The sequence below is a fragment of the Phaseolus vulgaris genome, chromosome 7, assembly GCF_051622355.1.
Source record: "Phaseolus vulgaris cultivar YP4 chromosome 7, ASM5162235v1, whole genome shotgun sequence".
NCBI classification, from domain to species: domain Eukaryota; kingdom Viridiplantae; phylum Streptophyta; class Magnoliopsida; order Fabales; family Fabaceae; genus Phaseolus; species Phaseolus vulgaris.
Window position 1 is genome coordinate 6,732,052 of NC_143504.1, and position 70,462 is coordinate 6,802,513.

Below are 70,462 nucleotides of genomic sequence, written 5' to 3' on the forward strand. Positions count from 1 at the left end.
TATATATATAAAACTCACTCTTAATACATAAATATTTTAAAAGGAATAGGTTTCTTAAAAATAATTTAAATTTTATTTCAGATTCTAAAATTTATTCAAATGAAATCTCATAAAAAAATAAATTTATCTACTATATCGAAAGAATAATCAATACAAAAAAGAATCTTTAACTAGATTAGTTATCTTATCACTAACAATTTCATCAAAAAAATTCTTTCTATATGAATTTTAAGTTTATTTTCATTGAACTTTATCCAATTTAATAAATTTTTTATTATTCTGATGGAGATGCAAAACCATTTTCCCTTGTAACTTTTTAAATGAGTTATAAGTCCTCTTAAGTCATTTGTATTCAATTTTTTTTTTAAATGCAAAATTCTTCATCTCATATTTCCTTAAACATATACTTTCACTTTTTATCTTAGGATGTTTATAATTCTATAAATACATCTCTTATTGTTTTTTTTTTGTGCTTGAACCTTTAGGACTTTAACACTTTTACTTCTATGTTCCCATCTATTTTGAGATAGTGATTTAATTGAAAACATAAATACATTTTCTTATAAGATTTTTTACTATTTGGTGGAAGAAGCAAACAAAAAAACATACATTTTACTTTTAACATTAGATCCATTATTATATCCTACTACCTTATATCATTAATATTAAAGTCATATTTTTTTTATACATAAATAAGTTCCTAAAAAAACATTTTTTTTTGTTATTAACTTGTAAAAACTCTAAAAAGTATAAATTTATTGTGATCAAACCAATTAAGATCTCAACACATCCCAAAATAAGGATCCGTTAAAAGTACAACAAAAAAATGACAAAATTTTTCTTTGTCTTTAATATTTTTTAGATAACAGTTTTCACTTAAGAATCAGACAATTCTATAAGTGCATTTTGGTTAGTCATATTTAAGTAATGAGTATAAAGTTTATCATTTTTATATATTTAAGATATTTTGCATAACGTACAAAAAAATCATTAAATAAAAAAATAATTATTATATTAACTAAATTAGATATTAAAAGTAATTTTTATTATTAATAAAAAATATATAAATTAATTTTTGAATTAATTTCTAGTTAGCTATTAAAATTTTAATTATCAACTTTAGAAATACATATTTTTGTCTGATTTCATAAAAAAATCCATTTTTATTTTTCAAACATTTATTTTCAGTCATATATTTTACTTTTTATTCTTATTTTGTTGGAGATCCCACATCGACTAGAGATGAAAATTTCGTTGTATATAAGTGGTTGTAAACCTCAACCTTATGAGCTGATTTTATAGGGTTGAGTTAGACTTCAAGTCCACTTCTTAACATGGTGGACCTTATCCCTCACTCTCGACGTGAGGGGAAGAGGTCGATTTTATGGCCTTAAGTAAGTATAAGGCTTAAAGTCCACTTTTTAATATATTTTCTCTTCCTTTCCTCTTCATTCTATTTCATTCTGAATACTTAACGGAACATTATTAATTTAAATAAACCTAAGTTATACTTTTGAAATTTCCTCTATATGGTTTTAACTTCTATATCGAGTTTACTAATTTTCAAAGTGAACTAAATAAAAGAAAATACTATATTTATATGAAATTGTGTAATTATTTATAATGTATTTTTCATTATATAACTTCATTCGTTTTCTTCTCCATCGTATTTGTGTGAATTGTTATATATTTATTATTGTACCGTACCGGTCGGCACCGAACGATCGAGTGGTTTACGTCGAGTAAACCTAATTAAATCTAATTAAATCCACTACGATTATTTCGCGTGAAGTGGAAAGCAGTTACGATGACCATTGACTAAGTCGAAGCACGTCCTCTGGACCACTCCCCTAATTTCCAGGACACCATCAAGCACGACCCAGGAACCACTAAACATGTCCCTGACCAACAACTGCTTGACCCACAAGACCAAGGTCCAAGTCAACCTACTAAGAGAGACGTCTGAGGAGGAAAAAAGGTACGTTTTTTCAGATCATCAAAGATTCTCACTGGAAAAGATTGCTGACTTGAGCGTCGGAGCACAATCGCAGGTACCCCCACCGGCCGACCGAAGCACACGAGGAAGTAGAAGACTTGAAGAATATGACAACCGAGAGCGAAGCAGACAACTTGTATCGACGTGGATCAACATTACTCAGTCCCTAATATCCATACAGGTACAATTGGCGCCCACCGTGGGGCCGAGTAATCACTATCCCCAGACCTAGAGGTACCAACACTCGAGGATGGGTTCAACGGCGAACAACAACAACGATACTGCCACGGAAGAACATAGGACGATACTCCAAACCCTCCAGATTCAGATGCAGGAGTTACTCCAGAAAGGAGTCACTGATCAACTACGTCAAGATGAAGAGAAGAAGAGACAAGAAGAGGAACGCCAGCGGCATGCGGAAGAGATAGCTCAATTGAAAGAACAAAATAAAAGATTGATGGAGAGACTCGAGCAATCTGAGCGTGAAGGACATTCTCACGCGCCTTCTCCATCACGACATCAGTCAGGAACAAAGACAATAGCCCAAATAGTAGCCCAAACTATGCCTCCCACATCACTTGTTCAGCACACCCATCAGAGTGTGAAGCAGGTAACCCCAAACAGGGTAACAAACCCGAGAGGTCATCCATTCACCGATGATATCATAGCCACCCCTCTCCCTGACAAATGGAGAGGCCTAACGATAAATCTTTACGACGGATCCACAGACCCGGACGAACATCTGAATATATTCAGAACTCAAATGACTCTTTACACAACTGATCGGACGGTGTAGTGTAAAGTCTTCCCCACCTCTCTCAGGGAAGGCCCCCTCGGATGGTTCTCTGACCTTCCACCCAATTCCATTACAAGCTTCGACGCTTTGGAATTGAAATTTACTACACAATATGCCACCAGTAGACCTCACCGGACATCCTCCATGTCCCTCCTTAATGTCAAACAAGAAAAGGGAGAATTTTTAAGAACATTTATGGACAGATTTAGCAAAGTGTGTATGAGCATTCGTAACCTTAATCCAGACATAGCCATGCATCATTTGTTCTCAGCCATACTGTCGGGAAGGTTCACCGAAAGTCTTATCAAACGGCCCTCGTGCAATATGGATGAATTAAGAACAAGAGCGACAAAGTTCATGCAGATAGAAGAACACATTGATTATCATCGAAAGACTCATGTTGAGAACACAGACAGGGGCAAAGGGATTCGTCCCCCCATAGTGCCGACCGACCGGGATCGGCATCGCCCCAATAGGGGTCCCCGCTTCCACAACTACACCCTCTTGATTGTACCAAGGGGTAAGGTCCTCGACGAAGCACTACAGATTGAATTGATTCCGGCACTAAAGCAGTCGCAAACCCCTCCCAATGCCGATACCAGTAAACGTTGCCAGTACCATCGCAACTACGGCCACACGACCGAAGGATGCCAAGCACTGAAAGACAAAATTGAAGAGCTCGTCCAGGCCGGTCATCTCCGCAAGTTCGTGAAAACTACCGTTACTACATCCAGGTCACCCCAGCGTGATCATGATCCCCGAGAACGTTCGGGACGAAAAAGCGACCGGACCCACGAAGATCATTATCGTTCAAACAGAAGGAAGAGAAGCGAAAGTCCGGTTAGGCGAACGAGACCTAGAAGCGAAAGCTCTGAGCGTAGGAGTCGAACTAAGCAGAAAGTTCGTGCGGTCATCAATACAATTGCTGGACCGGTATCACTCGGCCAACCCCCTCAAGAGATTAACTACATTGTCGGTGGTTTTGCAGGTGGAGGATGTTCTAATTCAGCAAGGAAGAAACATTTAAGGGCAATTCAATCCGTTCATTCGACCTCCACACAACGCCGACCGCACATACCACCAATCACTTTCACCGACGATGATTTCACAGCAATTGACCCATCTCAAGATGATCCTATGGTAATAACTGTGGAGATAGACAAATTCGCAATCGCAAAAGTCTTAGTAGATCAAGGCAGCTCGGTCGACATCCTTTACTGGGAAACATTTAAGAAGATGAAGATCCCAGAGGCGGAGATACAACCCTACAACGAACAGATAGTTGGTTTCTCAGGAGAAAGAGTCGATACGAGAGGATTTATTGATTTATACACTACATTTGGCGACGATTACCTCAGTAAAACCATCAACATACGATACCTACTCGTCAACGCCAACACATCGTACAATATTTTGCTCGGTCGTCCATCTATCAACAGGTTGAAAGCCATTGTCTCAACTCCTCACTTAGCTATGAAGTTCCCCTTGGTCAATGGAGTAGCAACCGTGCATGTAGATCAGAAGATAGCACGAGAGTGCTATGTAGCTAGCCTGAAGGTGGAGCCGACTCGAAGGCTTTATACCACATCGGCCGAGCAAACCATAGAGCGAAGAGGCCGGTCGCCAGAAAGACGTTCTAAAGGAAGAGAATCTAGAAGACACTTAGTCGCTTTAGTTGATCTGGATCCTCGACTGGATGATCCCCGGATGGAAGCAGGGGAAGATCTTCAACCCATATTCCTCCGTGACAAAGACCGAAAGACGCACATGGGAACGTCCCTCAAACCGGACGACCGAGAGGCGATCGGTAAGACGTTAACAAAAAATGTTGACCTTTTCGCTTGGACTGCTGCAGACATGCCAGGGGTAAAATCGGATGTAATTACCCATCGGTTGTCTGTCTATAAAGAGTCCAGGCCGATCGCTCAAAAGAAAAGGAAACTAGGTGAAGAACGGCGCAAAGCCGCACGGGAAGAAACAGACAAGCTAGTTCAAGCTGGTTTTATTCAAAAGGCCCACTACACAACGTGGTTAGCCAATGTGGTGATGGTAAAAAAGGCAAATGGAAAATGGAGAATGTGTGTAGATTATACAGACCTTAACAAAGCATGCCCAAAGGACTCGTATCCCTTACCTACAATCGACCGACTGGTCGACGGTGCAGCCGGTCATCAAATCCTCAGTTTCCTTGATGCTTATTCGGGTTATAACCAAATACAAATGTACCACCGTGATCGAGAGAAGACCGCGTTTAGAACGGATTCTGATAATTTCTTCTATGAAGTCATGCCGTTTGGTCTCAAGAATGCCGGAGCCACGTACCAGCGACTTATGGATCACGTATTCCACGACATGATCGGTCGAAACGTGGAGGTATATGTTGACGACATCGTCGTCAAATCAGATTCTTGCGAACAACATATTTCTGACTTAAAAGAAGTTTTCCAAGCCTTGCGTCAATACCGCATGCGTTTGAACCCGGAAAAGTGCGCGTTCGGCGTGGAAGGTGGAAAGTTCTTAGGCTTCATGCTCACCCATCGAGGCATAGAGGCTAATCCAGAAAAATGCAAGGCAATCACTGAAATGAGAAGTCCCAGCGGACTCAAAGAGATTCAGAGATTAGTCGGTCGTCTTACATCGTTATCTCGGTTCGTACCTAAGCTTGTCGAACGAACGAGACCCATTATAAAACTTTTGAAGAAAACGACTAAGTTTGAATGGACAGATGAATGCGAACAAAATTTCCAACAGCTAAAAACATTTCTGTCATCCCCACCGGTCATCCAGAAACTGAACGCACGAGAATCCATTGTGGTCTACCTCGCTGTCTCCAATGAAGCAGTGAGTTCCGTTCTAGTACAAGAAATTGAAGCGGAAGAAAGACCGGTATATTTCGTCAGCCGAGTCTTACACGACGCGGAGACCCGATACCAAATGGTGGAAAAAGTTGCCTTAGCTTTAGTCATTACCGCACGACGGATGCGGATGTACTTCCAGAATCACAAGGTTATAGTTAAGACTAACTATCCCATTATGAAGATTCTCACCAAGCCTGACCTGGCCGGACGAATGATAGGTTGGGCAGTCGAACTGTCAGAATTCCATATCGAATACCAACCCAGGGGGGCCATCAAGTCCCAAGCCCTTGCTGACTTCACAGCAGAACTCACTCCCTATCCGACCGAAGAAACTCCCAGATGGACATTATACGTAGATGGGTCATCGAACAGTCGTTCGTCCGGGGCGGGAGTTGTACTTGAAGGACCAGGAGAAATCGTTATCGAACAAGCCATGAAGTTCGAATTTAAAACTTCCAATAATCAGGCTGAGTATGAGGCTATAATCGCAGGTCTACATCTGGCGATCGAGTTAGAGATAACAAATATAACTTGTAAGAGCGTCTCCCGTCTAGTCGTCGGACAACTCACAGGGGAGTATGAGGTAAGGGAAACGTTACTTCAACAATATTTTCATTTTGTGAAAAATCTTATAAACAGGTTCAAAGAAATCTCATTCCAACACGTACGGAGGGAAAATAACACTCGGGCGGACGCTCTATCAAGATTGGCTACCCTAAAAAAGAAAGGTGTCCACCGATCGGCCATACACGTGACCCTTGCTAAACCAAGTGTTGGTACCGAAGAATGCATGGCGACCGACACGCAACCTAACTGGATGACTCCCATAAAACAATATCTGACCGATGGTGTATGCGATTCACACTTGGAGAAAACAATGAAACTACAAGCCGCCCGATACATACTCATTGGCCAAGATCTTTACAGGAGAGGGTACTCCCGTCCCCTCCTAAAATGCCTTAGTCCAGAACAAGTCACCTATGTGATGACCGAGTTACACGAAGGGATATGCGGAACCCATTCAGGAGCACGGACTATATCCGCCAAAATTCTAAGAGCTGGATACTACTGGCCGACCGTGCAGGGAGACTGCACCGAATACGTTCAAAAATGTGTGAAGTGTCAGGAGTTCGGCACCTTATCACACCAAAAACCAGAACACCTGCACTACATCCTATCCCCCTGGCCATTTGTGAAATGGGGAATGGATATTATCGGACCTTTCACACCCGGAAAAGGGCAATGCAAGTTCCTGTTGGTTGGCATAAATTACTTTACCAAATGGATTGAGGCCGAACCATTGACAGCCATCACCGCCCGTAACGTACTGAGCTTTGTATGGAAAAACATTGTCTGCAGGTTCGGCCTACCTCAGATCATTATCACAGACAACGGTCGACAATTCACCGACCGAAGGCTAGCTGAATTCTATGAGAAACTCCATATCAAACATACAACGAGTTCGGTCGAACACCCTCAAACCAACGGTCAGGCGGAAGCCGCCAACAAAGTTATTCTCAATGAGTTAAAGAAGAGACTTGGCCCGTCCAAGGGAAACTGGACTGAAGAATTGTTAGAGGTTCTATGGGCCTATCGCTGTACTCCCCAATCAACGACTCAAGAAACACCTTACAGCCTGACGTACGACACAGAAGCCATGATTCCGGTCGAAATCGGCGAGCCTTCACTGCGCCGACAGACATTAGACTTAGACTTGAATAAAGAAAGTCTACTGGTCGGCCTCGACCTCATCAATGAATTAAGAGACAAATGCAAGATAAGAGAAGAAGCATGCAAAATACGAGCAGCACGAAGGTACAACTCGAAAGTGAAGCGACGAAGCTATCAGAAGGGAGATTTAGTTTGGCGCATGCGCAGCGACGCTCGGAAGGACGGCGGAAAGTTTTCAAGTAACTGGGAAGGACCATTCCGCATTTCCGACACGGCAACAGGAGGAGCATATTACTTAGAATATTTGTCAAGAAAATCTATACCGAGAACGTGGAATGCCACGCATCTCAAATTCTATTACAGTTGATGAATGAATTTAGTGCACTCTTTCATCGCTCGGTTGTTTTATCCCTAAGGAGGGTTTTCTACCGAGAAGGTTTTAACAAGGCACTTTAAATTACCAACCTTGGTCAGAAATTAATATTTAGATTATTAATTAACCGTTCATTCGGTCAGCACATATAACTAAGGTTATCTGAATTATAACTTAAACGTTATCTGAATTAATTAACCGTTCATTCGGTCAGCACATATAACTAAGGTTATCTGAATTATAACTTAAACGTTATCTGAATTAATTAACCGTTCATTCGGTCAGCACATATAACTAAGGTTATCTGAATTATAACTTAAACGTTATCTGAATTAATTGACCGTTCATTCGGTCAGCACATATAACTAAGGTTATCTGAATTATAACTTAAACGTTATCTGAATTAATTAACCGTTCTTTCGGTCAGCACATATAACTAATGTTATCTACCAATTTTGGTCAGAAATTAATATTTCGATTATTATTAATTAACCGTTCGTCCGGTCGGAATATATAACTAAGTAATCATTAGTCAGAAGTTAATAATCTATTAACCGTTCGTTCGGTCCGATTAATATATAAATGTCCAAGTTATACGAAACACCATCAGTGTTATCATTAACCATGTCACTTACCAAATTCTTCATCAAAGTACCCGCCAACCAATCGTTCGGTCATAAACCGCGTATTAAAAGGAACATAAAAACAAATTCGATAACAAAAAGTAAAATGGTTCGAAACAGGTCACAAAGCAGTAAAATTGTCTTTAGCCCACACCCCGGGCTCAGGTAATGGAAATATCAAACGATGTCAAGGGTATCATCCGGTTGCATCGACTCCTCCGGCTGTATAGTGTCATTTCCACGAGACATCTCAGCTACAGGATGGATGGTTTGATCATTCTCTTCGGCCTCCTCGTCTCCGAGAGGCATCAGACGGCCATCCACAACATCCATGTTCGAGTCATATCGCTCGTCGTCGGACGGTACCCCATGAAAAAAGGCAACCTGTCGGACGCCTTGTCTGAAGGATTGTTCGTTAATGCTTAGCATGAACCCTTGTAGTTGTTCAACTTGGGCAAGGAGAGATTCCTTCTCAGTAGCCAATTTTTCTTGTTCTTTAATAGCTTCGGCTCGTCCAGCCGTCACCTCATTCAGTGTAACCCTCAAGGTCTCTTGCTCTTCCCTAGCCAACTGAGCATCGTTCCGGGCCTCGTCCACAGCCTTCAAAGCATCCTTCAATGAAACGGTCGATTCACTAAGTTGCGACTTCAATTTGGGAATCGACACCGTCTTCACTCTCTTTAACTCATCCCCGATGGCCCTACCTACCACGGCCGCACGACACTGCAGCTCGACCATTTCTTCAATTAAATCCAAGGTGGGGATGGCTGCTAAGGTATCCTCGTCCTCGGGGCGCAAGTCAAATTGCATGGTAGGGGCCACCCTGACGGATGACCCCAGCATACTAGTAGGATTGCCCAACGAAGATCGAGCGTCAATGCGGGGTGCCTTCGCCGGTCGCCCCCTTTTCTTACCTTGAACGGGAGCGGCCACAACTTCGACCGGAACAACCTCCTGCTCGATCGGCCGTGGCACAATCCCAGCGATGGTGGCTATCTTGCTTTTGTTTGCCTGCCTTTTCAAACTATTCATGTATTTTTTCAAACTTGGATCCATGCTCATAACAATATCTGCAAAATAAACATGAAGGTAAGAAACACTACGCTGCTAATTGAACGACCGAAAGAAGAAAGTGCTCACCATTTAGGTCCGTCCACTGCTTGGACGACCCGTAAAGGGCTATCAGTTCCCGCGTAGGAAGTCTTCACGGTAGTTGATTCACAACCATCAAAATTTCTTGTCGATGGGAGACAAAGATTCCCAAAACCGATGGTCAAGGGAGGTGGGTTTCTCCGTCCAATGGAATGGAAATTTTGTGCTCCCATCGGCGTTATAAAATAGGTCCCGGCCGTCCGGTTCAACAAACACTTTAAAAAAGTAGTCCTTAAAATTCTTATAAGAAGTAGTAAAAGCGGCAAAACGTACATTCCCCGGACGACTAGACAATGACAACCAACCTACTGGGGTACTCGGGTAAGTGTTGTAATAGTATAAAAATGATTCGGCGGTCGGCGTGAGGCCAAATATTTTGCAGATAATTCGAAAGGCTTGTAAAATGGCCCACGAATTAGGGTGCAACTGGGTCGGTACAACATTCAAAATCTTAAGAACGCTCACAGTGAAGTCATCGAAGGGAAAACTTATATGCAAGTGGGAAAAGAAAGTACTATACACAAAGAAAAAGTTGTTAGGAGCATTCTCCCGACCGTGACAGACACGGTCGGTCACACCACATATATCAACACTCAGCGCCTCGGTCGGACAATCTGGTGCTAGAAAATTCTTATGGACAGCAAGAAACCCATCTAAGTCGTCCGAAGACTTCATTTTACTAGGGATTTGAAGGACAGACGGATCAACCCAATCATAGCTTGGGCCGTCTGACGACTGACTCGCACCACTAGAAGCAGTACGGGTCATCGATGAATCTACAACATTCGAAGACTCTACAGAAGAAGGCATGACTAACCTTGAATGAAGAAAATGACACGGGCAACAAACTCAGCACTCGGCGATCGAAACAAGCAATGTGAAACTGAGAGCAAGTGAAATTCAGAAACCCTCAAAAGTTCAAATGAAGCGGTATTTATAGGGCGAGAAGTGAGAGAAGAAAACCCCAACACTCATCCAGCACCGTCAGATCAAACCCAATCCAACGGCTAAGCACTTTCGGCAAATGAAACGACACGAGATCCTCGCCGTTGAAAGCATCATGATGGGACAGCCCCTCGAAGTCGCGACCCTGCCATGCGTCACATCTCTGCCACGCATTTAATAATGCCAACTAGCGAGCACCAACCCAAAAGTTTCGTGCATCTTATACGACTCTTCGATCATCCATGCCCTCGAGCCTGGGGGGCTAGTGTACCGGTCGACACCGAACGACCGAGTGGTTTACGTCGAGTAAACCTAATTAAATCTAATTAAATCCACTACGATTATTTCGCGTGAAGTGGAAAGCAGTTACGATGACCATTGACTAAGTCGAAGCACGTCCTCTGGACCACTCCCCTAATTTTCAGGACACCATCAAGCACGACCCAGGAACCACTAAACATGTCCCTGACCATCAATTGCTTGGCCCACAGGACCAAGGCCCAAGTCAACCTACTAAGAGAGACGTCTGAGGAGGAAAAAAGGTACGTTTTTTCAGATCATCAAAGATTCTCACTGGAAAAGATTGCTGACTTGAGCGTCGGAGCACAATCGCAGGTACCCCCACCGGCCGACCGAAGCACACAAGGAAGTAGAAGACTTGAAGAATAGGACAACCGAGAGCGAAGCAGACAACTTGTATCGACGTGGATCAACATTACTCAGTCCCTAATATCCATACAGATACAATTATATATAATTTCTCTAATAAAACTAAAAAAATAATTTTTGTAGGCATGCAACAGACAACTCACCTCACACATGACATAAGTGGGAAAGTGAAGTGCAACTAAAACTAACTATATTTAGATATCAAGTATTAAATTCTATAGTAAAAAATATTACATTATCAACCAATTCAAAACCTTGTTAAAAATAATTATTATAAAATAAGGAAACTTATATATACCCTGTTTGTAATCAGATAAAACTGAAGTAATAAACGCATTATTTACTCTTATAAACATAATAAAATATACAAATCTACATAAAGTATAAGTGTAAAATCACATGAAAAGGTGAATTTTTCTTTATTAGTCTCGTTTAAATTAGAGGTTTTGTTAATTTTCCCGGTAAAAAAAGTTATATTGTTCCCATGCTTCTTTAGATGGAAGAAACAAATTGCAACAAGGTTTACGTTTGAAGTGATGTGTCTGGGATTTATATATGGTTAATTTAATTGCTGATTAAAAAAAATATGGATAATTTAATTAGATAATTAAATAATAAATAATAAATATAATTTTGAAACATGCATGCCATATTGTGGGAATTCAAAGAGTTCCATTCACATTGGAGGTTGTAATAAGTAATAAGTATATGCGTCATTTTCACACACTTTTTTAGAAAAAATGTAAATGTCAATTCGCTTAATAAACACATTTGGGATTGAAATTAATGAGCAGTTAAGTCTGAATGCCAAATCATTCATCATCGATTATTACTTTATTTATTCAAACTCAAGACTCAAACATATTCTTTGTACTACATCAATCCTAATAAAGTGTGATCATAAATAATTAAGAGGATTAGGAATTCAAATTTGAGTTTAAGTCTCATATTCATTAAAAATGAAAAAAATTAACTAACATATAAAGAGTAAGATTCACAAGTTTATTGTTTTAATATTTTAGATTAATGTAATGTCAATTCTTTACGTGAATCTTACATGATGAATTTCTTTAAAAGACTCATTAATAGTATCATACAATCATATAATCCTTCTGGATATCCAATTTGAGAAATGGAAATTAGAACACTCATTCGCATTTGACGAGAATGAAATAACAAAGTGAAATATTGATGGGATAACAGACCACTAAATATTAAAAAAATGCATGAAATTACAATGGTTGCAACAACCTATAGGATAAAACATTCAGAAGAACAAACCATTAAACTAATTATTATAGAGTTTATTCTGTTGTAAAACAAAACTATAATATTGCAAAACAAAAAACTAAAAACAGTATGCACATAGAACCTAATGCCGTTTTGAATCAGGGTTCCCTTACTGCACGATTTGCGGAAACTCTTTGTGTATTCAATTCCCTTTTACACTCACAATCTTTGCAAAGGACAGTTTCTCTCGAACTTTCGAAGACTCGATCGTTGAACAGTTGGAGCGAGGGGTAATGCCGTCAGAGACGGGATTGAAGTTGTAGTAGTTTTAGGACGGTTAAGAGTAACTTGCTAGTTCTGATCATTGAATTTTTTTTAAAAGTTTTTGTTGTATCATGGGAACTTGCACAGTACACCGTGGATAATTCCTTACGGACAGTGATCGCTCACTTCTCGAAAAAATCAATTTTGTTCATGTTTTGAAGCCTCATCGACTACAATCGTAAGAACTTATGGCTGACAAGACAGACAAACAACTTTGCCCCGAAGACGTCAAATGTGATTTCCGCAACACATCTGGATGTCTCGAAAATTGAAGTCTTCACCCGTTAGAACACACGACGTTGGCAAGAACGTGTGTCCACCCTTTTGGACAAGTACGGAGTCAGAGACGCTTTTGCACTTACGACTTCTAAACCAGACTCAAGCACGGTTGCGAAACAAGTTAATGATTGAATTCATGCAAATAAGGTATGTTGTCACACCCTACTCAGTGTGTTATCTAATGATCTATTCGATGTCTATGATCTTTTGCTTCCTTCTAAGAAGGATAGACATCGAATAGATAATTAGATAACACACTGAGTAGGGTGTGACGACATATCTTATTTGCATGAATCCAATCATCAACTTTTCGTAGTCGAGCTTGGGTTGGGTTTTAGAAGTTGTAAGTGCAAAAGCGACTCCGTACATGTCCAATAGGTTGGACACATGTTCTTGCCAGTGTTGAAAATTTTGACGGATAAAAACTTCAATTTTCTAGACCTCCAGAAATGGTTTCGCAAGAATTGTTTGCTTGTGTTTGACGTTTCCGGAACATAGTTGTTGTTGTCCGCATTGTAGCAAATAAGTTCTTACTATTGCAGTAAATAAGACTTTAAGACTTTAAAACACGAACAAAGTTGATTTTCAATGATTGTTGTCCGTAAGAACTTATCCCCAGTGTATTGGGCAAGTTCCCAGGATACAACATGAACTTTTCGAAAATTTATGAGGATAAAAACCAGCAAATTACTCTTAAAAGAGTAAGAACCAATAAACCCAAAAAAATATTTATAATGAAAGAAAAGAATAAATGAGGAGAAAGAAATAAAGGTGAAAAGGTGAGAGGAAACTGAATGTGAAATGCGGAAGATGAGAAGGCAATGAGAAAAATGTGAGTGGAGAGGATGAAACTAATGTGAGTGGAGAGGATGAAACCTCTCTTTATATAGGAGAATCTTTAATAGGAGAAGAAACAAAAAATTTGATGCATTTTAACAATTGATTTGCATCTTCACAAAGTGCATTTGAACGTTTCGACTTTCTCAACTGCAACCTCAAAAAAAAAAATCAAAAGATAACATTTTTTGTTTTGACTTTTGCAAAATATCTATAAGCGTTGGATCTATACACGTTAGATTTATTCTATTTACAACAGAAAATATCCCCTAGACTTCCGCCCAGAGAATTCTCCCAAAACCCAAAACTAACAAATAAAGATACAATATTAGAAACTATTCCATGTAATTTCATCGCACTGATTGAGCCTAAATTTGAGGATAAGGAGCCTCGCGAAATAATTTCCGTATTGAATTTCGTCTAACAATCCAAAAAAGAATAAAAAATTCTATTAGTTTATAATTCTGGATACAAGTCTAGTCAAAAGAATTTCAAAATACGTTACTCAAAATCTGAAAATAACATATATTAACCGAAAAGATATTTTCACACCCATTTGATCCCCATTCTTTTAGTTACTTTGATTACCAACAAGCCTGCTATAAAATACTTTTAGAAACAAACCCTCCACACTCTTGGTACAGTGTCTTCAAGAATCCATTACCTTATAAATTACCTCCCTGCTTCCAACAATGGTTTTGCTGGGTAGGACCCACGAAAGCAATACTTCCACCCCTTGTGGTTAAATATTACCAAAATTTTAAAAAACTAACTCGAGAACTCTCAGTCCATATGAAATTACTAAGCTTATGTGCTACTGTGGGATTTAGCTAACTATGTCAATATGTGTATGAATTACACCAGCACAAACCTACCCTATTTCTAAAACTCTTGGTTTAAGAGTTAAGGTCTTTTGGTGAAAAAAGTTTTAGATAAATTATCTTCAAAAATTTAGAACATGAAAAAAATAAGCCAATAGTTCCAAGTACTCCCAAGAAAAAAAAATCATCCAAATACTTAAGCTTGAATTTGAAAAAAAATCTAGGGCCGAGATTAAGGCTTTCTTAAATAAAAGTTCGCAACTTGCATATTCTGAATTGTGAATAATGAAACTCGCCAACTAAAGAAAAAAGTGGCCCCAAAATTATCTGAATTATTGTGAATTGAATTATAATTATTTTTAGGTCTGGAGGACTATAAATCACCGGTATTTGTATGGGAAGGCAGTTTGAAGCCTAGTCTTCCATTTCTTTGTAAATCTTTCTTTAATAAAAGTTCGCATGTTGTAATTATGAATTGTGCATCTTCTATATTTGTAAGTTGTTTTTAAATATAATGAGAAGTAATATATCGACAACTTACACCCGTCTACAACTCCATTTTCTCATCTAAAACTTGCACTACTTTATATGAAATAACGAAAATAATCTTTCTTTATATCATCAATCATCAATCACAAGTTGTATTGGAGTAGATTCTCAAAGTATCAAATCTAATTACCTTTAAAACCTTACCATGATTTCCCACCGCGCAAATGAGACAAGTCAGGTCAATCTGGTTTTAATTATAATGATTGATATACAAATCTACCAGAACCTGTGAAGACTTAGAATTGAATCATAAACTTCCCATGCATGATGACTAAAGTAGGCTTGATGAGATTGAAACATAAACTTTCCATCAGAACCTGTGATATACACACCATTCCTATTTCACTTTTAGAATGGATGGTGATCCAATAATATACCAGTTGACGAAGATTTTTAAGTTATATGTTTGATAAAAAAAAAAACATTTTTCCTCTCTCTCTCTCTCTCTCTCGTATCACATATTCCCCCTCCTCTTCTTATTTTATTGCTTTATTGTCTAATTTTGTGACATTTAATCACACCTTATTCTTATCTAAATTTGTACTATGTACTTCTTATACATTAAACACTTTCCCTCTTATTATGTCACATTTCCGACATTTTATCACGTTATTCTTACACTCTAATCTGTGTAAAAGTTTATTATATAAAGTGAGAAATCAAATCTGAACCCTTACTTAGATTACAGTGAAAGAATTATAAATCACACTATTTTCATAATGTGGCTTTTACTTCCGTAAGCTCAAATTAGGACAACAATATGCATGGCGGTAAATAAACCGAAATTACAAAAATATAAATGAGGTAGGAGTAAAAATTGGAAGGTTTAACTTGGAAGAGTATACAAAAAAACTACGCAAAAGATTATCTACATTGTACAACACTGGAGAGACCCGAAACCTGTCTCTGCATGTACTGCGTTGATCTGTTAATGCACAAGCAAACTTTAATTATATTTGTAGAGCTAGTTACCAACTCAGTTAGTCAGAAATTCCTCCAAAAATAATTACCAAAGCTTCTCCGCTGCACCCTCATATGTAGCTAGTTACAACTATTCTGATGCTAAATATATCTGGGAAGAGAAAATTGAGTCAAGGGTCTAATCTAAACTATTAATCTTGTCACCATGCAAAGCGACTTTTTCTAATTAGAGGGGAAAAGTACTGGCATATTAGTGACGCTAAAAAGAGCTAATAAGTAGTAATGAAATAAAAATTAGTTAGTTAGCAATATCCATTCTTTAAGAAAAAGTGAAAAGAAAAATACAAGGTACCTCAACTGCCAATTAATTTCTTTGCAATGCTTCTAGCATGTTTCAACAGATGAAAGCTTTTTGCACAATCATCATCTTGTATTGCAGCTTTTAAGTTTAGATAGAAATCTTTGTAAGCTATACCAAACTCTTGAAGTGGACGATCATGTGGTTGAGCCATACACTGTTCTTGCTCCTGACCAATCACCAGCGTATCCAATAATAGCTCCTTTCCCGATCTACTATGTATTCTACTATTTACTAGTGCTTCTAATTTGGAAGCCATTACTAGCGCTCGACTGATGCAATGCGATGGCAACTGAAAAGAAAAAGATGTTTCCAACTGCCTAAAATGAAATTTAATATATAAGAAATTTCAACAATTTAATCATTTGAGACCTCAGCGGTCAAACTCAAACTAAGGCAATCCCCAAATTTCCTAGCCCTAATGTTTATATACAATGAATTAACTAGCTCTACTTGAGGAGAGATATTTGCATCACTTCCATCACATTTTCCTTATCAACTTAACAAAATCAACCAATGGCTCTGGCAGCAATGCACTGGTAATACACACACATATACATGTATATATATAGACTTGTGTGAAATAGTAATATATAATTTCGTGAATTTATTACCTGTGCAAGCTGGGCAACCTTAAATCCAAAACTCCTATCTGAAACACCAGGTGCGAGCTTGTACAGATAAGTGACATCATGATCCGAGATCGAATTTTTCCTCGCATCATGTGGGGTCAGATGTGACACGTGATATGCTGCCACAGAGCCAGGAAATTCAGTTGCCAGGTTGGCAATCTTTGGATAGTGAGTAACAAAGAGGACCATGCTTCTTTTTTGCTTCAGAAGATAATGCAATGTCGCGTGAGCAATGGCCATACCATCATGTGTACTTGTACCTCTCCCAAGCTCATCAATGATAACCAGTGAATGTTCTGTGCAACACTGGAGTATATGTGAAGTCTCACTTAGTTCTTCTAGGAAGGTGCTTCTCCCTTCTTGAATACTGTCAGAAGCACCCATTCGGGTGCAGATCCTGTCCAGGACGTGCAGTCTTGCCGATGATGCTGGTACAAAGGAACCAACCTATAGAGATCAGAGATTTTTCAATAAAGCAACAGCCAGAAGTAAAATTTAGAGGGAGAAATACTTGAACAACTTTTGCAGAAAAAATAGAAAGAATTTGAAAAAAAAAACTATGTTGAGTTTGAAAGCATGATATATCAGAATCTTTAACTTAGCTTTCAGTATTTTACAAAATAAAGCGTAAGCACTACTGCACAACCTCAGCATGTTGTTGTATTAACGGTAGAAAATCAAAGCAGAAATACAGAAGAAATTGCATTGGATCTACCTGAGCCATTATAGCAATCAGAGCCACCTGGCGAACATAGCAACTTTTTCCACCCATATTGGGTCCAGTAACAATCTGACAGTATTCTCCATCCGCATGCAAGTTTGTATCATTTGGGACAAAATTGTCTTGTAAGGTGGTCTCCAAAACCTGGTGAGAAATGACTAGCAATAATGAGCATCTGATTACCAATCAACAATGAGGAACTTGAATTAACTGAGTCGAAGTCAAAAGTATTGCACAACCCCAATAATTGAGGGTGGAGTATTCAGGTTCTGTTTAACACCAGAAAGTTGCAACTATCAAACAATTCTTTTGGGGCACAGGGCAATGCCTTGGCCATCCAAGAACCAATTTGAAGGAAATAAATGCACATGATGACTTATACTAAATACACAAACAATTGAAACTACAGATATGACAGAAGTATTTGAAACTTAAATAGATTCAATAAAACATTCATGTTAATTTCGCATAAAAGTACAACGAACAAAAACCTTGTCCCACTACATGAGGAATTTCATACAAAAGTCAATGCATTAAATTCATACCGGATGTCTACCAGAACAAATTTGTATCTGAACAGGCTCTTGATCATCTAGTAACACTGGGCAAACATAACCCTATCACAGAAAACAGAGAATTATATTACAAAATTCCAGAAACATTTGAAGGCACTTGAATATTCCTTTAAGAACAAACCTTATTTCTTGAAAGAATGGCAAGTGAATGCAAACAATCTAAAGCAGCTAGTGCTTGAACAACAGCTTGGAACTCAGCATAGTGTTTACTAAAGCCCCTAAGAAAGCTATTCCAGGCAGCTCGGCAGGCAATACTGAGCTCCTCTTTTGCTAATGACAACCTGTCCAATGCTGTCACTACTTCAGGAGGGTGATACCGAATTGTTTTCTTCGTGCTATTTACCCTGATCCAGTTTGAAGGAACCTTTACATCTGTTGATAACTGCAGCCAAAACAAGATTAAATGGCAACTAAATTAGAATGGAAACATAAAATAGTTTGAACACAGTTGTTAAATTAGAGTTCTTAACTAATAAACAAGAAATGCAAAATTGTAATTGTCTATTTTAAGTTTAAGGAAAGAAAGGAAAATTAAATAGAGACGCTCAGTAATGTCAACTAAAAAGAAGAAACAGGTCAAATGGTATTGAGAACATGCAATAAGCATTTTCCATTTATCCTTAGTAGTATTTGACCGAGTTTTGGGGATTCTTTTCTCCTTCAAATTAGAACTTCCTCAAATTAGTTTCTACAGTATTTTTCAGTCTTTTGTGTATTACGAAAAAAACATTTAATTTAAGAGCTCTTGTAAATATGTTAAGAGAAGCCAAAAAAAGGGTGTCATTATCTTATCCCCTTTTTTGAATTTCACTTCTTCAGTTTATCAATTTACGAATTAAGACACATTTGGAGCACAGGTCACTACAAAGTACAATGAATAAACATTTCAGATCAATTAGAAAAATCAGATCAGATGTGAATAAGCCCACAATCAGAAATGAGAGAGTAATAGAATACTAAATCTCCAGCCTCTGCAATATTTAAATATTAAGTATATTCCTTTTAATTAGACTACCTCAATCAAATGAGTTGTTCCAGAAATACTAATAAATTCCAAATTTTGCATTATAAGCAATTTGCGATACAAGTCAATCAGCGAATCTAATTGTTCCACTGCCAGCTTGAAATCCTTACGAGCTCTAATGACCTACATACATAATTATAAAATCAATATCGCTCAAGATAAAAGTATGATTAAGGAAATTATAAAATAATTTTTTCACACAAAAGGCATTGACAAACCTCTGGGAATTGTCCCTCCGAAGCAGTGATCAATTTTGTTAGATCTCCTTGATCAGCAGAGTCTATGTTTAAAGATGACAACATTTTTGCAGAATTGTCAATAGTACTGTCAGAGGAAGCAGTCAAAACTAACCTTTTTAATAGATTGGAGCGCAATTTGTTATTATTCCCCTCTCCTATGTTAAGTTGTTGTAGCTGTTTTCCAGCAGATAAAATAGCTTGAATTACTGCAACAAACTGTATAAAGACAATTTTTCAAGTAATCAATGCCTAGCTTCTTTCTGGTAAATTAAAATGCTTCAGAATAAATTTGTACCCATCAATATGATAAAAGAAGAATCCAAATGACTATAATTGTTCGGTAAAATTAATACAAACACTTACAACCATTTCCTTTACACTGAAATAAAAACACAATAGTTATCAATGAGACCATCTTCACACAAAAAATCATAATAATTGCATTACAGTTTATCACTTTCATAAACCTTAAAAATCCACTCATATTAAAAACAGTCTCATTTTTTTCAAGGAACATGTAAAGATCACTTTATTACTATGCCTTGATACAAACTTTAAATAATCAAGTTCTATGGGTAAAGCTAGTGTTTGCAAAAACAAATGGGTATAATCGTATATTCCTTATTTTTGGTAAAGATTAAAAATACTCATACATTAGGTCCAGGCCTCATCTAAACCACAGTCCTGTTACAGTTGGAAACACAAATGCAGTCTTGTATAACTCACAAGGGTTTCCAAACACGCCTTATGCTTGGCTACTCGGACTCAAAGCATGGATTGTAGAATCCCTAACAGATTCTTAGCATGTCTATTGTTCTTAAATTTAAAATGGAACAAAGAAACATCCGAACATTTAAATCTTGTCATTAAGTAATTAAAAGAATTAAACTCTCTTTTTGTCTCCCTATTTATATAAAGCCTAAGTGTGAAAAAAAATTACAAGGAATATGAAGAGAATTGATTGAAGTACAGAATAAAGTGAAATACAAGAAAAGGTTAACAAAAGCCATTTATCACCTCAGATGGGGAAGCAGTGCAATGGAAAATTCTTGTAATTCCACGTTGTATATCAGGTGCTCGGCCAAGATTTGTCAAAACCAATGAAAGAACGTATGCTAACTCAGGCTGCACGATTGCTACATCAGGATCTTCAACATGTCCAAAATTGTTCGTAGCATTACAAGATCCCATGGACTCCGCAATTTCAGATACAGCATGAAGGCGAGCAGAAATTAAGGTTCGGTCACACAATGGGTGAGATACCTGTATCATGCACAAAAACAACTAAAGATGGGTCTTTTTTGGCTGATAAAGAAACAATTCAACATTCAATGACTGTATGAGGATGAAAGCACCTCATACCCAATGCCTAAGAAGTCTGGAACCAAATATAGTGAGAGTATGATTCATAATTTGCAGCAAGGAACCAATCTCAGATCCATCATTATTATTTTTCAAAACCTGAAATACAGCAAGCATTCAATGGCAGCAAGAACAGAAGGGAATATTAAGCTGGTATGAGGGAAAAAACAACACTTCTAGCCTGTAAAAAAACACAAGAACAAAATAAATTTCAAAGTAGAACACAAGTATGAAATCATCCATTGTCTTTTGACCCATTGTAAGATAATACAGCTTATTCATGTTGTGGGCCAGGATATTTGATTGTTATACCTTTATATGAATCTACCATGACATGAGTAATACCTAAACCAAAAACAGAAAGAGCAATTCAATTTTTAGTTTGATCAGACTTTATAAACAGTGCCAGTTTATCCATGAATAATGGTTGAAAAGGAAATGATGGTTGAAGAGTATGTTTACAATATTTAAGTTAACATAAGCACAGTTTGAAATTTCCATACTTCAAAACAAAGTAAAAAAAAATTAAAACACTCTCAAACCAGCTCCAGACCTTACTAAACATTCTAAAAAATCTACAATTTATAATTACCTCCAGTTGTTGAAGTGTATTGGCTGAAAGGGTCATTTCCATATTGTTTGAGAAGGGCCTTAAAGAAGCTCCTGAACACAAAATTCTTTCAAAACCATATTCCTTTAAATGACGAATAGTTAACGCCAAAGCTTGGACAGACAAATCTGGCATGTTCATAACCTCCTTTATGATAAAAAGAGTAGAGACAAAAATCAGAACTAGTTATGAGTTGAAATTGCAACTACAATCAACATAAAGCTACAATTTCCGAAGTAAAATTAAAATTACAATGATCAGGGGAATAGAAAGTTAAACACACAAGAGTTAAAAGGAAAAACAAGAATATGAAATTTTAGCACTTTGTTAGATCCATCCCAAATAATGTTAGGACACAATAAGGAAAGAACTTGGAAGGTATATTATAGGAAAAATGTAAAGAATAAAGGGTAATGTAGCGGTTAGTTGTGGGCAGGGTTGGTCTTTAAATAAAGACTAACTGGTTTAGTGAAGGGGTGATGGTTTTTTTTAATACAGTTTTGTAGACAGGGAAAGTCCTGTGTAAAAGGAATAATCGTTTCCTTTGTGGATGTGCTGAGTGTAAAGTGCAGTAGCAATAATACAGAGGTTATTCAATAGTTTTCTGTGTTCTTGGCTTATCTTTGGGTGTGTTTTTCTTGGTTCGTAACAAATAATGATAACAAATTACAGTGGCATGGTCAATAATCACAAGATAGATGTTGCCTAAGAGAAAAATGCATAATAAAACCAACAAGAAATTTTGTTTTTCGGAATTTCCAAGCCTGCTGCATGAATAATTTTTTTATAAAATATCAGAAGTTGATACCTTGATTACTAACTGCTGACTTCTGTGCTCAGTCGAATTCTTGCTTTGTATTGAATCTGATAGACTGTCTACATCCACGTTCTCATACAAGGTCATAACTTCAGAAAGGGCACCCCCATCAGTGAAGCAATCTCGTGAAAGATGCTCCACACGAACATTTGAGGCAGGTCCAGCAAAATCCAGCAATAACTAAAAATAAATCATCCAATCACTAATTGAACCTAACGGTGGTAGAGTTTTTTTGTGTGGATTACTTACTTATAAGAACATGTCTCCCAGTAATTCAGTTTAATATTTTTGTTCTAAAAATATTAGGAATAGTAACTACATTATAGTTTCACAAACAAGCTTTAGATCATATTAACAAACTTCAAATTGTTAAAATATAATTCTGTTTTTAGAAGAAAAGAATTCTAGGTAAGAATACAAGAACATGAAGAAAATTAGAAAATTGATTAAAAAAGAAATGAAATACAAGAAAATTGTGAAAAGGAAAAACCATGCAATGCAGGAAGATATGCCCAGTAGCACAGTACATAAATGGTAATTGGTTCTCAAAAGTCTAAAGACACACAGGAAGATGTGCTTAAATTGAAGATGCATTTTACACTATGAAGGACCAACGCTGATGTTCATCCTTGGGAGTCAAACTTAACATCCCGTTTATCTTAATTCTTAGAAAGACCAATTTGATTGTTAACTCAACTAATCAGTATGGACTAATTCATACCTACCACAATGGAAACTATTGCATTAATTGTATTGATAAGTTGTTCAAATCAAATCATTCATTACATGAAACTGCAGTTCTCATTTAGATTATTCCAAATTTCATGTAGTGTATTTAAATGAGAAACTAAATTTTAACTTTCACACCAAAAATCTGAATTGAGACAATGGATTTGCATTGTATAATTATATTACATAAGTTGAAATATAAATTACAGTGACTGACAAATCAAATGTTTTAAATACTCGATAAAATTATAATAAAGACCCATGCCTAGGAACATTTTGTTTATTCCACCAATCTCCATGCATGAAACATCGTGTTAAAAAAAGTTATCCAGATGGTCTCCATTTTAAAAGCCTCATCAAACAATGTTAATAAACAGTACATTCTGCACAAAATTGCCACCTCTTCCAACAAGCAAGCCCTGGAGTCAGGCCAAGAAACAAGCTACCTTGAAACCTGAACTTCAAACTCAATCCTACATCATCCATATCATCAACGCAGTATCAAGCATCAATATTCCATCAAGGAAAACCATGTCAAGTAAAGAGCATCAAGCAACTACACATAATTTCCATTGCACAACACAGAGAAACAAATAAAACAACAAAATTCTTAAAACACAACCAAAATAAGAGCCGAGCTGTCTCATTACGTCGTTTAAAACTACCTTCTCCGTTTGCTTTGAAAGAGGGTCCCCAAGAAGCAACTCAGCCGGAGACAAGTTCACAAGAACAGCCTCAAGCGCACTCCGCAGAAAACTATCACAAAACTCCCCATAAACAACATCCCCGGTCGAAATCTCCACAGCAACAATCCCAACCCTCACATCACCACCACCCTCCACACCACAATTCCCCTTCTCCCCCACAACACTCTTCTCCACCACACACAGCAAGTAATTACTCTCTCCACCACACCCGTCCCCCTCTCCCCCAATCTCCGGTGCCGCCTCGAGCGTGGCCTTCGTGTAAAGCGCCGACAGCCCGCGCCCAAACGGCGCCGAGCGGTTGGAGCCGTGAGCCTTGATGGCGGCGGTCTCGGTCTGCCGGACAACACCGACCTTATACCCAGCACTGACGAGCCTCCTGACGTGGACATTCAGTCGAAACGTCGGTATGCTAGCGGTTAAAAAATTGTGATCCATATGCGCGTAAATGCCTAACACTCTGGCGGCGTGTTCGGCGTCTTGGGCGAAGAAACGGTACCTGTAACCGACCTCGACCATAAGGAGAACGTCGGGGTGTTTGGCTCTGAGGTGGAGAACCTGCTGTTCGAGGGGAGTGTAGGTTAGGCGTTTGGAAGAGGAAGGGAGAGGAGGGTGCTGAGGGGAGGAAGGTTCGAGAAACTTGTGGAGGAAGCGTTGGTGGAGTGAAGAGGAAGAAGGTTCGAGAAGCTTCTGGAGCTTGCGAGGGGGTGTGATTTGGGACGTTAGGCGGCGTTTGGAAGGGGAGAATGTGGCGGTGGCAGTGATTTTGGGAGTGGGAGTGGGAGTGGGAGGGTTGGGACGGGGAGAAGAAGGAGAAGGAGGTTTGTCCTTGGGAGCGAAGAAGCGGGAAATCACTTGTTGCTTTTGCTTTCCCATGGCGATGCTGGATTTGGCGCGCTTCAGGATTTTACCAGGACCAAACCAAGTTTCTTCTTTTTCTTCTTCTGTCTTGAAACTCACTTCTCTTTCACTTTTGAAACTCACTGTCACTTCATTTTCATTTTCCAGTTTTTATGACGATATTGGTGCAATCTGTTGTTGTGTTAATTTCAGAGATGGACCAAAAAATAAAGAATATTATTTTTATAATATGTATGGTTTGCAAAAAAATCATGAATACGAAGTCAATTTATTGTTATCTCACACTCTTTTTAAATAATAATGTATTTGTGTTAGATATATATGGTAAAATGTTAATTAAAAAAAATTATTAGATTTTTAATTATTTTATGATTTTAATATAATTTAAAAATATAAATATAATAATTTTCTAAAAATTTAAATTTTTATATAAATTTTCACTGTGATTATAAAAATAAGAAATCAATTTTCTTAAACTAATTATAAATTATTTTTCTGTTTTAAAAAAAGTTGAAATATATTTATATACATAATATTTATTTATTATTAATTTGTATAATTTATAATTATATAATATATATAGGTTTTTTTTTCATTGTGTTATATTTTATAAATTATATATATATCTGGTATTTACGAGTGAATCTGTCCAAGCAAAAAGTCTACTCTCATCTCATGTTAATTGTCCATGACTTGCAATTTTTATATAATTAAATCGTGTTTGCAGATGATGATTTCATTTGCATAAAAAAAAATATAATTGAAGTTGTATTTAACATATACAACTTTATGCTTAAAAGAAACAAAATTATTATTTTTTAAATAGAATAGTTAGTTAAATCATTAAAAATTTAAAAATATTTAAAAAATATTTAACTGTTTTTTAATTGAAATATAAATTATAAAATAATGTTAAAACCCTAAATCCTTAATGGAAAGCGTCACACCTAAACTCTAAAATGTAAATCCTTCTTTCGAAGGTAAAAAAACTCTAAAACCTCGAACCGTAAATCATAAATAATGTATATATAAGTTCTAGATATAACCCTAAAATCTAAACAGTAAACATAAAAAAGAACACACGTAAACTTCAATCTTAAAATTATTTAAGAAATCATGGAATAATATTCTATATCTTTTTAAATATGTCATAAAAATAATACAAATTTTTTATAATATTACTAAATTATTATTTATAAATATTTAAGTTATTTATTGTTAATTAATGTATAGAAATTTATAAGTTTTGTTTTTTAGAGAGGTTATTTAATAATATATATTTTATTATTATTAAGTGATAATATGTGTTAAGGTTGAGCTTATATACGTGTAATTAGTGTTTATTTTGATGTTTTCCATGCGTGTTAGTTTAGATGTGTAAAAAAATAAGGGTAAATAAAATAATATACAAGTATGACATTAAGTAAAGAGCGAACATGACATGTTAATTTCAACAATAATGTCATTATTTTAACTTAATAAAGAACAAACTATTTATGAGATTCTCATACATTGATCATTTTCATTGTCTTTCTAGGTCTTGTTGGATAGGTGGATTGGGAGGTAATGCAGGTGGACTATCGTTGTCATTGTTTTTTTTCTTAGTTGTCTTTAGGTGGAATATCCACATGAAGGCATTGTGGGATGATAACAATGCATGGATGGAACTAAATGAAATGTGATGACAGTATCATTGTTGAAGTACCAAACATATGTGATGTACTCAAAAAAAAAATATTTGTTGGGATAAAAAAGTTGTGTAAGTTGATGGAACTTGTTGGTACGAAAATTGTCCATACATATTATGGTGATACTTCATAAATTCAAATATTTCAAGTGATTGAAAGGGGGTCGATTGAAGAAAATATTGTCCAAATTATACAACATTTGAAAAAGACTCGACATGATGATGATGGGCTTGGCAAGGATGGGGTTGACTATTAGGTGGCGTGTCACTATTCAAAAGAAATATTTATTAATTTAGTGTTTAATAAAAGTATAATATTAATCCTAGTTTGCAAAATTAACTTACATCATTGTCAAACGTGACCTTTATAGGTGAGATGTAGCGGATGATATGATTGATATGTAAGTTGAATTATCATGCAAATGGTCATTTTCATTGAATGAAAATCCTTGAATAAAACAGTTTTCTCGGTCATTCCACATTGTGATTCACCTCTTGTGTTATTTTGATCAATATCAATTTATTCCTTCACGCATATCTTTTTTGTAAACCTGGTCGAGGTTGTATGGGTCAACTGAAATATCTTGTCAATACCCAAATTGTCACATCACCCGATCGACTTAATGAAATTCAACAACAGCAAAATAGATGAGAGGTCCAATCGTCCAACTTATATTAGACACATCAATTATAATTATAATGAGTGGACTAATTTTATTACTTTCACTACAATTTCTAAGATGACAAAATAGGATTATAATTTTTTTGGATTATTTGAAAATAATAAGACATGAATGAATAACTTATTTAGACTATAGTTGATCAAATACCTGCGGACTTTACTAAGTGTAATAGTACTTGTGTTTGTTATTTGCAATGTTCAATACCACATGCGAGAAACATTTGTGATGTCATAATTAATACAAAAACTTTTAACACTAAAAATTTAAATCAATAAATTAAATGTTAACTTTTTCGTAAGTGAAAAACCAAGATATGCAAATAAATTAAACGTTACTATTTCTCACCACTTTAATTATTACTATTATATTTATTATGTTTCTTTTATAAATTTTTTATATTAGATATTATTATACAACTATTACCTTTATCACAAATTTAATTTATTATAATTTTAACATTATATGTATGTATATATATAATTATCAGTTTTAAATTGTTTATATTTTTATATTACAAGATACGAAAACAATTTCTTATAATAGTCAAAACACTAATTACATATTAAAAAAAAATTATGATGCATTATATTCTAGCATGACGTTTGTTGAGAGAGATTTTATTGGCAACAAGCAACGATTTGAGATTAGAAGAGTATCTTCTTTTTCCTTTTTTTCAACTTAGAGCTATATAAAACAATATCTCTTATGTAACTAACGGGCACATTTGAATTGGCTTAGACAACTTTATTATATAGCATATAGTATATAGTATTATTGTTCTATATACTTCTCTTAATCTTATTCAGTCATGTTCTATTGTCCAATCATAGCAAAATCAAATAATGTCACACAACACATGACAAAGGAGCATAAAATATATACTAAATGTTAAATACTTAACAATGAGTTTCTTCCCAAAAAAAACAACAATGAGGTTTTTCCTAAAAGTTTGAAGGAAATAATTTAGAAAAATATTTCACCAAAACTTTAACATCTTTCATTAAGGTTGTTTAGAGTATGATTTTGGATTAAGAAAACACCTAAACCAATAAAAGTATACTCATGTAATGTAATTTGATTAAATTGAAATTAATTATCCAATCACAACCAAACTTTTACATCTTAGATTTATTCATTTAATATGGTTTTAACATAATTTTGCTACATATAATTTGTTGAACGACTATTCAACTTAAAAACATTACTAACAAATAAAATTAAAAACAAAACATTATGTATTAATTATTGTCAAATTCAAACATAACTAAAAAATTAAAACACAATCAAATTAAAATTCAACCAATAATTCAATTGCAATAAATGAAATTTTTGTCAAATTTTAAAAAAACCTACCTCGGAGATTAAAACATAATCAAACTCAATATCAACCAATAATTCAATTGCAACAAATGAGCAATAAAAAAACATAACATTTTCGTTATATTGAGTGTTATTCTTTTAATTTTTACCTAAATTTTCAGTTTGATTTTTTTAATAAGATAATATAATTGTTATTTTATTTTTTATTTCTAATTAATTAAATCATTTACTTTTTACCCTTTAATCTTATTTGATTTATGGTTAACTTGTTCCTAAAGAAAAAATTGAATAAATTTATCAACAAGATAAAATAATAATAACATCTTTCCTCTTCTGGTGATGATAAAATTAAATGACAGAACAATTATAAAAATTTAAAAAAATATTTAATACTCAATAAAATATAAACTTTTAATAAACATTCAATTAAAAATATCTAAATTTATATTAATTAAACCTAAATATAATGCACCATTTGTTTTAGTTTAACTCCGAACCGATAACTAAACCAAATCATGTGGTTTAGAGGACAAAAAACGAACACTATTCAATAAAATTATGTTGTTCATATTTTATAATTTCTTTTGCTACTTTTTTCTTTTTTTAAAGTGGAGTTGGTTTAGTTTTAAACACCTGTATCATTAATTGAGTACTGAATAAAGTAAAACTTTTAAAATTTATAGATCTACATTTACCAAAAAAGAATAATAAAAATGTAAATTAATACATGTTTTTAAGAGTTTTTTTTATATGTAAAACATATGTGCAACATAAAATAACTATTTCTAAAAGGAACACTATAATTGATAATATTAAAAATAAGTAAATAAATCATTAAATACTCAAGCTTTATTTTTTTTTCTGTTATTAACAATTTATTTATAAATAAAATTAGTTTATAATATTGTGATACTTTCGCAGGCTGATATATAGAGTATTTTTATTATGTACTTTCATATTTTAGCATTGTTTTTTACATAACATTTGAATATTGTTATATCATGATGTTCACGACATATTTTTTAATTTTCACTATACAACACATCACTATATAAAATTGACACCAGATTATTCAGCTTAACAAATAATTTTTAAATTCGAACCTTCAACATATGCTTTACAATTGCATTTAATATTTTATAAAAACTATACCATTCATAATAGTTTATTTGTTTTGTAATGCTAACAAAAATATATTTTTACACATTATATATAGGATAAATCATCCACACCTTCTCTTATATTTAAATAAATATCAATTCCCATTTTATTTCTAAATAAAGGAGACTAGTCTCTTTTATGATTTTTTTATAAAATGATATTTACTTTCTTTATTTTATTTAAAGATAATATATTTACTGAAAAATAAACTAAATAATAATTTAAATAATATAGAATAAAATAAATAATATAAAATAAAATAGAATAAAAATTATATGGAAAGAATTGAATGATTTAATTATTTTTTAATATAATATCTTTAAAAACATTTTTTGATTAGTGTTTGTTTCAATGAGTTAAGAAAGACCTAATATCACATCACACTCTAATTTTAAAATAAACATTCATCTTCTCATGCTATTAATCCTAGCTAATAATTTTGTGTGTTATTTATAATAGTTCTACTAAGAATGTCTCAGAAAAACTCATAAAAAAAATAGATAATACGAACAAAGTAGTTATTCTTTATTATACACAAATTTAAATACTAAACACGAGGGGATTTATTACTTTATCAAATAAAAACTTTCAAACTTGTTACCTTCTAAACAAGTCTGAAATAGTCAATAATTTTGGTTAGTAAGCTAGTTAACTAAGTAATAAAGCATCAATTATATGCTATTTTTATTTGTTTAACATATTATCTTTCCCCCAAATTTAATTTTGACTCGTTTACCATTTTTTAGTTATTTGCCTGTATTTTACATAATATTTTTCATTTATGTTCGTTAAAAAAACTATTTCGATTTAAAAGCATCATGCAATATACAAATACTTAACTAGTTGCTCATAAAACATCTATTGGATTGTTTTTATATGATAAGTAATTAATTAAATATACACTAGTCCATGAAAATATAACATCATTCTAGTTATTGTGAAAAAAAAAACTTGATTATTATACTTCTTAGTTTAATTAAATAACATCATTGTCTATTGCCGGAAATTAGAATTAAAAACACAAGGTTTTAGTCCTTAAAAATGATTTATAGTATTTAAAGAGTAAAAATGATTTTTTTATACATAAGGTAAGGTAAAAAAAACTATTATATTGAATAATAAATTTGTTAAATACTTTCTTCTAGATAATATAGTAATTATACTTGTTCGTGATTGGACAGTAAAGACATCTTTCTCCTGTCCTGTTGTATGTTTGTGTCGTCTATATACTACTTTGGTTGAGTATGTATAAAAAGTATTCGATTAAATTAGTTTTTGATCTTCAGTGTAATTAATGTTCAATAAATACGTATTTTGACATGGTGTGAGAACTTATTTATAGAATAAGTTGAACCTTCGCACTCATAAGTCTATATTAACACAATTTTCTTGATTAATCATCTAACATTATGTATAAGTTTGCTTCTAATTTTTTTTACTATTGTATTAATGAGTTTTACCCATGACTAAAGGGTCTCTGATACAATACTCATATTAATTTTCTCTTTAGATAAGTGTTGGACAAATATTAAGAGTTAAAAAACTAGAAAAACCTCTATCAACCATGCAAAAACATTTATGCAAGTTATAATAACACTTCTGACCCAAAACATTGAAATGTTAGATATTTAAGTCTCTTTTCTGTTTTATATCATTCAACTTATCTATTTATTTTATCTAAATTGGAATATATTATAGTTGTCTTCAGGTGTTTGGTGGTGTTATATCTTAACATTTTTGTTGATAATATCAAATATCTTCTCTCTGAAGGACCAGAATTTTACATGAATAACCTTGATTGAAAGTGCATAGGAACAACAATTGTAAGATTCGTTTGTGCCATGGAAGATAATGGTCGGCAAATAATCATTTTTCTTCCTTTCCAAAAGTTATAGGCAGAATAAGATAATTAATTGTTCCATAAGTTTAGGCAGAAACAAACAGCTGTAGCATGCTTCAACTTTTGTTATATGAGGTTCAGCCACGCCTACAAATTTATTTAACTAATTTTATTATAAGTCTTTGATAATTGAAATTGTGTTTATTGAAGTTTTTTTTATATGTATTTATTGAAGTTTTTTTTATATGTATTTTATTGAAGGGCACATAGAAAAGTCTTTATGTTTCTTCGTTCTCATCAATATTGTTGTTTAATATTATTTGACAAACTGAATAATTCTTGCTACTTAGAGGAGGCCAACCTTCAACCATGCGTGACAATTTTTTTATCCCCATTGAACTTTGTATGTGTAGTTTTTCAACAAGTTTTTTTTTTTTTTTTAATATTAATGAAAGTGTAATCTGGCAAAGGGACTTCAGTGGGTATGTACATTAATTAAATATAGAATAAAAAAATGTTTTATTTGTATATTGAAGTACCTCATTGTCCAATTCTGAACAATAATTGTGATTCCTTGTTGATCTCATAAAGTCATTAATTGATTCAATAATCTCAAACTCACCAACGCTGTACCTTTGTCGTGTCTGAGTGGGATTCCTGTGTTCCTTCACAAACTAATTCGGGATCATTTTCTTGGTCAATGACTTGTTATGGTTGGGTATATTGCTGATTGAAGGGACACTACCAACTCCAAGATATACATGGGGTATCTTCTGATTCCATTTCAAATTCTTCATTCATCCCTCTTGAAAAAAAAGTTAGGGTTATTCTACCAACTAATTTCTTTTAAAGATATTTAATGTGTAGAGAAGTGTTAAAAGGAAAATAGTTATGAAGATATTAATAAGTAAAATTAAGTTTAATTCAATCTTGTAAAATTGACTTGTACAAATAAATGGTCTGATAGTAGATCCGATAGATGGTGACTTGATTAATCCAACAAACTTTTGTTAGGATAGATTCTTAGATGACTATACTAAAAAATGAATTTTAAGTTTAAATTAATATTAAGAAGTAAACTTTAAGTCTATCTCAACCTCATAAAATCGGCTTATGAGATGAGATTTGCACTTACTTATATACTACAAAATGCTCTAATCTCTAGTTAAGATGAAATCTCTAACACACCCCTCATGCCGAGAGTGACAGCTCGTGCGTGAGACAATATATTATGGGTGGTCTGATAACGGTCCGATAGCGGTGACCTGATAAGCCCAACAAAATATTGCTAGGATATGCTTGAAATGACTCTGATATCATATTAAGAAGTAAACTTTAAACCTAACTAAACTCATAAAACCGGCTATGTGGGATCTCCAACAATTAACTTTATAACCGATTCATAATGTGAGGTTTGCATAATTTATATACTATGAAATGTCCTTATTTAAAGTGAGATTTCCATCATTGAAAAATATTTTTTCAATTTTTTTTAAAAGAAGCTATAAGTTTAATTCCAACTTTTATCTACCTCTAAGTAGTTGATCATTGTAATATAATTTTTCACTTGCCAAGTTATTTTCAATGACAAATATATTGGAGTAAACTGTGATTTAGAGTTTTGCATTGGATAAAACTCAATAAGAAAAACATTACATTTAAAAAAAAAACACTTCAGCTTTTGGATTAAAAATTGTGTTTTGATCTTTTACAAGTATTTGATTAAAAATTCTTCCAGTCCAAGTTATCATATTTGTTGGTTCTTCGTCTGAGTGATAAGGATGTAGATTTGTGGTGAAATTTTATCCACCTATATCACCCAAGTTTACTGGTTTTTACTTTTTGTCCTGATTTGTCCACCATCTATCCAAACATCTTCCATTTTCAGCCAAATTTGTACAAATCTTCCTTCTGCAATAATGCAAGTGTTTCAGCACGCATACCCGATTCACTGTTTCTGCCATGTATTTCATCAACTGCATAGATCAGCCACAGAAAGAGGACAAAGACTGGATTTTTAACTGCATAACCTTGTAATAAAAACTTTACTGTGAAAAAGAATTTGATGAGTTATCATTATATTAGTTCCCCCTCAATTCTTAGCCTTTGGTTTTGCCAACCATATCTTAAATTCCTTTAAATTTTATTAGTGTATCTGTAATGTGGTCATTTTTTTAATCATTTGTCATATTTTCCCAAAATTAATCTAACTCAACAGAATCTTGTTCAATTCAACAGCAGTTAAAAGAACCATTTGTTGCCTCACTTGAAATTGAGTTTTGCAGTACCTGAAATTTAAAAAGGTAGATGCAATACCCCATTATGAAAACTATCAAAATCCATGGCCTAAAGCACATTTACAGAAAGGGTTTAAATTTACACATGAAATGCATATATTGTTGGGATATGCATGGTAATAAAATGATCGGTTTTGAGAGTTTTGCACGTTTGTTGTATTCTGGGGTTACAACTAGTTACACTTGAAAACAATGTGACAATCTATGATGATCAAGTTTTATACAGTTTGTTAATTGCTCTTGGACGGTAGAGAATGTGTCTGTACCAGAGGAATGTTGACTTGAATAAGCCTAAACTATTAGGTCCACTAGTTCAATGAATAGTGTCCTTCAATGCATAGCTGTACTCCTATTATTACCTCACTACCATTCACTCTACCTGGCTAAAGAACAAAATGAAGTTTCCTCTGTTAAGAATAATTTATGTTAAAGATAAAGACTGAACACTCTTTTCATATCTTTTACAAATTGAAGGCCTTCACACCTAATAAGACTTTCATATTTGTCTTAAAAGTATTCAAAAGTATGCAAAAACAAGCGCCAAAAATATTGCACCAAAGAACAAAATAATGTAACTTTTGGGAATTTTGGACATGTGGTCTGTTAAAGTTGATAGCAAACAATGACACCACAAATTCCAACATTTTCCAAATTGGCACCCTTTGAGTCTGCAAAGGTGAATTTCAGCAAGGTGGAACAAGTTTTCAACCCTTTGGAGCAGGACAGAAATATTTTATTCAATAGAAATTTCTTGGATTATCTTTTTATTGTGTTGTTTCAACGCTTGTGAATAAGTAATGGAAAAAGAAATGCACAGGCACGACTATTTCATGGAATTTTTATATATAAGTCTGTTTGTGCACTGTTTTCCTATCAAATATTTTCCCTTCCTTCTCTTAGTCTGCTCTGCCAACTCTGTGGGTTCTGTTTTAGAGAGTCCAATTCCAATCCTATCATTGAAGTGAAATTCTGTGAGGCAAAGCAAAATGGGGTGCCAGCCATTGGAAAAGGGAAAACCAAAACATAAGAAGGGGCTATGGTCACCTGAAGAAGACAATAAGCTCAGAAACTACATCCTTAAACATGGTCATGGCTGTTGGAGTTCTGTCCCCATTAAGGCAGGTTGGTTTCTTTCTTCTTTCCTGGTTGTGACCTTTTGTCAATCATACCACAGTTTCCTTGGATTTACTACACAAAGGGGCATTGTTCCATACTCTTAGTACTGTTAAAGTTATTAAATGGAGACATCCCTGGTCTTCCTTAAGAAAGGTCTCTCTTCCTTGATATGAAAGTATGTCTACTACTTATTTGAGCAAATATTATGTTATCAAATTGAAATGTGGGCATCTTTGACTGATTTTAACATCAATAAATTTCAGATGTCTTAATAAGCTTTTCTTTGCCCTTGTTTGAATTAATTCTAATAAATTTATCCAATCAATTCTGGGTATGAAAAGGATACATTGGTAAGTAGAGTAATACTGGTGCCATGAAGTGTATTTGGCATGATAAGAAAATTTTACTCATTTTCTATTTTAAAAATATCACACTTAGACTTCTTGACAAAAGAGACTGTTGTAAAGATAAAAAAAAAGTTAATGACTTGGTAGTTACTAAAAATCCATAATCCTCCTTGCTGAAGTAATTTGATAATTCTGGCTTGTAATTTTAACATCTCATGGTAAGACTAAACGGGCATTTTGTGTAAAAGTATATTTGCTGACAAAAATCAAGTGTTATAGTCAAACCAACAGACATTTATATAATATTTTCAATGTTTACCTGATATTGATGGAACAAATACATTTATGTAAAGGCTTGCAAAGGAATGGAAAGAGTTGCAGACTAAGATGGATAAACTATCTAAGGCCAGGATTAAAGAGAGGGAAGTTCAGCAAACAGGAAGAAGAGACAATCCTGACCCTTCACCACATGCTAGGCAACAAGTAAGCCACAAGAGTAAATCTTCTTTCACTTTATCAATTTAGAAGTTCCAGTTTTATAATTCTGTAATTTTCAGTCAAAATATTGATAAAGACATGTCAGGAGTAGCTGTCAAATGTTAATTATGTTTTAATTAGAACAAGAAATTATGCAAAGTAAAGGAAAAGACAAAGTCCTGTAGTTCAATATTTGAGGCTTAAGCTAGGGAATGCAAATTGGAATGCAAGGAGTTTAATATTTAATTCTGTTTTAGAAAAGCAACTAGGGTGTTTACAATGAAAAATAAAGGAAGAATTGGTAAGTCAATCCATGAATTGGCTTTAGATGCCATGCTTCATTTTTTTAAGAGGGATGAACATTGAAAACAAAAAGTCTATTATACTATTCTACTATTCCTCAATTCTGTTGTATATTTAATTTAAATCCAGTCCAATACCATTTGTCCAGTGTTTCAGATTGTCCCTTCGTATATTCCAATTAGTAAGCATCAAACATTTTACACATCGAAGACAAACTGTTCACATAAAGAATGTGTGTCTGTGAAACTTAGAACAGGAATTCAGAACTACTGTTTAAACTCTTTGTTATAATAATTTCTTTCACTTGTAGTGAAGATTGATGAGAAAAACTTGAATTATATTATTGGCCAGGTGGTCACAGATATCACAGCATTTGCCAGGAAGAACAGACAATGAGATTAAAAACTACTGGCATTCATATTTGAAAAAGAAAGTGGCCAAAGCTAAGGAAATGGATTTTCATAACCAAATGAAGTATGCTAGCTCAAGCTCAGATACCATGGACTCTTCAAATTCTCTCCAAAAACTTGCAACTCAAGGTACACAGAATTTTAACTTCACCAATGAGGCTTGTCAGAGCTCCTTACCAAAATTGTTATTTGCTGAGTGGCTTTCATTGGATCAAGTAAACTCTGCAAATACAGTTGACTCTTTTGGTTTGAGGAATGGACTTGATCAAAATTCAACTCTTGAGGAAGCTTCAATTCATGATATGTCAGAGGTACCCTTTGGTGGAGGGTACCATAGATGCTTGGCAAACATTTCAGCCCCTGAGATGTTCAATTCAGAGCTGAAGTATGCAAATGAGATGGTGGAAAATGGTTTCATCCATTGTGTGCCTGGAGTTGACTTGAGTAGCAATTTCAGCATGAGCAATGATGGCATAATGTACATATAAAAGCCAAGTTTCAGGATTTGTCAGCATCATTTTCTAATTTTATACATACATAAAACAATCAAACTTTAGCAATATAAAATAAAAGTTCCATTCCAAGTTGTATGTTATACTTCTACCCACTTCCAATTATTTCAATAGGATGCCACACGCATGATTAATTGTTATTCTTCTACAATTGTCGTTGCATACAAATATGTAATTTCATTTCAATTTAAGAAGTCAACTTCTGGTGGTCTTCACAGTGTTTTTACTGAAAATCACATGTGACTAAAAACACTATTAATTAATAATCTCCATATATATAATACTCAATTAAGTTTTTATTAATCTGCAAAATAATTTATTTCTATGAATCTAAAATTTTAAAAATAATCTACTCGTGTTGCAATTATGATTATTTTTCACCCGCTTAATAATCTAAAAGTATCGATGTGATATTTCTAAATAACTAAGAACAGTTAAAATAGAAAAAGGAAAATATGATAAGAATTTTGACAGGACTATGAACACTGTCAATACAATTTACTCATTTGGTAAATATCAATTATTTTCTATATTTACACGCCATTTCATAGACACAAATATCAATTGGCAACTCGTGTGAGTACACAAGTCAGAGTACTGGTTCATTTAAAAGGAAATATTTCACTTTCAAAGGTAGAAAGTAGAAACTCTGACAACTCAGAATTTTTCTTCTTCAATTTGGATCTCACTCTCTCTCTCTGTCTTTCCTGGATTATGAGGTGCAGAAGGGGCCACTCCATATCTTTATATTTTCTGCAACATCAATGTTGTATCATATTTAATACTAGTGGGCCATTTCTTTAAGCTCCTGCATGCAGTGTTGAAGTTTTATGGTATTAAACCGTCATCTTTGGTCTTCATTTAAGGAATTGTCACCAACTTGAAATAATAAAGTCATCTGTGAGGACAAAGCTAGCCCATAGAAGAGCCATAGAAGTAATTACAAGGATTATAATAGGTGTCCATTTCAAAGCCAAAATTAACATTTTTTTTCTTCTATATTTTTTGTCAAGAAAATAGGGAATGAAAATTTAGAGCTTTCAACTTTAGCATACCTCAAGCCGTGGAGAACACCATATTGTGGATTCAGGTTGAGGAGTACCTGGTACCCGTCTCATTGTTTCTGTCATTATAAGATGTTATGTGACCAAAAAAGTTGCATATTTTCTTCTTTAAAACTATCATGTTAGTTGTGATTATAAAACTTGCCATATCAAGTTTCAACAGTTTCAACAAATAACCATACATAATAGTCTAGAAATATGCATTTTAAATGTTTGGATGTTAACTATTAAGATTAAGAAGTGTATTGTATTTTAAGTGTAACTCGAACTTATAAAACTTGTTTCATAACTTGCTTCTCACTTTCTTCTTCATGATTCTAGTTCTGAGTGCAAACAATCGAAATAAGACATGAAAATTTGAGGAGGGGCAAAACTCTTACCTGAATTTCTCTTCCTTTCTACAATGTTGTAAATATCTTCACTAGCAACATCTAAATCTTGTTTCCGGTTAGCATTAAATTTTGATAGGTTGGCCTGAGTTCTTGTGTCGATGTACTGTCTGCTAATGTTTGCAATTATACCATCTGACAAAGAAGTTGTGATTTGTTTGGCAAACTAAAAAACTTCACAAAGAGGAAATATTGTTTGGAGGAGGGGTTGGTTTAGAAAAAGTGGACCTCCACTTCCTTATTGAGCAAACATTAACCCCATGTGCTAGACAATGATATCATTGTAGCAGGGTAATGGTTCAAGGGAATTACCAAATTTGACAAAGCTGTATGGCCTTGTGATTTTGCCAATGAGGGTTTTATCAAACTTCTCAAACTCCTTTTGAATATCTTGTAGGTAATGAAAAGCCAGTTTTCTTGGGTAGGTAGACTCACACAAGACAATGAAAACAACTCCCTTCTCGACCAAGTAGCTTTATACCAAAAGAATATAATCATAATCAAATTCATTGCATCACAATTGCAACTTAAGAAACTAAAGAGGAAAACAAGTTCCATTAACTTAAACCCTGTGGTTTAAATGGAATGTTTATGGAGTCAACATAAACTCTATTTCCTGAACGATTAGCCTGTGATAAAGGGTACATGTGAATGAAGAATATGATGCATAACAGAAAATTGGTAGCATGAAAACAACTTGATCGATATAAGAACCAAAACTGACTTTGAAGGAAATTAAAAGAACTGAAAAAAATGAAGAGGAAGGGTACTTGAAGCAGAAATGGTCAACAATGATATTCATCTTGGAAGCTGTTAGTGCTCCCCTTGAAATTTCTTGGAGAATGAACTCTGCTTGTTGCCTGTAACATGAAAGATATCCATACTCTTCATTCATATATCTCAGTCCTTGTGCTAGAGGCAATCCATCGCTTACCCTTCCAACTACAGTTACCTTAACCATTTCCTCTCTGAAAAATTCTCTTTTATGACAAATAATGGATGGAATAATTTGTGAAGGCCCTTTTATAGAATGTGTGAGGTGAAGGTGAAGGTATGATGATGAGTAAGAGAACTTGGAAAAGAAGTTATTCCTAGTGTGTTCAAAAGGAACCATTATGGGTGGTCCAAAGATAAGGGGTGGCAAAAGCTTTGTAAGATAAACCCCTTGAGAAGAATATGCATTTCCATTCATAAGCACTTTTTCGGTCTATTATGTCATTATAATTTTGCTTTATTGAATATTTACAAAATTTATATTTTTAATTGAATTCTTTTCACTGTCAATTGGTGAATAATATAATTGTTATTTGATTTTGTTTATGTATTTTTATATAATAAATTTTAAATCTCTTATAAATTTATATATTTTTAATTATTTTTTATTAAAAAATTAAATTTATTTTATTGAGATCTAAACTATATATATTTTTTTAATTTTAACGTGACCATTAAATTTTATCCTATAAGATAAAACACCATGAATTTGAACAATAATTTTTTCAAAACTCTAATTATCACTACTTTACAATTCTACATGTTTGATTAGATTTTTTCTGTTTACTTTATAAAATAAATAAATAAATAAATAAAGATAATTAAGATTATAAAAAATATAAACATATAATCTTTTGATGCTCATTAACCAAAATCCAACTTATATTCAGCTTAATTAATGTTATGTTTGTTTCTTCACAGAAATACTGTTTCGTACAAAATAGATGAAAATGTATCCATGTGAATGTGATATGAGTAAAAAAAAAATCGCGATAATCACATTACACATTCATATACATTAATTTGTGTATTAGGGGAAGAGAGGAAACAATATACAATATGTTTTTTATTTGTTCCCCTTTATGTGACTTTTGTTCCACCAACAAATTCAAACAAATGAATTTCATAAAAATAAAATAAAATCTCAAACAACAACTAACTCTGTATAAAAAAGAAATTAAAAAAATCACAAAATATCAAAAACAATAAAATTATAAACGTTACTATATCATTAAACAAATTAAAACAATAACCGATTTTTTTCATATAAAAAAATAAAAAAAATTCTAAAACAGTTATTAATGTCATCTAGAAAATAAAAAATAAAACAGAAAAGAGAAAAGTAAAAAAACAACAAAAACACACTAACCTTGTAACAAAATATAACGTCTACAACATGCCAAAATATTAAGAGTACTATTTACAGATAATTTATGATTTTGGGAATAAGAGAAGGTGATAATATATTTGTTAACAATAAATATCTTTTCACTTCAAACTAAAAAGATGTAGAGGGAAAGTCACTCATGTATTATTTTTAAATTTATCCTAATTTATTCTTTTGTTATAGTATTTTTTTTTCTACAGTTTTTTGATATTTTTTATTTATTTATATAAGATATAATTTTTTTTCCAGTTTTATTATATATGTTTAATATTTTAAGAAATTATTTAGAATTTTTGTTTATATTTAATTTGTTGTTTTTATGTTAATATATTTTTTATAATTATTATGTTTATGAGTTATAATTTATTTAATTATAATATTTTATGAAATTCTTTTCTATGGTTAATTACATTATGTTTTTTTAGTATTTTTTATTTTTTATTATTATAGATTTGTAAACATTAAACAAATAATTTATTTATTTATTTATATAATATCTTATTTATTTTTTAATTTTATAATACATGTTTAATATTTTAAGAAATTACATTAAGTCTTTTTTTTATTTAATTTATTAAATACATATTTTTTAAATTATACCTATTTACATTTAATACTTATTTTTTTTTAATTATAATTTTTAAATTTATGAATATGTGGAAGTTATTTATTTAAAAAAAAACTCATTTCATTATTTTTTTAAATAGGTAAGGGTAAATTTGTAAAGTAATATTTTACACCTTTAAAAACATTCAAAAAAAAAAACTGTTACATCACTTACAAACTCCCATAAATTTTGCTCGAATATTTACTCTAAAATACTCAAATTCAAGCACTATCACTTTCTTCACACGGAGAGTTGAGGGTGTGAGAGAGTGATAGTGTGAGAAGAAAGTGTGAAAAAAATGAATATGTTTGAATTATGATATGTTAGAGTGAACCTAAGAAGAAAGTTTATTGACATAAGTGAATGATGGGATAGTTGTAAGAGTATTTTAAATTATTTTGAATAGGGTAAATTATAAAATTACAAGTTTACCCTTATATATAAAAAAAGAATAAATAATTATTAATTTTGTGGATATTTTAGTTAATTAAAATAATTTAAAGCGTCATTTATAACTAAAAGAAAAAATTATAAAATTCAAAGAAATAATTAAATATAATTTCAAATGTAAGTATAATTTTATAATTTTTCATTTTATTAATTTAAATTAATTTTGTTACTTAAGTTAATTTTAATATTATTTATGATTCTTTAAATTATGTTATGTTATATATATATATATATACGAAATTATTATTAATAATAATTTTCATTATTAATATTGTTGTATGAAGGGTACCATGGTCTTTTCATCTCATCCCAATCTCCTTTTTCTTCATTTATGAGAGGATCCTAAATATCCTCAACTTTCCATTCACTTTCACCATTAACCTTCCTCTCTCATAGAAGCAAACAAGGGTGACACCCATTCACCTCCACCCTCAACCTCTATCACCCCAAAAACAAACACATAGTTACATTCACTCTCTCAAATCCCACACATTCATTCCTTCAAATCCTCACACATTTCTTCCATAATCCAAACATACCCACTCTCACATTCCTCCGCGTGAACAATGCACTCCTTAATCCAAACACAAAACACAGAACGTAAAAGCAAAAAGATAAGAAAAGAAAGATGCATGACTTGTTTGTTGGATTAACGGATTTGAGACTAATGATCATAAATATTATTCGTAATTTTAATTAAAATTATACAAATATGATATATATGAAATTTTTGTAAATTAATTAATAATAAAATTGTATCATTAAAGTAATAATATCGATGGTATGAAAAATTATTCTTTTTTATTTTTAATTTTCTATAGAAATATAAAAATACATGTCTCAACTTTTATATACATATTTTTCTTTATTTAAACTCAACTTCTTAACCATTTTAAACCAATAATATTTAGGTAAATGAATAGTAATATAATTAATTTGTTTATACAAAAAAGTCACATGAATTTTTCTACTCAAATCCAATCACTTTTCATACATCCAGGTAATCAACTTTTTTTTTCCTTATTTTATTCTCTCTCTACTCTCACCATCTTCCGAACAAAAGGTAACTGAGTTTGTTATAATATTTATATATTGTATTTCTTTTATTTCTATTCTTTTTATATGTCCTTTAAGATTATTTTGAAATAACTAATAAATACAGTAAGTTTTCAAATTTTAATAAAATAAGTGTGTAATTTTTTATTTTACTATTTTCTCTTAGCATTATAAAAAAATAAATTGTGATGATTTGAAAAAGTGATTTGAAAAAGTGAGTATATTTAGATTGAAATATATTAAAATAAATATGTGAGAAAAATGTATTGAATTTTGTGAATAGTATATGAGAAAATTAAATAAAAAATACACACATTTACTTAGCATTTCATAAGATTTTTTTTCATTTGATAGAGGATTTAAAAAATAGTGTTAACTTTAACTCTTCCTACCTTATCTGCGCACATCCTTAAATTCAAATAAAGAATATAAATGTAATTCAATACAGTTAGTGCTTCCCTTTAATCAAACATGTCATTCAAAATTAAAAAAAAAAAAAAGACATAATTTAAAATTTTATGAATAAAAAATTAATAAAATGAAAAAGAAATAAAGGAGGAAAATGATATGAGAAGAGAGGAAGGGATGTTGACGAAGGTTTGACTAGTGGGGGCAGTTCGGAACATAAATGCACCTCGTTCAGACCATCTTCACCTTAACCAATAAACATTCATTGGATATTGTTTTACTTATGGCGTTCCAATTCCATCCATCACTTCTTCAACCCTTGTCTTTTCTTCCACCGCTCCATCTTTTCCCTCAGCTCACCCTCACAGCTGCATTGCACTCCAATGCACCCTTTTCTTCTCCATCATCACTTCCCTCGTTTTCTGCAACCCTTTTACACCTTCACTAATATCTCACCTCTCTCTCCCAGTGGGGCTTCCCTGTGACCCTTACTCTCCCCACACCCCTTCTCTCTTCTTCACATTCTCACCTTCTTCTTATCTCCATTTCATGCCATTAAGAACCACACCACTTTGCTTTACAAGGTATGTATGTTTTTTTTACTTATAAATGTGACCCTCTCTATGTGCTGGACCTCTCTAAGCCGCCCCCATTGTCCTATTACACACACATGCATTAAATGTTTAGCCTTTTCTTCTCATTTTTCACACCCTTTTCTCTCTCTCTCTCTTCCTTTTTTTGGTTATGATGAGTAGACCCTGACCGACCCAATTGTTATTGTCATCACCGTGTGCAAGTGCAAGCTTATTATTAAAAGCAGAAGGTAAAAAAATAAAACAAAAACAAAGCGGTGGTATTAATTATTGTTGGGGGTGTGGTAATGAGTGGTGAAGATGGGTAAAGCACCTTGTTGTGAGAAACATGGAGTCAAAAGGGGAGCTTGGACTCCTGAAGAAGACCAAGCCTTGGTTGACTACATCAAGGAGCATGGTCATGGAAGTTGGCGTACACTTCCCAAACATGCAGGTCCACTTTCTTATCATTCCTTCTTTTCTTATTTCTTTTATCACTCTCTTCTTCCTTACTTTTGCATTTCTTGTAAAGTAGGAGTACTTTTATGTTTTTTTTTTCTTGTCCTTTTTTGAAAGTTTTGAAGATAGGGAAGAGTAGAGCTTGTTTTCTTATGGCTGAAGTTTTTATTTTTCTCTTGGATAAACTCCAATCTCATTGAGACTTGTTTTCTGAATGAACAAGATCCTATTGTTGTGTTTGGTTGTATTATCATGACACTGATTTCTGCATGTTATAGTACTTTTTTGTTCTGCGACTGTGGGGTGGGTAAGTACCGTCCTTCATAGAGATGGTCCATTGAAAACAATTGAATAATCCTGTCATCATCCAGTACTTGTCATAACCTAATTTGTTGGCATGTGCATAGAACTTCATTTTGATCTAATTGTACTTTCCCCTTGAAAAATGTTTTGGAAATTGTGTTTGCCGAAGGATTTGAAGCTTGCTATGCAGAGGGTGTAAAATATTCACACACTGAAGGCGAGAGGTGCAGACATGGTTATAATTTATAAAGATGGATAAATTATTGTATGAAAAATCATTTAATTGATGTATGCTTACAACTAGGCCTCTTACGATGTGGAAAAAGCTGTCGGCTTCGGTGGATAAACTATCTTCGCCCTGGCATCAAGCGTGGCCCATTTACCAGTGAAGAAGAAAGTACAATTGTTCAACTCCATGGCATGCTTGGCAACAGGTGCCACACTGTTCCATTTGCTTGTTAAATTCAACATGTAGGCAATAGTACTATACACATGCACATAGCCAAACCCTCTTGGTCCTAAAGCCTTATTTTACTCATAAGCTGCTTAGTAATTAGAAAACATGTTGCATGCATAAAAAATGTGTGACTTTACTTCCAATGGATATTGTTTCTGTTTCATTGCTTAATGTTCTCATCTTGTTGCAAGTTTTCTTAATCCTTTTGTCACTATGGATCCTTAATGTACTAATTAGAAACTTAAGGAAAAGGAGGAGTTTCAAGTTTCCCAATATGATAATGATAATGTAACCTAAGACCCACATATTCTCATGCTTATACTTTGATATTTGGTTGCATTAGTCTGTGTTATTGCATTCACTTTGCATATAAACTGTAAGTAACCGTGCATTCTCTTAGGTGGGCTGCTATAGCATCCCAATTACCTGGAAGAACAGACAATGAGATTAAGAACTATTGGAACACCCATCTAAAGAAGCGTCTCCTTCGATCATGTCATTCCCTAAGAGAAAAACAGTCATGTCTGATTCTGGATCAAACTATTGTCAAGTCTGAATCTCCTTCTACGCGTCACATGGTACAATGGGAAAGTGTAAGAGTTGAGGCAGAGGCAAGGTTGTCAATGGAATCCTCGTTGCTCAATTCATGGCCAACGAGCACAACATGCCCTGATCACTTTCTTCATCTTTGGAATTCGGAGGTTGGGAAGTCATTTCGCATGGTCAAGGGAAAGGAAGGAGTTGTGAGTCAAAGTCCTATCTCGCATCTGTCATTCTCATCTAAATTGGAGTCTTGTTCAGACGTGTCAGTGCAGGTGAAAAACAATGGAACTAGTAGACTCAATCCACGCATTGAGGATGTGAACATGGTTCCTGAACAGATAAGTAGCTACAAACCAAAGCTTGATGACACAACTGGGTCTGACTCGGGCAATTATGAATTTCTTGATACTTCAGATTCTGCACTAAAGCACCTACTACATATGTCTGATGGTGATGTTGGATTCTTGGGACAGAATGATAATTTCTTGAATCTCCTTGATGCTACATGTGACCAAGATAGTTTCTTTCATATCTCTTCTTCAGAGAAAGGCAATCTTTGAACTGACAAGAAAATTTTCTTTGCCTTCTATGATTTCTTCATTTTTGTAGATGCTCTCACCATGTAGCTGGGTTTCAATAGTTGGTCAGGAGGGGGAAAATATAGATAGAGGAATAGTTGCTAGAGTTCAAGTTTGCCTTCTACTTGATGGCTGAAACTAAAATTAAACATTAATGAATTCAGCTAAGGACATTCATGTCTATTCATGTCCTTCAGTTGTTGCTACTATTTAAATGTATATGCTGGCCTTTGTTGGTGATGTGTTCTTTGATTCACACAAGTACTGGGCATTCAATTGTCACATGAGTAAGATTTGGTGTTGACATGACTTGACAAATCTGGATTAAATATTTTATTGTAAATTAAGTTTTGTCTCAACTAATTTTCTTTTGAACTGAGTAAACAGGTTTCAACTTTTAATAAGACCACATTAAGTTTGATTATCTGTCATTTATTTACTTTAATACAAGCTTAAGAACGCAATTCTTAAGCACTGTTCATCAAACTTATTTATTAGCGTGGCGACAAAATCATCTTTAGAACAAAATTGTCCTTTTTGGTCATGAAATTTAACCCTCATCAACCAACCATCATATTGTAATAAGGCAGAAGGAATCGTGAGCGAATGAGATAGGTTAGTGGCATAATGGTACAAGAAATTGGCATTACCCAAATTGAATAATTCAATTTCTTGTATGGAGAAAGTACCTGTTATATGCACACCTCCAACATATCACTATGCACACAATAATAAATGAAGATGAACTACAACTCACCAAAAGACAACCAAACCACACATGTACTGGTATATGAACTATAAAATATTAGCAATAATAATAGTAATACTACATTTTTATAAATGAGTAAGCTTATTAGAAACAACCGAAGAGCTTCTTTGGGGCTGTTCCAGTTGCCCTGTACCTTGCACTTGTCTCCTCTGCCTTCAAGAAATCTTCCCCTTTTTTGGCCTCAATAAATGCCCTCTTTTCTTCAGCTTCTCGGTGGATTGTAGCTATTTTGTTTTTCAACTTCTCTCCATATTCTGCTTTTTTCTTCTCCAGTTGTTCCTGCTCACAAACACAGTGAAAATGAAATGTCAATTTTTCCTCCCCATCTCTGCCAACTTCAATGTGTCTTAGCTTAGCTTACACATGAAAATTGGAAAAATTGTTTTACTTCTCACAAGGCATGTTAGAGCTTGGTGTGTTTTTCTTTCAACTCTCAATTATTTACACCCAAATTCTTATCTCTATTGATTCTCTTTTTTCATTTCTATTCACTTCTCACTTTTTCTTCTTCTAATCTCTCTCTCTCTCTCTCTCAATGGTGTGTGTACACACTCATTATTAGAGTGTGCTTAAATTCCCTTTTAAGTTGACTTTAGCATAAACATTATTTAAAACAGAATATTCTTATTACCTTCTTTTAAAAATAATAATCGGGGAACCGAAACATTAATTTAAGATCACTTTTCAGAACAAGGATAATAATACTTTTAATTGTGGTTATTCTATATCTATTGTAAGAAATGGTTAATCCCAGATTCTTTCAGTTTCTGAGAGGGTAGGTGGTGGAAACTTGTTTGCTCGTTGTTCTTTTCAATTCAGAAGATAAAAAAAAACGTTTAATAGCAGTACCTAAAAGAAAATTGGTATGGACACATTTTGAGAAAGTACCTACAGAACAAGTTACAATTACTACAGATAATTTCTTAATACTAATAATAAAACAAACTCTTACTTCTATCTTTCTCAATTCAGCCTCTGTTGCAGCTTTCTTACTGTTCTCCCATGCTGAAATTGCTGAAATATTTTTGTGAGCCCTGCTCATCAAATCCATATAAATTAGTTGAAATAATATGAACATTTGATGTTAACTGGCCAAACAAATGATTAGAACTTTCTATTTATAAATTTTTTTTAAACTTCACAATTATCATAATGTTTTCCAATGCTAAGTGCTGTACCAAAAACAGCTAAAGATCAGATCAGTTTCTATTTGAGCTGAAAAGGGAATGTAACAATATTTTATGCAAACTTCTTTGGCACCCTTCTACTGTGCAAGTTCTTACTTGTTCTCTGCTTTTGACTTTTCACTTTCTTCCCATGCTTTGATTAGTGACAATCTCTTCTCAGTCGCAACTCTCGCAAGGACAGCATCTGAAGAAGAAAGAGAAGGCGTGGGAATTAGGATGAAATGCATAAAGAAAAATAAAGTATCACAGTAACAAACAAACTCACCTCGGTTCACAGATACCTCAATTGGTTTCTCTACGGCAACTTCACTAGTCTCTGACAAAAACCAAATTAACAATACAACACAATAACTATTATGTTTGAGCCTTTACAGCAATTATCATGCATGATGATTAAATAGGTGAAGTAAAGAGACAAGAAGGTGAGTTTTTATAATATGATTAAACCAAAAGTTAAGTATATAGCATGCAAAGTGTGTACTTGGAATCCAACATGGGAGATCTTTACTATATGAATTACAAGACCAGGTGAAGATGTTTCCTCCTTTGAATTTCCACATATTATTGGCTCAAGTAAGCAAAGTTAGATCTTTACTTGATAGCTAGAATCATATTATCATTCAGTTGGTAACCCATCAATTGATGGTTTGGACATATAACTCTTTCAGATAGAACTACGACAGGGAAATTCCAGCAGAAAAAAACTGATAAAAAAATAAAAACTAAAAAAAAGCAATCAAGTATGTAAAAAAACTCACAGAAAGTTTAACTCAATCAATGGCTTTGACATTTACCATTTATTTTTGTAAAACACCTTTTGAAAACTCGACAGTACAAGTCACGTATATAATAAAAGGAAGGGAAATATAAAAACAACTTCACTTCTTCCAATTGGAATAATTTTACACAGGCGTAAGTTGTCTAACTATCCCAAATAAAAATGAAGTTTCTACAAATATGAGAGTTAAAAATCAATAACAAATCCCAGAAGACAAAGAAAAACAAATATGATCAGAGATGAAGAAATTTTAAAACTTTAAATATCTGAACTGTCTGAATTACACAAACAAGTAGGTAGGTAGGTAGGTAGGTAGAAACAATTTCACTTATATTAAACTCACCATATAACTCAAAGTGAAATTAAAAGCTGGTCACCTTAGCCAGTTAAAAAAGATAAACAGCATAAAACAAAAGCAATGAGTTCAATATAATAATATTTCCTTTCACCACCCTTTTGGTAGCAGATATTAAATTAGTGACAAGAGAAAAGCAAAGGAGAGTGATATAAGAGTATCATACTCTCAACAACTACAAGAGCTTTGGAGTCATCAGCAGGAGGAGAGGGTTCTGGAATTATAGATTTCTCCTCAGCCATATCCTCCTTTGGAGGGTGATGAGCAGCAGGTTCAGGTGGAGGGTGAGAGGGAGTAGTAGTAGTAGTAGTACTCTCAGGCACAATTTTTGATTGCTCCTCAGTCATTTTTGCTCACAGTGGTGACTCAGAATTGTCTGCACAAAGTGATGGGAAAAAAGCTGTGAGTTGTTTGGGAGTGTTAAAAATAGTATGATGGAAAGATATGTAGAGAGATTGAGGAAGAGGAAAGAGTTGGTTGGGATATTATGGTTGAAGGAAGGTAACTTAACTCAAATTCTAAAAGCTTAGCTGTGTGGCTAACAGTGGTAGGTATAGTGGCCTCTTATGAGTTGGCACAGCACACCAATAGAGACAGCACCTCCCAGTATTTGTACAAGACAATGATTCATTTTGTAGTTGAACTAAAGGATCTAAATTTGTAAGAATATCTCAAGAGTCAAACACCTTAATTGCACTAATTAGAAATTAAGGTGTATTAATTTATTAATATAATGTTATTATTAATAACAAAATTCATTTTATTAGTTTATTTGTTTTTAGTATTAGAATGAACTCTGCAAAATATGTATGCATTTGATGGAGAAGAAATCTGCAAGCCTTGCATACTTTTGACTTTCTTCCTTTACTGTATAAACAAAAAGGTTTTGTCAACATTGACTTGATTTTAAGCAATTGAAAATAAAAATTATTATAAAGAAATAAAATTATTTATAAAATATTACAATAGTTAATAGACTGCATAATACTGTTGAAAAATTATTATATTATTATTTTAATTATATTTTAATATAAATTATTATTATATAGATGTAAAGTAAGGATATTTTGTCTTTGTCAAACTATCATTTTTCATTAAAAAAATGTCAACAATATATTAAAAAAAGTAGTCAAAACATTATATTGAAAAATGTACATGAAATAAATGAACTTTAGAAGAATGCTCAATACAAACCATGCAGAAAATAACAAATTATATTAATAATAAAAATAATAATAATAATAATTAAAAAATACAGAATGTATATTTCTTTTAAGTTTCTAAAAGATAGAGATAATAAGTATAACATATATGCAAAAGGTGTTAATATTTATTGAATGTTAAATTAAGAATAAAAAATAAAATTGATTAAATATGTTATGAAAAAATTGAAACATAAATAAGTTAAGAAATATCATATTAAAATATATTTAAAATAAATGTGTGACATGTTTTTAATATCATGAGAATAGTCAAATTCGCACATTTTTTTATCAAACATAAATATTTTAAAAATCTTTTAATGATTGAAATTCATCATCATTAAATTGTCTGATGTTTAAATATGTATAATAACTATAATTATAAATGTTTTTCAATGACTCACTAAACAATAAATTATTAGTTAAAAAACTTTATTTAGAAAGCACCTTCCATAATTGTTAAAATGAAAAAAGTAATTACAATAATAAAAACTTTTCAATGACCTATTAAAAAGATATATATTATAGTGTTTTCTAATATGACAATGTGATATTAATAATAAAGATGTGATGCTATGATATCTCATTATAAAATGAGATTGTTTAGAATTTTGATTAGGGAGAAATTTTATTCTCATTTTAGTTCTTTATATATATATATATATATATATATATATATATATATATATATATATATAGTTGAGACATTCTAAAAGTGTTGCTAATAAATTCAGATTATCATAAACTCTGTTATCTTCTAAATGGTGAATTCTATTTAAAGAATAATATCAACATTTTAAAGAAAAGTTAAAAAATAATAAAAATTATGAGATTTATAAAATAAAATATTAAATAGTTAAAATTTTAATTTATATATTAAATATAATTTAATTTTAACGTTTGTTCTTTCTAAAATAATTTGTATCAAACATAAAATGGTTGTCACCTGTATAGATAATGAAGGATAGAAAGGCACACAAACTTTAAGGACCTCCATATATTCACTTTCTTCTCATTCCACTTATATTTTGTTTATCAATAATATATTAATAACTTTATTTAAACATAAAAATAAATAATAGTTTCATTTAATTCATCAATCATTCATCTATATAACTATATTAATATAATATGGTGGTTAATATCATTATTTTATTTTATTTGTTAAAATATAAAACTTGTTATAATTTTTTTAAAATTAAATACATTAAAAATAATTGTATAAGACTAATTTGTATTAAAAAAAATACATTTATAATATAAATAAGTTAGATCCATTTCTTTTATATATAATTAAGGTATTTAAACATTTTTATAGGATCCCTTTATTAGAAAGAAAATAAATATAATGAAATGTTTTTAAAAGTAAGTGAAAATAAGTAAGAAATAAAGTCTACAAAAATTTAAAAATTGGAAAGAAATAGAAAATTGAATGAAAATAAAGTAAAAATATTGGTGAAATCTGTCTTTTTATAATAAAGTTGCCAAAATGTGCCATTACTTATTGCTCCATCAAGTTTGAAATTTTCATTTATTCATAGATTTTTACTTTGTTTCATATTTTTTTAGTGTGATTGGAGGAGATTCTTTCTTGATGGCAATGGAATCCTTATCATGCTCCTCATCTCTTGCAATCAATCTTTTCATCGAGTACATTTGGTTAATTTTCTACTCCACTTGTAAAACCATAGCTTTCAATGATATATAACTTGAATTTATTTCAACTATTAATCTCTGGTCACTCACAATTTGATTCATTTTCTGATTTTTTTATTGATAGTATTAAAATGTAATTTTAAATGAATTTATTTGTATAAAACCGAAGTTAATTATATTTATTTATTATATATTATAAATTAATCTTATCTTTATGTAATGTGAAATCTTTAATAGATAGCGTAAAAATATTTGTTCTGTTAAAAGTTTGGAAAGATAATGTAAATTAATTTCAGTAATTTCAGTTTCGAAATAGAGTAAGTGTTAAAACAAAGAAAAATTTCCCTTCACGTATAAAATGGTGGAGATAAATGTGAAGTAAATTTGAAGTTGGGAAATAAGTATAAGTGGATTATAAGGGTGATAAGTGGTAACCCACAAAAGCTAGTGCAGCAAAGATTGATAAGAGACAAAAGAGAGTGGGGCAACGTTTGGTTTATCAAAACAACACAAAATGTAAAACTGATGGAATCAAAAGTCCCTTTTGTTGTCTCTTTCTCTTGCTCACAACAAAAATGTCTTTGTGGTTCTCCCATGGCACTTGGTATCATGAAAATGAAAGTGATTCCATTATCAGTTCCAAGATAATCTAATTCCAACTATATTTTTTTGTAGGGACTTGTAGCAAGAAGCAACATTCACTCATACGTTTTTTAATATATTTTTATTATAAAAATTAATTTATATGGCCTCTTTAAATAGAGAGTGAGATTTATAAAAATTAGAAATGTTTTTGAAAAATATACTATTACAAAATATCAATACAACGACAGTTTTTATAAAATCATCATTAAAAAAAGTGTGGTGACAAAATTGTAATTATTTTGTGTTTGTAGGTTCAAAACAATGATGGTTTAAGCCTGAATCGTCGTTATAGGAGTGACTAGGGAGATTTTAATAATAATTTCAACCTGAACTGTCGTTATAAGTGTGACTGAGAAGTTTGTAACAACGGTTTCAGCCTGAACCGTCGTTATAAGCATGACTGAGAGTTTTTTAAGATGTAGATTTTTAAATCTCGCCTTCATTCTCATTTGCGCCTTCACTCTTTTCTTTACTCCTTCATTCTTTTGCGCCTTTAGTCTTCTTTGCCTCACCCCCTCTCCTTTCTTCTTCCTCTCTTCACAGTCGCTCTGCCGCACCACCACCAGCTTTATCGCACCACCGCCAACTCTGTCGCACCACCACAAAGCACTCAACCGTCGCGTCACTGCACCTCTCGACAGAGCCACCGCGCAACCAAAATTCTAAAATTCCACAGTTTACTATTATTATTTTTTAGTATTATTTAGGTATTGAGGTTTTAGTTCTCATACTTACACTTATACATTTAGTCCTAGTATAAATTATAGATTTATCAAACCATTATGATTATATTACATTCAAAAATTTATTACTCATACATTACATTACATAATGTTATGTGTGTTCTAACATAAAATCTTATTATTTTAGTGTTTATTCTAGATATAACTTATTGAGTGGGAGGAGAAGTGCAAGTGCAAATGAAAATACAAAGAAACTCACTTGGATGCACCTTAAGGTAACTACGTATAACAATTTAGGATGACATAAAACCTTTTTATATATATGTATAACAATTTAAGGTGACATAAAACCTTTTTATATATTTATAGAACTTTTTGTAAACTTTTATATTTAAATTAGGATATTACATGCATTACTGTTCTAGAATTTTTATATTTTATGCAGGATTGGAGCATTATATAATAATAAAAACTTAAAAAAATACACTTATAACGACGATTTCCAACTAAAACCGTCTTTAAAAAACATTTATAACGATGATTCTATTGGAAAACCGTCGTTATAAGTATATATTTTTAAAAAAAATTATTGTTATTTAACATAATAACGATAATTTTTAACACGTATCGTTAATGTGGTTTTATAACAACGGTTATAAACAATTGATTTATAACGACACTCAAAATAATAACGGTTCAAAAATTGTCTTTATATGACTTTTTTAAAGAACTTGAGTAAAAATATATGAGACAAATTTCATATCAATCTTTGTGATCACTTCTCTGTGTTTCATATCAAGCATAAAGGCTCTTTTCCTTTATCATGTTTTGTTTTTACTAATATACTCCCTAAGAAACTGAAATCACTCATTTAAGATTTTTCTTTTTGCTTAATTTAGTTTTTCAATCTCCTATATATTCACTTAATCCACATACTGTTCTTAAAAATTCTCTAAAAGCCACTTTCTATTGGTGTCTTGTCTTATCTTTTAAGGATGGTCGCTCTCCAGCCTTGTTAGTAGAAAGTATAAAAGTGAAAGTAAATTATGTACAAATTTGAAATTTCTACCTTCAATCTAGTTAACAAGAAAGTGAAAGTCAATGAAAGAAAGAGTGTTCCCAAACAAGTAGAAACTCCATTGAACAGAGACTTTATTTATTTTTCAATCCAAAAACCTAATGAAAATAAGGAATTCACGTGCAAATTTGACAAGTTTAAGTTGACAACTAAATAACCTTATGTAAACCAATGTCTGGTCACACACTTTGGGTTGATGTATTGATACTAATGATCAAATCACAAACCTTATTGTGCCTAAAAATACAAACAACAAATTGCTTCCTTCTTCCTACACCCAATACGCAACAAACTAATAGCAGACATGAGATTATTCCACAAGAATAATAAAAATATGATACAGAGAAAAGTTTATATGGCTTCATAGTCATCTGCTGCTGCTGCTGCAGGGGCATCAGCTAAAGCAGATAACACAATAAAGACACCAAATAAGATTGTGACGATAGCAGTGAAGTTCACAAGCAAAGCCTCAGTACCATACTTATCCAATCCTGAGCTCTCCAGGAAAGTGAGCTTCTCTAGAAATCCAAGAGTAGCTGTTCCCACAGCCAAGACAAATACAAAGAGCCCAAACAGTGCATGCCAAGGAAGAGAGAAACGTCTAACATCTGGAGTCCCACCAGGGTAGAAAAAGATCACAAACCCATATATCCACTGCAGGTAACCAACACAGTGTTAGACAAAGTTAGTAAATAGTTGAGTTTCATTTGGACATATGCACAGTCCACATTTTTAATCCATAGATTGCCCCATAGAGTGTATGTCAGGTGCTTAAACTGAAATTATAAACTTAACCATAATCATATCCTGTCTTCAAGGTACTACATTTATAGGATAGTTTAGTCTTATATATCCAGTGGTTTACCTGAATGCCATAAAGGACAATAACCCCAATTCCAAGCCATGAATGCAAGCTGTACAGGTTGGCAATCCCACTTTCATTGTGATACTTGAAGGCAGTATAAATTCCAATTATTCCAAGTACTAACGCAGCTCCGTGAAGACCAAGGTGTACCAATTTCTTCACTTCCTTCTTCAGGGGAAGAGATTTGTAACTTATAATAGCTGAATTCATTTTCCGAATGAGAAAATCAGAGAACAAATTAGTAGGTCAATCAAATGGAATTGATTAATGAAGCAGTTCCTTGTGAAAGTATTTTGATTACCTTCACCTCCATGAACTATGAGGCCAAAAACTATAAGAAATGGATGAATCTGTATAAAGGAAAAATATACGTAAGATATACTGACTTCCTAAAAGTAATAGCAGAATTCAGCAACAAATACTCCATACATCAACCAACTTGTATAACAAAATCTTCTACAGACATTTCTTTGACCTCTTGATGCATAATTCAGATTCAAAGGATTAAACAAATCTATTTTTGTCTCTTCCAAAGTTAAAATTCAAAGGATTCCATCTCAGAGTATCATGATCTTTTCTAATTACAGACGCATGCAAATGTAAAGGAGCGTACTGATAAGTATATACATGCAAATGGCATACCCAAATATTTAATCATAGAAGTAAGACACTCCAAAATTCAAAACTCTTGACCAAGAAAATAGAGAAGCAGCCACAAAAGTAGCACGTGGCAGCTAATTTATTTCTCACTCCAGTCCAAAACAGATAAGCATGTATGCCCATGTGCTTCCCACAAGTAGAATTCCGAATCCACCAATATATTATTATATTATTATAATATGCTGTCAAGTACTGTGGTGTCAAAGAAATCTTTTCCTCAATTATTAGATTCAAAATGAGTAGTAAGTAGAAGACATGGTCAATAATTAATCAACAAATACTAAAATAACAAATAATAATAGATCTTAAGACCCAAAAAGTTCACTTTTTAGTATAAAGAAAGTGCAGGTAAAGTTTCCCAAACACACTTGGGTTCCATTTTTTTTTATTCACATAAATGAGTACGTTTTGATACTGAAAGATTACCTCAATTCAGGCTCTGTTGAACTTGAGAGTTCAACTTTCTTAGTACTTGGATATATTTGCAATAGTTATTAAAAAATAACTTTCTTAATTCAACCTTATAAATCTTAATTTCCTTATCCATAATGGATGGATGTGGGATGTCGAACAAAACTCAACTTATAAATCTTAATAGTAAATTTCCAACAAAAACAATACACAATACTAAAACTAGAAACTTTGTCATAATTAACTGCACATTCCCTCTCAAATAAACATAAGAGAAAAAGCTAAATTAGGCCAACTTCTTTAGCCATCATTTGGTTAGCCATTAAAACATATTTTAGCTTATTTAATTTATGAGATAACCAAGAGATCTGGTACTGAATATTTTATTTCCTTTTCTAAGCACAGGAATCTGGCACTATGAATACTTTAATTATAAAAATAATATCTGACATTTAATTTTATCACAACTAGCAGCATCCTCATACAGATATTATATGTATACATATCACACGAGGATCATAGGCGTAAGAAAAGTCTAATCAGTAGAATTAGTTATAAATTAATCATATCAAAAGCAGTGTTTGTGAGCTTGAGATAAAAATTAATTTAATGTATCAAGCATTCAAAATTAATATGAATGTGCTCTAAAAAACAGTACGAACATATTGGATTAACATTCATTTATGATTATCATTCAAACAAACACAAACTGTAGCATAAAAAAAAACCCCACACAAGCTGTCCTTTCAATCCAATTTCTTCTTTGATTTCAAACTACATAGCTTTTTTGCTGTTTTTCTTTATGACAGCTAACTCGATCATCTTCTCTCAAGTTTACTAAATTAATAATATGCTAACTCCATTTTTTTAGCCGTAGATATATAACGCCCTCTAGGGGCTTCAGGACACAATAAATTTGCTTAATTATATTTTCACTATCCAACATTTGAAAAATTGGTTATTACATTGAAAGTGTTAATATAATTAAGTTTTAAATTCATTGTAAATTTAGATATTTTTAATTAAGTTATATTAGCCCCTTATTGTGTATTTATCTTTGTGTTAAAATATTGTAAAGTTGTGTAATTAATATAAGATAATATCCCCTTCATTTTAAGACTACAAGTGGTTTTTATGGATTTTATAATAATCTCTTGTTATCCACCATGTTTGTTTTCAAAACAATAAAAAAATATCCATATTTTTATAGTAAGTGTACTATCTTTCTATATTGATCATAAGACTTTACATTTATCAGTACATACTCACAAGTAAATAAAATGACAGTGAAAAATTAAATAACAGAAACTTAATTAAATAACAGTGAAAAATTAAATAACAGAAACTAAATTTAAAAATATAATTTAACTACTAATCAAATAAAAAAATAAAAACTCAACTGAAAATAGTAATAATAATGGGACAATGGATGATTCTTCTCTGAAAACTGCTAGTAATCTCTTAAAGGAAAACAGTGAAATAAGTGTGGGTACATTCATGTCAAATAATTCTGGTTTTAAGCCCCCCTCTTAGTGCCAAAGTTTTACTTTGAAATTTGAGAAAGTATTTATTGTTTAATTAAGAAGATGGAAACATATTTATCTAAATTAAGAACACAAAACAGATAAGCTTTAAAAGGATAGAAATGATTATCCTTTGAAAAGGAATGAAAGACCTAAAAATGGAGAAAGAGAGGGTAGAAGCATACATTGAAGATGAGTTGCTTGTTGTCTGCATCCCAAGCCAAGCCTCCCCTGAAATTGACGACCCAAACCAGTACGAGGATGGTGGCAACAACACCCAAAACGTGACTCACGATTGTCAAGGGAAAAGCTGGTACACCTAATCCCATCTTCTCTTCTCTTCTCTTTTCTCTGCTTTCTCTTCAATGGAAGTTCAAACAAACTCTGTGTGTGGAACACAAACAAACTGCAATCAATATAAGAAGATATCAGGAGCGTCCACCCTATTTGACCTTCTCATGCGCCCCTCTAGATCTTTTACACTATCCGCTAGATCTTTGCCATCTGTCACCATCTCTTTCCTCATTTTTCAAATCTTAACTTCCATTTCTTTTTTAGGAAATTCGCTAATCTTAAATAATACTCATAATTTTAAATACTTTTATCATCTTTAAATAAAAATCTATTTTTTTAATATAGTTCTAATAAATTTATATTCATTTTTTAGTTTATTTAAAATATTGAAGTTTTAAAACATAAAAAGTTAAATAATTTTTTGTAAAATATACCTCTCCTAAAATAAAATAAAGATGTAAATACCACTTTATGATATGATTATCAATTTTAAAATTAAAAAAAAAACATGAGCGTGATTTAATTTAATTTTATGAAAAGGAAATTTCACATTTTTGGTGGTATTTATTTTACAAACCATATAATTATATTTTTTTATTTCTCAACGATATTAAAAACTTACATTTATACACATAAATATTATTTATTTAATTTAACCTCTTTTATTGTAATTTTTTCCAGTTAAATTATAGTTTTGATATCTTTTTAATTTTTAATCTATAGTTTTGGTTTCTCTATTTTTTTATACGGTTTTGGTTTTTTAAATATATAAACTAAAATGACAAAATAAAAAAAATTGGGAATAAAAGTTAAAAAAAAAGAGCAAATTGTATAGTAGCTCGTTTAGCCGCCCCGATCCTGCACACGTCTCAAATCAATCAACATATGTCCCAACTTTTCTTATTATTCAATTTATCAGTCACACTGTATAATTTTATATATACATTTTTCTTTCTTCTTTCATTTTCATAGAATATAAAATTTATAAATTTTTAATGTTTATACTTTTCACATTGCTTTTTTTTTTTTCTAAACCAAACAGAGATTAGTTTGTAAGATTGTTTTTACTTATTCTTGAGTTATTATTTATAAATTAAAACATGAATATTGTTATGATTTGTTTGATAGTTTAGAGTTAAAAGTAAAAGATAAATTAAACATATATTTAATAATTTCACATTTTATAAGTAAAAGTTAAATGTAATTTAAATACTTTTTTAATTTTCTAAGACTTCTTTTTAAAAATAAAATTTCAAGTTTGAAAAAATATCTCAAATACAAATACAATTATTAGTATATTATATTGTTAGAGTAAACTATTATAAAATATTTCCGTATTCGAGCCTAACCATTATAAAAAAATATTAATATCAAAGTATATTAATATAAGTTAAATCATATAAAAAAATTAAATAAAACATTTTTAATGACAAAAATATTGATCTAAGCCTAATAGTCTAATAGTAAATGAGTTCATTAAATTTATATAAACAAATATAATAATAAAATAAATGCACGTTTTTGTTGTTATGGTATTTATTGTATCAGTTACCAGACACTTAAAATCCATAAAGAAAATCATGATTGAGTATTTATTCCACCAATAAAAAAAAATTATACAATAACATAGAGTGTAATTGATTCTAAATAGATGTAATGATTAATATAATGTGATTGATTTAAAATATCTTTTAATGGAAAGTAATAATTTTTAAAAGTGGGAAACTAAGGCTAAATTTTTAAACCAAAACTGTATGTAAGCTAATTTAGAATAAAAGTATTTTCTTATTAATCTTCTTGTAAAGTTTTTAAATATTTTCTGGAAAATTTAAAAAATAAATAGTTTTAATATCTCAAGATTTCTAAAATGATTTATGTTTTTTTTTTATATCTTTTAGGTAGGAAAGGTAATAAAAAGTGAGTTGTAAGAAAAACTAAAATTACTCTAAATTTTATATACCTACTTTAGTTTAGAATTATTAGTGGCTCGAACTCCAATGATTCTGTTGTCAAAAAGTGAAAGCAATAACTATTATGTTATTTTATCTTCGCTAATTATTTATTATCCTTTTCACTATTCAGTCATGTTCAATGAAACACTGATTTACACCACTTTTTTTTTGTACTTTTATTCTTCCTGTACATTTTTAACAATGAAATTAAATTTAAATTAATTAATTTTGTAAACTGATTTTAAAGTTATTTGATTTATATTTAAATGTTTTTCTAGAAATAAGTTATCGCAGAATTTTAATATAACATCCTATTACACACTAGTCAAAACAAATATTTATGTTTCTATATAAATTTTTATGACGATTTTAATAACGATATTGAATCAAATTATAAAAACTCTGCACTTGCTATTGCTATGTTGGTTAAAAAAATGATATAGTAAGTGGACTTACATGACTATTGTCTATAAATGGTCATAAAATGGATAAAATACTTGTCATAATATATTCAAACAAAATTTGTTATGACTGGTATTTTTACAATCTTCATAGAAAATACGACTTACTATGATGATTCTCATCAGAACCGTCATAGTAAGTGGTTTTCTATATCAAATATTCATACATCCGTCATAGTAAATGAGACTTTTTATGTTATCTATCACAATAATCATCATAGTAAATTTGTTTTAAAAAAATGATTGTTTTATCAATTTTTCAGTATTCATTAATAACAATCATCTGCATATAAATTTCAGACAAACTTATTCATTGATCGATTTTCCTCCATTCATTAATAATAATCATTTGCATATTAATATTATCCAGACAATTGCATACAATTTTCAGACAAACCCATCTATTGATCAATTTTCTTTCATTCATTAATAATAATCACCTACATATCAATGTTATTTATACAATTTACAGAAAAACTCATTCATTAATAACAATCACTTGCATATCTATGTAATCCATACAAACCCATTCATTGATTAATTTTCTTCCATTCATTACCTGCATATCAATGTTATCTAGACAATTGCATACAATTTCCATACAAACTTAATCATTTATCAATTTTACTCCATTCATTAATAAGAATCACTTGCATATCAATGTTATTTAGACAACTGCATATAATTTACAGACAAATTCATTGATCAAATTTCTCCGTTCATTAATAATAATCACCTGCATATCAGTGTTTCCAGACAATTGCATACAATTACCGATGCAAGTAAGGTGCTAAATACACTTCTTTGCTTGCATTTTGAAATGTTTCTATTAAGTATGTTTGCACTTCACTCACTTTATTTCCTATACTCTGAATGGCAACTGGGTCAAGAAATTCATAAATATAAGCATTATTTTTCTCAATGCAAAGGTGATGTAAATACCTTAAACATTGGAAAAATAATGTTAGAGTAAAATATGAATATATTAAACTATTTTAAACGTTAATGAAAGTATATTTACAACAACCGAAGTTGTAGAAACGATATAGATAATTCATTAATATCAGTAACAATCTCACAAATATCCTTATGACATATAAAAAAATTATAAATGTTAGCTTAAAAGCTTTTGTTATCTGCTCGTCAGCCATTCGATCGTTAACATCGTTGTTCATTATGGGTACAATTGTTGTTTGTCGCAGCTTGTTGTTGAAGATTGAATACTATCGAACCCCACGGTGGATGCCAATTGTACCTGTATATGCTGAAGGCCCCAGATAGTACATGTGGTTTAACGAGGAATTGTTGACGTGACGGTGATCTCCCAATGTCTTTAAGCCTATTTCCTCCATAATTGATGCTCGGTCGGTCGGAAGGGGTACCTACGATTGCACTTCGACGCTAAAGTCAATGTTTAGTTTTAGTATATTCTAGTGAATGGAAAAACGTACCTTACTACTTCACAAAAGGTTATGTTTATAGTGTTTGGTTCATGGGGCTGGATCCTTGTGGGTTGGATCAGTTGTTAAGTGACGTGCATGGCAGTTTTCTCATATTTAGGGTGTATCTTTCGGTTTATTCTATTATATTAAAGATATTTTCATATATTTCGGAATGTGGGTTGACTCATTAAAAGTCATTATGTTGTTGTTGTGTATTTATTTACTATGTTCTTTTATGTTGTTTGACTCGAATGTCCGGTTACCTAGGTTGAGATAGACTCGTTTGGTATCTATTGGTATATTTTTTTTACAACTTAATTATGTTAATCTACCTTCTTAAATGATATTTTGATATGAATTCTCAACCGTGCTCGATTATAATTCTCAAATTATTTTCTCAAATTATTTTCAATCTTTGGTGATAGTATCGGCCATGTAAAGTACAATATCGATTTTTTTTTATCATAAAATTAGAATATAATCTACATATTAAGAATGTTTTGATTCTCAATTTAAATATATTATAACAAATACCTATTCGTATAAAATGAACATGTTTAATAATTAAAAAGAACTAAGTTTTCAAACAATGATTTTAAATTAGTCCGGTCCATCTCTAATTTTTATTTTCTTCCAACCTAACCGGTAAATGTGAACTATCTTTTAAAAATATTAAATTACCAACAAACAATTAAATTTGATACAAAAAAAATGTATTAGAAAACTTCTAACAGTGACATTTATGATTAAAAAATCTTTTTAAAAATTAATCTCAAAATAAATAAATTATTCTATAAATAATAATAGTTAAAGTGACATGAACGTGGGATAAAAGGAATTTGTTTATTAATGTGGTTGATGTGGCAAGTAGCTTCGATGAACTTGGACATTTATTGGCAACTATATATAATACAACTCATCTTCCTCAATCAGTATCCATCAAGCTCTATGTTCAAAATATATAAAAAAATAAAATAATATATATATATATATATATATATATAAACTTTGCGGAAAAAAATGTTCAAAATATAAATTAATAAAAAAAAACTAAACACACATTTTTAAAAATCATTAAAAGACTTTTTTATTATTATTTATGATTATTAAAAATGTACAACTTTGTAAACCACTTCTCATATAATTACCTTTTTAGTGTTTTTATTTTTACTTTTATATATATATATATATATATATTTAAATATAAATTCATGTGTATTTATATGTATGTGAGATATTTTATTGAATTTTAAGAGATTAAAAAACTTTTCTATATTCAAAATTGTTTATGATAAATGTTTTAAAGAAGAGAATTAATCTCTACACTCTCCTACCAGTTAAATGACTACAAATAAAATAAAATCAACGTATCAATCTTTCAATTTTCCTCACAGTTAAGTGAGAACAAATAAAATAAAATTTTAAAATTAAAAAAATGCTTATTTAATAAAGAAAAATATCAGATTAAAACAAAAAAATAATCGATCTCTCTATTCCCCTATCAGTTAAGTGAAAATAAATAAAATAAATTTTTAAAATTTAAAAGCTTCTTTATTAACTTCTAAAATTATAAAATGTCCAAATAACTAAAATAAATTAATAAAACAAAATATTAAGCAATGATAAAATAGAAAAACAATTTAAAGCAATTAAAGTAGAAAATCTCTTTATATATGTATAAATATAAATGTAAATATACAATAAATATTCTCAACCTTAATATCTTTTATTTAACACGAAGACCAAAATAAACATATCAAAATTCGACAACGACTATAAGTTTGGAAAAATCCCATTTATGACCACATAATTAATTTGTTCTCCTTTGACGACTAGGGATACCTTTTATATTCTTTTTGCTTCAAAAAACTTTATTAATGATAACACGATTTTATTGATGAAAAATAATGCTTATTTTTTAAAGTGATATGAAGTAAATTTTAATTTAAACAAGTTTAAATTATTTTACCATATATTTTTAAAATCATAGATTAACAGTTAATTTAATCTAATAATTTTTTTAGTTGTTGTATTTCTATTTAAAAATATAATACAGAAATTCAATTTTATTTGTTGCGAATAATTCAATAATGATTAAGGTGTGAGTATTATGTTATTTATGAAATATTTTATATTTGTGATGAATTAAGTTATTCAATGCCCTATCAAACTTGAAGACGTTTAAGAATTTTCAATATCTACTATGCGAAAATGGAACATATTTTATGGGCCATTGTGCAAACTTATTTTGAAATTTTAGATGTATTGAATTTTATGACCCGACGAACAAATTAGGGTTTTGCTATTGACCCAATAATAAAACCTAACAAGCAAATTAGGCTTTCGCTTTTCCTCAGTACTCTGCAATTTTGACCTACATTTTTTCTTCCAATTATTTAATTAAAAAACTTGGATAAAGAAGAATATTCCCTTCTGCTTCAGAAGGGTTAATCTGAATTGAAAGTTTAATATTTCATATTCTAAGCTTAAAAAGAGTACAAAGACTAAAAAATATGTTTCTAATCACTAAAAAAATTATTAAATAAAAAATATTTTTTAAAAATAATAATTAATTATTATTTAATTAAATTAAATATTATTTTATAAACTAAAAAAAACTATTGATATTTAAAATAATTTTTATTATTAATAAAATTGTATAAAATGATTTTTAAATTGATATTTAACCATTAACTACCCAAATTTTACTTAGTGAGAGATATCTTTACGTATAAAATTAAAATAAATGTTGACATGAAAACATTATTGGAAATAATACACCGAATAAATTATATAAACTACCACGGTTATTCATAAAATACAATTAAATAAAAAATAATTAAATAAATATTACAAGTTGATAGTGTAAGAAGATCATGAGACCCATTAACACCACAACAACCCCGTGCCCAAACTTATATGCAGAGATTGATAACTTTATTTATGACATTTCTTTTTATTATAAAAAGTTTTCATGTTAGACATTTTTATACAACTTGACATCTCAATTAGGCTGACATCTCAAATAACAACAATTATCTGCCATCACATAAAAAAAAATATTATTAAAAAAAGAAAAAAGAAAGAAAATACAAAAATATGGGAGGACTAGACCAAAACCCATATGTTAACAAAAGCGATACATAGGTAAACTATACCTATTCATAAATAATTCTAAGAACAGACTAGCTGGAAGTCTATTATACCAATGAAATGATTTTCTATGAATAAATCCTAAATTAGCCAACTTATCATCACACACATTCCCTTCACGAAAAATATGAGTAACTCTAAGCCTGATTGTCCCACAGAAATTAAAACAAGTATTCCATCGATTACGAAGCATCCACGGAACATTAGTCCTGACAGTAAACGCAGCACAAACCAAGGCAGAATCACATTCAAGCCAGACATTAGTAAGTCCCATTTTTTTGAGCTTCCTCCATAGCATGTATAACTCCATAAAACTCAGCAAACAAAGCAGTCTGAACTTCAAGAAACGCTGAAAAAGCACCAATAAATTCTCCCATACTCCCACGAAAAATACCTCCACAGGTAGCAAGACCAAGATACCCCCTAACAGCCCCATCAATATTAATTTTAACCCAACCTGGTGAAGGAAATTCCCATCTAATAGGAAGAGGACGAAGAACTTTACCACTACGAGTCCTAATACCAAAAAACTTAATCACGTTGAAGTCCAACATATCATTCTTCATTGAAGCTTTAGACGAATTTCCCACTAGACAAGTTAAATCTTTAATTATCGAAATAGCCTTAGAAACCTCAATCTTATCCTGAAATCTAGCATAATTCCTCATACGCCATATCATCCATATAGAAAAGGTTATCACCACAAGCTTAATCAATTTAACCAAAGGACTACCATCACTCTTAATAAAAGAAAGTAGATCATCCTTATTAGAGAAATGAGAAGTAAGAAAAATTTGTCGAACCCAACTCCAAATATGCAATGCGTTAGAACATTCAAAAAATAGATATTGAATAGATTCCTCTTGCTTTTCACAAAGCATACACATAGAACATATATGCAAACCCTTATTCCGAATATGTTGATCTGTATGAAGTCGCCCATGAAAATTTTTTCAAACTACTGGAGTTTTGAAAGGCGGAATAGATGAAGACCAAATGAATTTACCCTAACCACCTGGAACTCCTGGTTCCAAGAAAAAAGTCCTAGCCGATTTAAGAGTGGAACGACCAGACTCATCTAGAATCCAATTAGGAATATCATGTTCCTCTCTAACCATGATATGATTAAAAAAATGAGGCATCTATTGTAAAGATAAGAGAATATTCTAATCACAACCTGTCCAAAATTGAGAGACTGTATCCGGAATGCTAACACCATCAGATAACCCTGCAATATTTGCTAAAGAAGTAGTATAACACCATTTATCATTCCAGAAATTAATAAAAGAACCTGTACCAACATTCCAAGAAGTATACTCAAGTATGGTAGAATAAAATTGCTTAATTCCAAGCCAGGAAGATCTATAAACCGTTTTAAACTCGTATTTTGATTTAAGAACCCTGGCTTTCAAGAGTAAAGACCAAGGTCTATTGCTATAAGCAAAGTTCCAAGCAAGCTTAAGAAGATATGCATTATTTTCATGATGAAGATTAATAATATTCAAGCCTCCATCCTCAAGAGGTGAACAAATATTTCCCCAATTAACGGTAGCAATACCTTTTTTCAGAATATTACCAGTCCAAATAAAATTCCGACATCACTGCTCAACTTGCTTAATAAGTGAAACAGGCCATTTATACATATTAAAACTATAAGCTAGAAATCCAGTAATCACCGTATTGACCAGCTGAATTCGACCCATCATGCTAAGAGATTTACCTTTCCAAGATGCTAGCTTCAATTTAACTTTATCAACCAAAGGTTGAAGAAACCGACACTTTGGAGCACCAACAAAGATAGACACTCCTAAATAATTGAAAGGCAAACAACCATGACTACAGGAAAGAATATTTTGAATTTTGGTGACAAATCTTGGAGAATTATCTATGGTGAAGAAACTACTTTTAGAGTTATTAATATATTGACCAGAAAAATCACCATATGTTTTAAGAAAAGTACTCAAATTTCTAAGAGACTTAATATCCCCCTACAAAAAATAAATGTCTTCAGCATACAAAATATGAGAGGGAGTGAGATAACCTTGCGAACTGGCCATATTTAAAATCTTCTTATCATTCACACACTTAGAGATACCTCTACTGAGAACTTCCTTTGCAAGAGAGAAAAGTAAAGGAGACAATGGATCACCTTGTCTCTACATTTTTTTTACACTTCATAAATATCAAAATTTTCATTTTACCTTTTTAATCAAAAATTTCATTTTATCTTTTTCAAAATTTGAAAGTTAATTTTTTCTTTTTAATTTATAAATTACATAATTTAAAAAATCAATTTTTTCTTAAAAAACATTTATGGATTGTACAATTCCAAAATTATTATTGACTTCTAAATTGTACAAATTAGAGTTATGTAATTTAAAAGTAAAAAATATTTCAGAACATCTAATCTTCTTTGTCGAAAAATGAAAAATGATAGTTTGACACCTTTGAAGTTGTATACAGTTTTTTATGTGATGAGTTTACAAATAAATATATAATAAATAAAATACATATAAAAAATATCACTTTACTCTTTAGATTGTGCAATTAAAAAGTTTAAAACGTTTTTCATATTATATAATTTAGAAGTTAAAAATATTTTGTTGACTGCACAATTTGAAAATTATTTTTAACATTTAGATTACACAATCAAAAAAGTTATTTTTAAAAAAACTTATAAATTACACAATTAAGATGACTTCCATTATCTTAGTTATCTTTTTCAAAAGTACTCAATGTCCAGAAGAAAATCACTATTAACATTAAGTTTCTCATCAACAACGTATAGTGAAGGGGCTGCAAATACAAAGAGAAACCATCAATTTTTTTGAATAATGATACATTGACAATTCTAAATTTTTATACAATCACATTACAACTCTCAATATAATTATTTTAATATTTTTTTTATATCATTTAATTACAAATTTACATTTTATTATATATATTTATTTTTAAACCCCTCACATAAGAGTTGTATACCACTCCAAGGATTGTCAAACTATTATTTTCCTTTTTATATTTATATGAGTGCCCAGAAGAAATAATTGGAGGTGGAGGAAGAAATATCCCTTTTCTTAAACAGTTTAAAAGCCTCAAAATTTTTTTAGAAAAAAATGGAAGGAGAGATAAAGAAAATAATGGGCCCTTGGCCCAACAAACCAATACCATCTTAACTTTGTGCTTTATGATATTTTTTTATGAGCACGAGATACGAAGTTCAAAATAACTACTCAAGATAATTAAACTAGTTAATATAGACTATTTAATATTAATAATTTGCTCTTATGTAATAAAATAAAGTTATCCACTTTAATGATGATATAATATTCTATCGGGTAAATTTTTCTTATTAAGCAACATGGTTTTACTTTTCTAATTTTCAAAATTATTTTAAAAACTCTTAAAGTAATTTTTTTTCTAGATTTTAATTTGTGTGTAATATCAAAACAATTAATTCGAAATAATTACTATATCAGACAAAATGTTCAAATCAAGTGCACACCCCACTTCCAGATCCACTAAGATTCTCCATCTTAGTATTCATAATATTGTGATCATTTTAGAAAGAAAAAAGGTTAAAGAAGAATAATTCTTTTATGGATAATTCACGTATTTTTTATTAATTGCATTTATATGTGACAATGAAGCTTGGATGATGACAAGAAGCTAGGAACAAAATTCAGAAGGAAAGAATTTTGTGCTTTCACACTGTCAGAAAGAGACATTTCAAAGGCTTTCCTTTCAATTATGGTAATCCTAAATCTTTGGGCACATTAAAGTTTCCCATTTTCAGAAAAAAAATGAAATAATAAAACAAATAGATTCACCTTTATGTAAAGTTTGATTCTATCCTTATGCTGATTAAAATATTAATGTAGATAAAACAAGCATTTTCCTCTTAAAAGGTATTAAAAGTATATTTAATTTTAAAAATTTATTAAATAGATAAAAAAGACTTTATTTACCATATATGCTATTTTTCAGACTAATATTTCTAACTAGTATAATTGGAAAAGTTGTTATATTTGTTTTTCCTTTGAATATTTGCTCTTTAAATATTTTGAATTTCTAATACTAATTTAGGAGTGTGTATATATACTATTTAATATTTTAAAAAGTATCTAATCTCAACTCTTATACAATAAAGTAAGACCTTTATGTGAAAATGTAATGTATTTTTTATATTTAATTGATTAAAAATAATTATTCCTTTTGTTTTTCAAACTATAAATGCATAAACTATTTACTCTTAAACGCAAAATGACTTTCCTCAGATTGTTATATCATTTTTTAAATGCAGTAGTACAATCTCTTAACTTATTTTATTTATTTAAATTATATTTTATTTTTAAGCAAACATGTCCAATTATTATAAGTAGAATAGTGTTAAAATAGGCCTTATTTACTTGTTTTCGATGGATACTTTTCCTATTCAGAACAACTGTTTTTTCTTTTAAGTTCTAATACTAATTTATATATATACATTAATTTTAATATTTTTAAAGTAATTAATATTAGTCATATATTAATTTAATACAATTTAACTTGTATGGTAGTGAAGACATATGATATATTATGCATAAATGAAACAAAAACAAAATAAATATTGATATTGCTTTTATGTCGGTGCAATAAGACAATTGCAGGTGATAACTACAATGGTGAGAGGAACAACTATTATAACATTGAAATGGTAATAATAATAATAATAATAATAATAATAATAATAATAATAATAATAATAATAATAATAGTAATAATAATAAAGTAACAGTAATAACAAAGATGGTTAAAATGGTAACAAAGTCTTAATTATTGTTACCAGTATGATAAATTCAATAATCACAACAACAATAAATTAAAAATTATTAAAATAAAAAGTATTGACTAAATTATATAAAATTATATTTTATTCATATTTTTTAATTAATATCTTAAAAATTAAACAATTATTATTTATTTTAATGTTCTAATAAATAATACAATTGAATTATAAACATGAATAAGATAATATGTTAAGTAAAAAATCATGATATATATTTCCATATAACTTAATACTAAAAAAATTATGTTTTATTTGTATAGTTATTTTTGAAATTATAAATAAATTTTATAATTTTTGTAAAATTAATATTACAGTGTAAATATTTTTATTTTAAAATATAAATAATATTTTTATATTTTAATTATCATAATTTAAATTTATGTGTAGAGATGTTATATATGGAGAGGGGGGTAAGAGAGTTTATTATTATTATGTTAAACTTAACTTTGCCAGTAAGATAAGAATATACATTAGAACAAATCCTCTGTGACTTATCTACTAACTAATTATGACTTTTCAATATAAAAATAGACTTTTTTTTTATAAATTGTAACTAATTTAATTTAATATTTATAAAATAATTAATGTAAAATTTAATATTTATAAAATAATTAATATAATTTAATATTTTAAAATAAATGTCC

General features: G+C 31.3%; 6 protein-coding genes across 27 annotated transcripts; 2 read left to right on the forward strand and 4 right to left on the reverse strand.

The window, feature by feature from the left end:
• Positions 1–15,815: 15,815 nt before the first annotated feature.
• Positions 15,816–24,836, reverse strand: MSH3 (homolog of DNA mismatch repair protein MSH3). Of its 16 annotated transcripts, none has more exons than XR_011083852.2 (14): positions 23,777–24,836; positions 22,374–22,562; positions 21,548–21,712; positions 20,956–21,054; positions 20,611–20,856; positions 19,573–19,809; positions 19,346–19,477; positions 18,452–18,712; positions 18,301–18,372; positions 17,750–17,899; positions 17,017–17,481; positions 16,397–16,694; positions 16,134–16,195; positions 15,816–16,048 (listed from the first exon to the last, which is right to left on the reverse strand). XR_011083852.2 is itself a non-coding variant. In XM_068634794.2 (13 exons), exons 1-12 carry the CDS (start codon positions 24,689–24,691, stop codon positions 16,398–16,400), a joined length of 3,228 nt encoding a protein of 1,075 aa, XP_068490895.1. In that variant the 5' UTR covers positions 24,692–24,822; the 3' UTR covers positions 15,816–16,195; position 16,397. The 16 variants fall into 16 exon arrangements, 5 of the variants coding, with proteins under 5 accessions (XP_068490895.1, XP_068490897.1, XP_090161374.1 ...); XR_016523420.1 differs by having other exon boundaries at positions 17,017–17,462; positions 23,777–24,811; XR_016523422.1 differs by lacking the exon at positions 19,346–19,477 and having other exon boundaries at positions 19,706–19,809; positions 23,777–24,813.
• Positions 24,837–34,534: 9,698 nt separating this feature from the next.
• On the forward strand, positions 34,535–36,969 carry LOC137827717 (transcription factor LAF1). Its single transcript, XM_068633994.2, has 3 exons — positions 34,535–34,786; positions 35,481–35,610; positions 36,259–36,969. The coding sequence occupies exons 1-3, from the start codon at positions 34,651–34,653 to the stop codon at positions 36,803–36,805; spliced, it is 813 nt and encodes a 270-aa protein (XP_068490095.1). The 5' UTR covers positions 34,535–34,650; the 3' UTR covers positions 36,806–36,969.
• Positions 36,970–37,263: 294 nt separating this feature from the next.
• On the reverse strand, positions 37,264–39,393 carry LOC137827718 (SNARE-like superfamily protein). 3 transcript variants are annotated; one of them, XM_068633996.2, is made up of 5 exons: positions 39,053–39,393; positions 38,595–38,755; positions 38,274–38,417; positions 37,885–37,952; positions 37,264–37,637 (listed from the first exon to the last, which is right to left on the reverse strand). In XM_068633996.2, the coding sequence occupies exons 1-5, from the start codon at positions 39,241–39,243 to the stop codon at positions 37,614–37,616; spliced, it is 588 nt and encodes a 195-aa protein (XP_068490097.1). In that variant the 5' UTR covers positions 39,244–39,393; the 3' UTR covers positions 37,264–37,613. The 3 variants fall into 3 exon arrangements, with proteins under 3 accessions (XP_068490097.1, XP_068490099.1, XP_068490101.1); XM_068633998.2 differs by having other exon boundaries at positions 37,264–37,741; XM_068634000.2 differs by having other exon boundaries at positions 37,264–37,808; positions 37,884–37,952; positions 39,053–39,392.
• Positions 39,394–43,270: 3,877 nt separating this feature from the next.
• On the forward strand, positions 43,271–46,128 carry LOC137828309 (transcription factor MYB17). Of its 2 annotated transcripts, XM_068634815.1 has the most exons (4): positions 43,271–43,548; positions 43,720–43,990; positions 44,603–44,732; positions 45,156–46,128. In XM_068634815.1, exons 2-4 carry the CDS (start codon positions 43,858–43,860, stop codon positions 45,856–45,858), a joined length of 966 nt encoding a protein of 321 aa, XP_068490916.1. In that variant the 5' UTR covers positions 43,271–43,548; positions 43,720–43,857; the 3' UTR covers positions 45,859–46,128. The 2 variants fall into 2 exon arrangements, with proteins under 2 accessions (XP_068490916.1, XP_090161078.1); XM_090304952.1 differs by lacking the exon at positions 43,271–43,548 and having other exon boundaries at positions 43,874–44,522.
• A 388-nt stretch (positions 46,129–46,516) lies between these two features.
• LOC137828310 (remorin) lies at positions 46,517–49,553 on the reverse strand. Of its 4 annotated transcripts, none has more exons than XM_068634817.2 (5): positions 49,132–49,553; positions 48,098–48,148; positions 47,929–48,016; positions 47,598–47,679; positions 46,517–46,924 (listed from the first exon to the last, which is right to left on the reverse strand). In XM_068634817.2, the coding sequence occupies exons 1-5, from the start codon at positions 49,310–49,312 to the stop codon at positions 46,730–46,732; spliced, it is 597 nt and encodes a 198-aa protein (XP_068490918.1). In that variant the 5' UTR covers positions 49,313–49,553; the 3' UTR covers positions 46,517–46,729. The 4 variants fall into 4 exon arrangements, with proteins under 4 accessions (XP_068490918.1, XP_068490920.1, XP_090161079.1 ...); XM_068634819.2 differs by lacking the exon at positions 49,132–49,553 and adding an exon at positions 48,314–48,527; XM_090304953.1 differs by lacking the exon at positions 49,132–49,553 and adding an exon at positions 48,341–48,526.
• Positions 49,554–54,279: 4,726 nt separating this feature from the next.
• ACYB-2 (Cytochrome b561/ferric reductase transmembrane protein family) lies at positions 54,280–58,078 on the reverse strand. The gene is made up of 4 exons (XM_068634001.2): positions 57,874–58,078; positions 55,396–55,444; positions 55,095–55,294; positions 54,280–54,883 (listed from the first exon to the last, which is right to left on the reverse strand). Exons 1-4 carry the CDS (start codon positions 58,015–58,017, stop codon positions 54,581–54,583), a joined length of 696 nt encoding a protein of 231 aa, XP_068490102.1. The 5' UTR covers positions 58,018–58,078; the 3' UTR covers positions 54,280–54,580.
• Positions 58,079–70,462: the final 12,384 nt, after the last annotated feature.

What these genes read in the sequence shown, in the direction of transcription:
- LOC137827717 (XM_068633994.2), top strand. Translation starts at nt 34,651, where the DNA reads ATGGGGTGCCAGCCATTGGAAAAGGGAAAACCAAAACATAAGAAGGGG. An exon ending in TTCTGTCCCCATTAAGGCAG is followed by an intron (nt 34,787 to 35,480) that starts GTTGGTTTCTTT and finishes ATTTATGTAAAG; the next exon opens with GCTTGCAAAGGAATGGAAAG. An exon ending in CACCACATGCTAGGCAACAA is followed by an intron (nt 35,611 to 36,258) that starts GTAAGCCACAAG and finishes ATTATTGGCCAG; the next exon opens with GTGGTCACAGATATCACAGC.
- LOC137828309 (XM_068634815.1), top strand. Translation starts at nt 43,858, where the DNA reads ATGGGTAAAGCACCTTGTTGTGAGAAACATGGAGTCAAAAGGGGAGCT. An exon ending in TACACTTCCCAAACATGCAG is followed by an intron (nt 43,991 to 44,602) that starts GTCCACTTTCTT and finishes GCTTACAACTAG; the next exon opens with GCCTCTTACGATGTGGAAAA. An exon ending in CATGGCATGCTTGGCAACAG is followed by an intron (nt 44,733 to 45,155) that starts GTGCCACACTGT and finishes GCATTCTCTTAG; the next exon opens with GTGGGCTGCTATAGCATCCC.
- LOC137827718 (XM_068634000.2), bottom strand. Translation starts at nt 39,243, where the DNA reads ATGGTTAAGGTAACTGTAGTTGGAAGGGTAAGCGATGGATTGCCTCTA. An exon ending in ATACAGCTTTGTCAAATTTG is followed by an intron (nt 38,418 to 38,594) that starts GTAATTCCCTTG and finishes CTTCTTTGTCAG; the next exon opens with ATGGTATAATTGCAAACATT. An exon ending in GTGTTCTCCACGGCTTGAGG is followed by an intron (nt 37,809 to 37,883) that starts TATGCTAAAGTT and finishes AAAAAATGTTAA; the next exon opens with TTTTGGCTTTGAAATGGACA.
- ACYB-2 (XM_068634001.2), bottom strand. Translation starts at nt 58,017, where the DNA reads ATGGGATTAGGTGTACCAGCTTTTCCCTTGACAATCGTGAGTCACGTT. An exon ending in CATAGTTCATGGAGGTGAAG is followed by an intron (nt 55,295 to 55,395) that starts GTAATCAAAATA and finishes AAATGAATTCAG; the next exon opens with CTATTATAAGTTACAAATCT. An exon ending in TTGTCCTTTATGGCATTCAG is followed by an intron (nt 54,884 to 55,094) that starts GTAAACCACTGG and finishes GGTTACCTGCAG; the next exon opens with TGGATATATGGGTTTGTGAT.
- MSH3 (XM_068634794.2), bottom strand. Translation starts at nt 24,691, where the DNA reads ATGGGAAAGCAAAAGCAACAAGTGATTTCCCGCTTCTTCGCTCCCAAG. An exon ending in GCACTGCTTCCCCATCTGAG is followed by an intron (nt 19,810 to 20,610) that starts GTGATAAATGGC and finishes GTCTTTATACAG; the next exon opens with TTTGTTGCAGTAATTCAAGC. An exon ending in TTTGTTCTGGTAGACATCCG is followed by an intron (nt 17,900 to 18,300) that starts GTATGAATTTAA and finishes ATTTCTCACCAG; the next exon opens with GTTTTGGAGACCACCTTACA.
- LOC137828310 (XM_068634816.2), bottom strand. Translation starts at nt 49,312, where the DNA reads ATGACTGAGGAGCAATCAAAAATTGTGCCTGAGAGTACTACTACTACT. An exon ending in AAGTCAAAAGCAGAGAACAA is followed by an intron (nt 47,680 to 47,928) that starts GTAAGAACTTGC and finishes TTTGATGAGCAG; the next exon opens with GGCTCACAAAAATATTTCAG. An exon ending in CTGAATTGAGAAAGATAGAA is followed by an intron (nt 46,925 to 47,597) that starts GTAAGAGTTTGT and finishes GTTTGTGAGCAG; the next exon opens with GAACAACTGGAGAAGAAAAA.